The following is a 72089-nucleotide window of genomic DNA, read 5'->3' on the forward strand; positions in this document are numbered from 1 at the left end:
TGAATGGGAGTATTGATATACAAAAACTTTGTGCACAATATGGAGAAATTGTTTTATCGCAGCGTGTCAGTGTTGAAAGAGGATGCAGACACCTGTCCATGACTGACTGAGCATGCGTGTGTGATTCTGTTAGATAGAGGAGTGACCGTGGATTATGTGGCAGGGCATGAAATTTCCCATAGGAAAGGTAGGTGGTCAGTGATCGGAAAGTGAGGTCAGTGGTGCATTTGTGACCCACAGCTGAAAGCTTCTTTACAGATGGAAAAAGTGTATTGAAAAGCAGGGAGGTTATGTAAAAAACAAAACAAAGCAGCAATGTTTTTTCAGACTTTCCATTGTAATAGAAACAGAATTTCACAGCAAGTACCAAATTGTATCACATATTGCCCATGCACAACAACCCCCTTCAAACTGCTGATCAATGGGGGTGCTGGGATTCGGACTGCCACCGATCCGATAAGCTTTCCTTAGAATAGGCTGCCAATATGGAGAGCCACTGAAGTAAATACAGAAGCAATGGCACCAAAATAAGCTGGAGAAAGCAGACAATTCAGAAGTTCTTACACTTTTTAATTTCCATATATAGAAGAAATCTATATACAATCAGTGTGCATTTAAACAGTATATAAAGTCAATCAATTTACCGGAAATGATACTGGCTGCATAGCACATTTGATATTATTGCCCATTTCTTAAAAAAAGGGAAAACAAATGGATTAACAATAAAATTTTGGCTGGTTTGGACAACGGAGTTGCTTGTCTGACACATTGCCTGGTTTAAAAACAATACGTTCGACTATTTCAGGCTGCATAAAATTTTTTTTTTTAAAGAATTTATTCTCTCCATAGACTTCATCACAACACTGACAACTGCTTAAAATCAAAAACATAATCCTAATAAAGTGTACTATAAACTGGAACGCTACATGACATACAAATGGAATCGGTGTTCCCTTTCCCCCTTTATTTTGTACATTCTGAACACTATTCCATCAGATCTACAAAAAAAAAAAAAAAATGTAATGAATATACATTTATCCATACTTTATGAGAAGGCCTGAGTTGGTGGGGAAAGGAACAGTCAAAGAAAGCCTGAGGAAGGAAGAAATGTCCATTTAATTAATTTACAATAATTTACAGCAGTTTCTGTATAAAAAAAATATTACAATTGATCACGGGAAAAAAAAAAAAAAAAAAAAAACTGGCTATTTTACACTTTTAGGTACAGATTTTAAATATTCAAGCATATGATGAGAAGCGGCAAGGTGGTTGCAGTGTACAATGTAAACAAATAGCTTTGGAAAGTGAACAAAGTCCTTGAGAGCGTTTCCCAGACAATAAAAAAAGCCTCTCCAATTACTTGTCATTAAGATCATAGGTCAACAAGGTGGTAAAATTCAGTTCTAAGATGTTTTTTTGTTTTTTTTATATATTTTTCTATAATAAAATTCAGTCAAAATGGGCAGTGCTGAGGTCTCCGAAATAGTAAACATCTTTAAGTTCATTTAAAAAAAAAAAAAAGAAAAAAAATGCCACGTTTGCAGCACAGTGCAGCATATACCTTAAATACAAAAATATTCTCTGATCTGGTGTGATACTAGGACCTTGCATTCAGGAAAGTAGCAATGTCTGCACTTGGCAGATCCAGTCCATTTCTTTCAAGTCATGTAAGGCAATCACTGTGATAATTTTACGGAATATGGCTAGTGTCCAGGACTCAGGTGTCCTTGTGTTATGTTTTGCGGCCGCTCCATAAATGTTCAGGAGTACTTTTATGATCCGAAGAACATTCAAAAGGTGACCTACGACCTAAAGGTGATCTAGAATCATAAGGAGACCTCTGGTCCAATGGAGATCTTGGCCCGCTACTAGAAGCTCTATGGTCCATCTGCCAATCCGAGTGGTACCGGTAATCCCTGGAAGATTTGTGATGGCTGTAGTCAGAACTGGATCGATGATCTGAATGTAAACGGTGATCAGAATGGGATCTGTGATCGGAAAGGGATCTGTCCTTTAAATTTCCTTCTATGTTTGACCTATGATCTCTGCTTCTGTGGTCGTCTAATTTTCTGTGTTTGCTTTCGCTGTGGTACCTTCAAAAATGAAACAAAATAAACCCCCATTAAACATACATTAATCTTATCATACTACAATTTACAATCATAATCTGGCATTTAAAATGAATGTAGTATGTCATACGAGAAATATACAGATAATCAATAAAGGGGCTGTGACGGCGACCTCTCATCCCTTGGTCACATGGCCATGCTGCAGCTCACTCACATTCATTTTAATAGGACTGAGCTTTACAATAACCATGTGACCAACAGACATGATGTCACTGCCAGAGACAAAGAAAGTCATGCTTTACCTACCCTTTAAAAGGGAATCTGTCAGGGCGAATTGGGACACTAAACCACTCATGGGCCCTTATGCACCCAGCGGGTTAGCCTTTCAAACACCCTGTAGTAACGCCATCCGTGCACGCAATAAAAAAAAAAAAAAAAAAAAACACATACACACACACACACAAAAAAAAAAACCTTTATGCTTACCCTGCCGCTGTACTCCCTGTGCAGGCGCAATCCTTTACCTACACCTCGGCTTCAATGTACATGCCTCATACCTGTGGCACTTGCACAGTAAAGCCGGGGTGTGTGTCCTCAGCTTTACTGAAGAACATCTATTGTGCTCCTAGCACCTGCATAGAGTCCTATGAAACTCCATGGCCTCATCTCTACAGAAGTATAAAGGTCTATTATTTGTAATTGGGTGCATGGATGGTTTTATAACAGGTCAATTGGGGACACTAAACCCACTATAAGGACCTGTGAGTGGTTTAGTGTCCCAAATCGACCTGACAGGTTCTGTTCAAAGGAACCTGTCACAACGTTTCATATATTTGTTTTGGTATATTTTTTTTCCTCATGACATAATATGGGATTGCTTAGAAAGCTGAATGGTGCTCCTCTGTTATTCCTCCTGAATATAAATGAATAAATTGGCACCATGGGGTTATCTTGGCGAGTGACATTGCCCTGCAAAGTCAGCCACTGCAAGTTATGACTAGATAGGGCCAAACCTGGTTACGCTGGGTTCACACCTGCGTCTGGGGTCTCCGTACTATGGTTTCCGTCTTCTGCATGGCAGAAGACGGAAACCATAGATCGGGTCCGGCCGTGCGCGGCGGTGAGCGTTTTAGGCTCTCCGCCGCGAAACCGGATTTTTTTATCCGGACACAGAGTACTGCATGTCCGACTCTGTGTCCGGATTATAAAACCCGGTTTCGCGGCGGAGAGCGCAAAACGCTCACTGCCGCGCACGGCCGGACAGCTTTCTCACCCATTCAAATGAATGGGTGAGAAAGTCTCCTGCAGGCTTCCGTCTCCTGCATCTGTTTTATGCAGGAAACGGAAACCTGCAATAAGGACCGACGACGCAGATGTGAACGAGCCCTTACACAGTTGTCAATGTGTTCATGCATTGCTAGGAGGAATAACAAGACAATGAAAGAAGAGATTTGTTATTTCGTGGGGATTCCAAGTATTTGCAAAACAAACATGCCAGAAGTGTTGACAATTCTGCATAAAGGGATTGTCCAACATTAGAGAACAGGCTTTCTTACAAAACAAACAACACAATCCATACGTTGTGCTGGATATTGCCGTATTCTCTTCATTGGAGCGGAGCTGCAATATCAGGCAGTGTGACAGGTGTAAAGGAGTTTATTAAAGAAAGCAGTAATTTCTAATTCTAATGCTGCACCTTTAATCATTTTACGTGGATTTATTTTCATTTTGTATATATCAAGTTCTATAGCTCTTGAGAGATTGTGATCACTTGTATCAGCCACTGTTCACAGTACAGATCAAAGTCAGATTCTACCTAGACACATACCAATTTCATTGACTGCCAGTTATCCCATCAGTATATTATGGTGTGTGGGACGGAAGTTGGATTACCCAAAAGAAACCAAGGAAAATGCAAGGAGAACATACAAACTCCATGGAGATGTTGTCCTTGGTCAGATTACAATCCAAGGTCCCAGTACTAACCACAGAGCGATGTATATGCAGAAAACCTAGAGAGCACTCTATAGACCTAGCACCACTGACCTGTCCTGCTTGTAATGATGATCCCAGTCTCTGTGGTCTTTACCATTGCTGAAGTTAGAGTACGGTCTTTTTCTGGAGTCGCTCTTCTTGAAAGCATCACTGTGATGTCTGTCCTTGTGATGGTGATCATGATACTGTGATAGATGTCTGTCAGAGGAATAACTATCTCGGCTGCTATCATCATGGTTTGTGTTTTCTTTTAACCTTTCAACATCTAAAAGTAAAATGTAATGTGGTGACTGTATATAAAACAAGGAAAGATAGTAGGACTAGGAGTTGCTCCAATAAAGAAAATCTGTAAGAGCTTTATAGCCGTGTCACTTACCTGGGTGTCGAGCGATGGCGTTCATGCTGCTGCTGACATTCTGGTCATTGTGCTGTTGGGATGGAAAATAATCTGTTAACCAACACAAATCAGCAGCCAATAGATTATTTACCTGACAAGAAATAGGATTGTGATTGGAGCTGGACTGGACTTGTGAATATTTACCTGAGATTCCTGACGTTTCTTGATGGCATGTTTGTACAGTTTGTGCAGTTTACGGGCATCAAATTCGGTAAATTTAGATACAAAGATCCATAAATTTCTAAAAAGAAGAAAAACAAGATCGCAGTCAAAACTACAGAAATAAGGAATGAACTAAAAGTGTTTTATGTAGCGACCATATAGTGGCATACGTCAGGAAGTACTTCCAACACTATACCTGAACCACTGTGCCCCATTTTTGGGTTTGCAAAACAAACAAGCTCATTATATGATGTTCCAGAGAGATACAGAGATGCAGGAACAATCCCAGGCACAGTGCAAGAAACAAGTTCAGCGGCAGGGCAGCTTGAGAGCTGCCGAAATGCCGGAGCTTGCGGATCATCAACACCGAGAACACGCTCATTAATATGTTGTCCTAGCGAGCTGCTGAGATGCTGGAACAATCACAGGCATGGTGTGAGGAACAAGTTCAGCGGCAGGCCAGCTTGAGAGCTGCCGAAACGCCGGAGCTTGCGGATCATCAACGCCAAGAACACGCTGATTAATATGTTGTCCCAGCGAGCTGCTGAGATGCTGGAACAATCACAGGCATGGTGTGAGGAACAAGTTCAGCAGCAGAACAGCTTAACAGCTGCCGAAACGCCGGAGCAGGCAAACCATCGGAGGCAGCATTTTGCTAAATATCAGTGGATCATCGACAACAACCCGCAGACGAAGTCGCGGGCAGAGATTATCCTAGGGTTATCCAGTGAAACTTTATTTCCCCACAAAAGAAACCTAACTGGCAAACCTCAGCAACCTTTATAACTTTTAAGGTCCTGTTATGTACCATTGGTGGCTTCTAACTTCTCCAAGTCTTTGCTCACATCAGACTTCAGGGTTAATGTTGGATGTTTCACACATAGACTGACTCACACCACCCAAACGCTAAACAAAGTGAAGTAGGTGCCTATAGTTACAATTGGTTGAATCGCTAAGAATACTAAATTTTACCTGTTGCTATATTTGCTATTTTAGCAAAAAGGACCAAGAAATACCGCCATTCTGAAAGTCACTATGAAAGCAGATGCAAAATGGCCCCACACAGTGGAAACGCAGCGTTTCTGGTTGCAAATTTTTTTTTTTTTTTAGTCAAAGTCAGGAGTGAATTTAGCAGAAGGGAAACATCTAAAAGCTTGCTTTATATTTTCAATTCCTCTTCAAGCTTTTCCTGACATTGGCTCAAAAAACTTCCGCAAAATCTGCATGAAAAAAATGCAGTGTTTCCACAACGTGGGTCCAAGCCCTAAAGTTGATTTCCAGTTCCAAATTGAAATTTTATATTTAGGTCATCAATATGTGATCTGTCAGGGTCCAACACCCTGCACAGATCTGCTCCTAGCAGGCTACGGGTGCCGGACACTGTTAGTGGCCAGTTGGTGTGTACAACTGGAATATGAGCAGCACTGCATGTGACTCCTGTCCAATAGCAGGATGATCTGTGCAGGATCTGGATGGGAAATGCACCCCAAAGAATCACGTATCGATTAACCTATCCTGTGGATAGTTCAAGGGTATTAAAAGACAATTTGGGGCCAGAAAACGCCTTAAGGCCTTGGCCCCATGTTACGGAAAAGCTGCTTTTTTGGTTGCAGATTTTGCTGCGTTTTTTTGAGCCAAAGTCAATAGTAGCTTGTTAAGGAATGAGAAATATAAAAGGAAACACTTAGAAATTTCTCTTCTGTTAAAACCACTCGTGAATATGGCTCAAAATACCGCAATACAACGTGGGGCCTCAGCCGTACTCTGGTCATTACTAGAAACATCAGGCAAGCCATAGATTATTCAGTAACAAGCATGACATTTCCATGGTGAGAGCAGGTGAAGCTTTAGGACTGGAAAGCTGTCCATCCCATGATAACTTTCACTGTAACCCAATAAATTAGGGCAATACTTTAGGTATAAGGCACAAGAAGAAATTATATAAAAATACATGTACACATGTAACAAACATGATAGTAGGATTCTGAGGGAAGACAATCTACTTACTTCCTCCACTGTTTAATTTGTTCTGGGTTTGCATATTCTTTTAAGCATTCTGTTATGTGATCCCCAATTTTGATCAGGCACTGCCGGGTGTGCTCCAGCTGTTCTCGCTCAGAGAGCCCTTTTTCTGGTCGATCCAGCTGTTTTAATGCAGCCTTCACGGGTCGCATTCGCTCTTTACACTGCAAAACAGCATTTTGGGATACAATTGTAAACTCTGTTGTGAAAACTAAAGAACAATTCAGCAAAAAGATGAACTAGCACTTGAGAAAGTGGATTAGGTCTCCGCTACAGAACGGTAGAACAGAATTTCTACAAAGACATTGCTTTTATTTGCGTTCTTTTGGTTAGTATACTGAGACTTGCAGGCAATACGCTCTGGGGAAAAAAAAACTATGCAAATCAGCTCTTCGTCAGAAAATAAAATGGTGAGAAATAAGTGAGGGAAATTTTATAGGTAAACAGGAACCAAACTTACAACACTGAACGTCTTCTGATCAAGCTCCTCTGCCTCCTCAGAAATTGGAACCGGATCACTACTTGCAGTTATGTGAACAGGAGTTTCAGCGGAAATATTTTTCTTTGCTTTTTCCTTTTCAGGTTTCACATCATTTACCTATGCGACAGGAAGAAGTCACAGAGTCAGAAAGTTCATGGGTAGCGTCAGACTCTAACCTAACACCAAGTGCGCAGAATGGGATTTACCTTTTCTTCTTTGATTTCTTTTACAGGCTCTTTAGTTTTTGCTTCCTTCTTGTCCTTTTCTTCTTTCTTTTCATCACGATCTTTCCTTTCTTTCTTTACCTCTTTCTTGTTCTCCTTTACTTCTTTTTTGTCTTCAGGTTCCTTTTTCAAAGGGGCTTCTGGCTCGGCTCGCTCCTCATTCTCTTTCTCCGCTTTGACTTTTTTACTGTTTGTCTTCACAGAAGCATCTTCCTCCTGCAGCAAAACTATACTGTCACTTTCAAGGACATGGCATAATAAATGACATAGCGAAGCACCTATCAGTACAGTTTCTTGTCAGTACAGAGCAGGTTAGTTGGATGGCTAAGTACTTAGATGAAAGTCTCAAGGCTACTGTTACACCAGCTATGACTGTCTTTGCAAGGAGTAAGGGAGTCGTATAGGTCAGCTAATGCTCCTGGGAAAAGAAATATAAAAGGATGCGAAAGGGAAGGAAAGCTATGCCGCCTGTGCTGGTAGCAGGGCGGGTTCACATCTGTGCTCCGGCCTCCGTTATGCAGGTTTCCATTTCCTGCCCGAAAAAGGGCAGGATATGGAAACCTGCAGGCATTTTTCAAACCCATTCAAATGAATGGGTTTGGAAAGAGTCCGGCTGTGAGCGCCGGTGAGTGTTTTGTGCTCTCCGCGGCAAAACCATTTTTTTTTTTAACCGCACACAGAGTCGGACATGCAGGACTTTGTGCCCAGTTAAAAAGAAACGGTTTTGCCGCGGAGAGCACAATAGGCAGTCACGGCCGGACACGGTTTGCCAGGTTTCCGTCTTCTGTCTACAGCAGACGGAAACCTGTGAACGGAGATCGGGCGCTGGTGTGAACTCACCCGTAATGATTGACTCTTTAACGGCATCAAATTCATGTTTCTTTCTACAGACCAATAATAAAATGTGTTCATCTAAACTTTTCAGGTTTACCATTTTGTATTACTTTCAGACCATCCATATAATAAATACGCCACACGTTCAGTGCAAGGAAGTACTAGAAGAGAAGGGTTAGATAGGATTTTTTTTTTTTTTTTTACTGTCCCTGCCTTACTAATTGCTGTTTATACAGTGCTTAGTCAATACAGTATATAACAACTCGAGAAGCCACCCAGTTGCTTCCTGCCCTGGTCATGTGATTGCTGCAGGAAAAGCTGCAGAAGCTCTTTGCTAGCAGACCAGAGATCAATTCTACAGGGTATGTTAGGAGGCTACATTCCACCTGTAACTGGGGCCAGTATCTCAAACCTAGTTATGGGGGAATTTAGAAATAAGAAATTATTGTTGAAACAGTTAAGACAAAAAAAAAAAAAATTGTAAAAAGCCAAAAATAAAGAGAAAAAAGAATGCCACTACCCGTCCACATCAATAGCCCTGTTCTCAAAATACCATAAGGCCAGTATGAGAGGGAAACAATTAACAACTTGGCTCACATTTTCCCACGTCTTTAAAACACTTAAAAAACTACATCACAGAAAAAAGATGCAAACATTTCTTTAAAAAACAAAAACAAAAAAAAAAACCTGCACGCAAAGTGTTACAACTTTCAAAAATGTGTGCGCAAAAAAAAAAAAAAAAAAAAAAAAAAAAAAAAAAAATTATATATATATATATATATATATATATATATATATATATATATATATATATATATATATATATAATTTATCTGTTCATGAACTGGGGAAAATACCCTAGTCATCAAGTGGTTAAAGTTCTTCATACTTATTGCAGTAATGTCTAATAGCCGAAGGATCATATAACACAACATTAGTCTCATTTGTTAGACTCGCCTTGTCTTCATCATCCTCATCTTCCTCTTCCTCCTCCTCTTCCTCTGACTTTTCTGAAGTAGGCGGTGAGGATTCACTTTTGACTTCTTCAATTTTTACAGCTTTTACGGCTTTACTTTTCTTTGCTCTGGCTTTCCTCCGTTTGGAATTTCCCTAAGAAAGAAGAAACATGTTATATGAAAAGTCACCTAAAGCAATGAACTCAGACTTTTCTAAACCGATTTTCCTAAAATACATTTTAAGGCAATTCACTAAGTTCCCATTCATACGGGCACAGAGGGGGTGGATTATGGCTCGTAATCCACGTCATAGTCCGACCCCTCACAATGGTGGTCTATGTAGACCACCAGGCTGCCTTTTCTTCAGGCAGATTCCACGCCTGGTGGCAGAAACCTCCGGGGTCTGCCCATTCATTTGAGCAGACTCCGGGGAAGGGGGTGGGGGGAGCCGCGACCGTCGTGGCAGGCGGGTTTTGACCTGAGAGTGAAGTGGTTCCCCGCGTCACTCTCGGTGCCAAAATCCGACCCCACCGCCCCCTGTGTGAACTTAGCCAAACTGCTTACCAGTCACCAAAAGACTGTAGACATTGGAGCAAGAACTAGAAAAGGCTGCAATTTTCTGGAGCAAAATTTGTGTGCCAAAAATTATGTCTTTTTTGTTTCATCAATTTTGTTATGAACATGCTGTAAAATGTAAACAATCTCAGAAGTTTAGACAACTTACTTGTGCTTCTTTTTTAGCAAGGTCCTTGCTCAGCAGTTTTATGAGGTAGTCTGCTCTGGTCTGTAATTGCTTAGCCTGGGGCTTCTTATCTGGATCATCAGGCAAAATCTGAAAAAGAAGAAAATCAGAACTGAAAGCAACTGGGTAAAATCGGTTTTCTAAGATCACCCTGGACTCTGACCTATTCTTCAAATCGCACATAAAACCCTCAACACTTCCTGCCGGATATGGGAAACATTGGAACAAGAATGAAGGGATTGGTAAGTTGAATATCATGTTTGTGGTTTTTTTGCCCCCAACCGAATCTTAGGGAACTAGTGAGAAAATCTTTCCATTTGGTATCTATCCACCACCAATGTATGCTATAAAGAACAGTCAAATTTACCTTTTGTGTTAAGTTGAGGTCGGGATCCATTTTTATCATTTCCCAGCTGCCATAGCCATATTCATAGATACCAATTAACAGATTAGAGTCATCTTCTTTGCTCCAGTCAATATCAAAGTGTGCTGCTTTTGTGTGGCAAGGAATAACATATCTAAAGATGTGGAAAAAAAAAAAAATTAAATAAAAAAGATACCCATTAAATAAAAAAAACAAAAAAAAAACAAAACACTAGTTAAAAAAACAAACAAAAGAAAACAAATAATGTACACCGATTGCAAAACAGGCATCAATTCATGAAAGAGATGTAGTTACGCAAATGTTAACTTTCAGGAGTCATAGTAAAGGGAATATGAGGCCCAGAAATCTGCTCTATAATGGATCAGATATTCTGCTTTACCTTTGGCTAAACGCCAAGGCCAGAAGTTGTTCATTTCAGCATCCACAAGTGTATTTGAGAATCAAACCCTCCAGAAACAGTATAAGCCATAAACCTGCAGTCTACAACATGTCACACACCTTTTTCTATCCTCAGCATCTGAAGGAATAGATCGATGCAATGGAAGTAGCTCTTCTTCATGAGAACTGACCAGCTTTGCATTAACTTGTACTCCTGAGATACGGAACGTTGGCCCTTTCATTTTTCCTCTCCTTCCACCTAGGATGAAAGAGAATTTAATAAAACATACTTCTAATTTTAGTACATCCATGACCATAACATAAAACATGCAGGAGGCCTGGAGCTGCAGGGCCCTAAAGGACCAAGGTAAGTTCTGCATTGTATACTAGGAGACTGCATTACTCTGGAAACTGGGAATAAAACAAGAAACACCACTTCAACCATGATAGATAGATAGATATTTTATTTTTTACAGTAGACTGGCTTTTCACATACCTGCTCTTTCGCTGCCAGAAGAACTATCTTTCAGAGCTTTGATACAGCCATTGTGCACTAGTTCTCCGAGTCTACGCAGGTCAGTCTCTGACTTGTCCACCAACTCTGCATCACGAGCTATAGCATCTAACCTAGAATAAACAGAATTTTATACAGTTAGTGAGGTGAGAGCCTGGACAAAAATGACATTTCTCAATGTAAAATAAGAAAGGACACATGAGAAATTGTCCATTTGTACAAATATTCTGCTGTGAATCCATAGGAACACATGCAAATATTTCTGACTTGAAACTCAGATAGAAAATTAACAGCTATCTGCGACATGTGATTATAACCTTGCAAAGCCATACGATGCATCTTAAAGGGGGTTTCCAGTATTATCAATTGATGACAAATCTTTAGGATAGGTTAATTTTAAGACCAGCGGTCTGACAGCCTGGATTTCTGCCTGAAGGGACAATAGGTGAGTGCTGCACAGCGTCATACATGGCTTTGCATGTGTGCTCGGGATCGCAGCTCAACCCATTCACATGAATAAGTCTGAGCCATTTGACTGATGAACGTGAAGTCAAGAGTGCTGCTGATCTTCAACTGAATCTATATTAGGAACCAATCTGTACCATTTAATGAAGACTATAAACCCTTTAACAAAGATGGGATCTTGGCACTGTAGCTCAGCCTTATTCTATGGCCAGCTTTGGCATAACATAAGAGTCAAGCTTGTGTCACTGTCCAGTATCCAGCCTCAGTCAAGTAAAGAAGTATGAGCAAGCCATTACCTTTCCAGAGGTCCACCAAATTTTTTGTAACTTTTGATAAACCTATAGAGTAAGAAATAAGTAGAGATTAGAAAACACTTTATATCTAACATATCTTTTTATACAATATGCTGCTTCGATAACACGTTACATCTAAGGCTTCGTTCACATCAGTGTCAGATTTTCCGTAAGAGACCCCATTGCAGATTCTGCTGAAAACCAGTGGATAGAAAAGTTCTGCATGTTATAGCCTATGGGGTCCGTGTGTAACCGCTGTTTTAGAGGGCAGGTTCTCAGTCGTTTGGGTCCCATGGCAGATGCCAATGACAGAGAGCACGGCACAAGTGCGGACCTAAAGTAAGAGCTGAAATGTTGGAATACTTTTGATATATTTTTTACCTTTAGTTTTGGATATTGACAGAAAAGGAAATGAATTTGTATGATACCAGCAACTATTATTGCTTTTATTTTTACATGAAAAACATTTTTATTTTTCTCTATCTGCAGTGCAAATTGTATTTTTGGATGACAATATACATTTCATAATACCGTGTTTCCCCGTCTTATATTAAATTCTCTTCCGAAATATATGACCTGTCTTATTTTCGGGGGATGTCTTATACAGCGGCTGGAGCGGGGGACAATAGACAGTCATGCCGGCGCTTCCTTAGCGGAGCGCCGGCATGAATGCAGGTTGTAGGTGGTCCAGAATGTGAAGGGGAGAGGTGTGCTACTTACCTTCCCCATCTTCGTAGCAGCACTGGTGCTGCTGTTGGTCGCATCAGAAGTGGTGGGCGGGGCTTAGCGGAGATTAGTGAGGCTTCCGGTGGTTGCGCTGGAGAGCCTCACTTAGTGGGCATTGCAGCCGGCTGAACACTGTGCTCCGTGTGCACAGGAAAGCCGTCTGCTGCCTCTGCTGTGATACCACTGTTCTGGCTGCTGTGGGATGAGCTGCCACAGCAGTAGGATACAGCAGCAGATACTACTGTTGCTACAGCAGCAGGTACAGTGGTATCACAGAAGAGGCTGCAGTGTTTTTTGGGGGATGTCTTATTTTCAGGGAAGGTGGTGGTGGTGGTGGTGGTGGGGTTGCCTTACATTAGGCAATTTAACAAAACCTCCCCCATGCCTTACTTTCGGCGGATGTCTTATTTTCGGGGAAACAAGGTATATGTGACGATAAACTGTAAAATAAGAATTACTTGTGGTATGAAATTAAAAGAAAAAGTAAATAAAACAAGTAAAATAAAAATTATGAACTTAAAGTGTTTTTTTTCTCTTTTTTCCCAAACAACGGTCAATGCATAGAATTAATACATAATCTTTTATATGTCCGGCATCTTTGAATACTGCGATATCAATTAGATTTATTGTTTAACTAGTTTGACCAGTAAAATGGAAAAAAGGATGATTTAGGCCAGGGCCCCACGGGCCAGAAACGCAGCGGGAAAAATCGCGGCGTTTTACAGTATTTGAAAAGTGGATGAGATTCATGCGAATCCCATACCCACTTTGCAGGGGAAAAAAAATCACAGCGTGGATTTGAAAATCGCAGCATGTCAATTATATCTACGGAAACGCCGCCGGCTTTCCTGTAGATATAATGGTAAGAGAAAGTCCGCGGAGGAAAACTCTGACCTTTCTCTTCAAAGCGCTGCGGAAAGAGCCGCAATGTGTTCATGCGGCTCTTTCATAGAGGCGGTTATAGACCGAAGCATTTGAGGGGTTAAACGTCAAGGGTCGGAACAATTTCCAATGCCAGCGGGATATATAGCACAGCCAGTACCCACCATCTACAGAGCAAACTCCGCTCCTGAGCCAACTCAATACTCCCAACCAGAAAGTAAGACATACAGATACATCAAATTTCAGGAAAGGATTCATACCATCAGTCAACAATCATAAGTGTATGTACAACTTTAAGACGGCTAACATTTACACACATGCTGTGCATAAAGAAGAATCATACCTCCGTATCTCAGCATCACTAAAACCTTTAATGTTTTCCCTTGGTATAGTCCTTGGTCGACCTCGTTTCTTGGGTCTTTTTCTATCAGAGCCTGAATCACTGTCATCAGAACCAGAATATCTTCTATTCCTGCTTCGTCTACCTTCGCTTCCATTAAAGCTTGCCTGAAATTCAGAAATATTTCGTAAAAAACATAACCTGGCAGACAAAAACAAGTAGGCCAGCTACAGTAATACACAAACTACACAGCCTCTCACCTGCTTTGCACAGTTCCGCATCCTGGGAAGCAGATAGATTTCTTGAAGCTCTTTTTGTCTTTCCTCTTCCTCCATTCTTCTTCTCTGGTCTGAAGGAATAATGTCTTCCCAGGATTTAGAATTTCGATCGGGCTCCACAATATCATCTTCTTCCATTGTTGAAAAGTTAGCAACCTTTTGGACAAATAATAGGAAAATCTTTACCAGTAATTTGGTTTCCACGAGTCCATCATAACAGCATTTATTTCAGGTTTAGCCGTCAAGGGAATTGAAATGGAATTAAGTTTATTACGTAGAAAAACTGCTGAGTAAGGAAGAAATACCCAAACTAGAATTAGATTGAGATAAAGTGTCCTTAGGGTCAGCTAGCCCTTATTAGAGTATATGACTGTAATAGTATAAAATACCTTAAACTGTGAAAGCAGTTCATCGCCAACTGTCAAGGGCCCGCCTTCATTTTCACGGGTCTCCGCTCTCTTCAAAATTTCATCAATGTCCATTTCCTTCATTTTAAAGTGAGAAAGTGGTTTAATATGCAACACTGAATACCATCTACAACATGGAGAAATATTTGTGTATAATTCGACACTTACCTGAGGCTCTTCCTCTTCTCCTTCTGGTTCCTTGAAAAGTTCTTCAGCACCAAACTTTAAAATAGCAGCAAGCTCTTCTTTGTTAAATGGTGTAGAGCTTAAATGGTACAAGAGACATGTTTGTTTGATTTAACCATTGCGAAAGAAAAAAAATAAATCTTATGGAGGACCTGTCTGCTCCCCTGACAGGTCTATTTTAGTAACTATGTATTCTCCATATGTCACTCCTCTGACAATAGCTCTTGTTACCAGTTGGGGGTCTGTTCTACAAGGTGACATTCTCCAGTCAGTACTGCCAGTCTCAGACTGTGTACGCACCCTCTGCTCTCATGGGGAATGTTAACGTAGACTTTTCAAGGAGGAATAACAGAAAACAGAATTTTAAGATGCTTCAGTCATTTTATAGTGGGGGGCGCGGAGAACATTTACTAAAACAGACATGTCAGGAGTGTTTTGGGGTCACCTTTTAGATGATTAAGGCTTTACTACGTATTGTCATACCTAGATGGTGTTGATCCAGTGTGTAAAACAGTCTTGCCAGTGGTGTCCATTCTTTGAATTACAAGGTGATCCAGCACCATCTTCTTCTTTGCTCTCTCGATAATATCTTCCTCTACAGAGCTTTTGGTAACAAGTCGATATATATTCACCTAAACACAACAGATTTGCTAAGTTTTATTTGTACGCAAACGAAAAAGGAAGGAGACACCAAAAACAGCCTATTTTTTAAATTAGGTTTTTTTTATGAAAAACACGACATTTGACAAGAATTTGATTTTATTTTTACTTTTCTATGTCTATCTATCTATCTATCTATCTATCTATCTATTGAAGGAAATATTTATTTGATCCATTATTGATTTTGTAAATTTGCAACTGACAAAGACATGAACGAACAGTCTTAAAATTTTAAGGGTAGGTTAATTTAAAATCCAGAAAAGCACATTGTATAAATTGTATACATTTGCACAGAGAAATAAGTACTTGATCCCCTGCCAACCATTAAAAGTTCTGGCTCCTACAGACCAGTTAGATGTTCAACTCAATGCCTACATTAAAGAGCTGTCTTATATTGTCACCTGTATAAAAGACCCCTGTACACAGACTTAATTCATCAGACTCTAACCTCTATAACATAGTTACATAGTAGATGAGGTTGGATGGAGACATCAGTCCATCAAGTTCAACCTATAACCCTACAATCCCCTACAGTGTTGATCCAGGGGAAGGCAAAAAACCCCATGAGGCTCGTGCCAATTGCCCTATTTCAGAGAAAAAAATTATTTCCCGACTCCAATCTTGCAGTCAGTATAAAACCCTCCATCAATGTGTCCTTAAAATCTAGAGTCCATAACCTGTTATATTGTTCTCTTCAAGAAAGGCATCCAGGCCCTCTTTGAACTTGTTTAATAAATGAGCAAGACCAAAGAGCTTTCTAAAGATGTCAGAGACAAGATCATAGACATGAACAAGGCTGGAATGGGCTACAAAACTATAAGTAAGATGCTGGGTAAGGAGACAACTGTTGGTGCAATAATAAGAAAATGGAAGAAATACAAAGTGAATGTCAATCGACATTGATCTGAGGCTCCATGCAAAATCTCAACTTGCGAGCTATCCTTGATCATGAGGAAGGTGAGAGATCAGCCTAAAACTACACAGGGGGAACTTGTTAATGATCTCAAGGCATCTAGGACCACAGTCACCAAGAAAACCATTGGTAACACATTATACCGTAATAGATTAAAATGCTGCAGTGCCCGCAAGGTCCCCCTGCTCAGGAAGACACATGTGAAGACGTGTCTGAAGTTTGCTGGATGATTCTTAGAGTGATTGGGAGAAGGTACTGTGATCAGATAAAACAAAAATTGAGCTCTTTGGCATTAACTCAACTCGCCATGTTTGGAGGAAGAGAAATGTTGTCTATGACCCAAAGAACACAGTCAAGCATGGAGATGGAAACATGTTTTGGGGTTGTTTCTCTGCTAAGGGCACAGGACTTCACCGTATAAGTGGGAGAATGGATGGGGCCATGTACCGTAAAATCCTGACCCAAAATATACAGCCAAGGCCACAAAAGAGTGGCATAAAAAGAAGCACAATAAGGTCATGGAGTGGCCTAGCCAGTCTCCAGACCTTAATCCCATAGAAAACTTATGGAGGGAGCTGAAGTTCTGAGTTACCATGAGACAGCCTCAAAATCTTAATGATTTAGAGATCATCTGCAAAAAGGAGTGGAGCAAAATTTCTCCTGACGTGCGCAAACCTCAACATCAACTACAAAAAAAAAAACAAAAGTCTGACAGTGCACGCCAACAAGGGTTTTACCACCAAGTATTAAGTCTTGTTTGCCAGAGGGATCAAATACTTATTTCTCTATGCAAAATGCAAATAAATTTATAAAAATGTATACAATGTAATTTTCTGGATTTTATTTTTGATGTTCTATCTCTCACTGTTAAAATTAACCCACCCTTAAAGTTACAAACTGTTCATGTCTTTATCAGTGGGCAAACGTACAAAATCAGTAAAGGATCAAATAATTATTTCCTTCACTGTATATTATACATTTTGACAAGATCCTGCAATTTTCAGGCTTTTCACTCTTTCCACTAAAAGTCTAATAGCATAATAGTAGCCTTACACTTGCTAATTCTGTAGGGCCTTTCATTTCAGCAGGGACATCATTTACATCACAAACCTGGCAGACAGGATTACAATAGAAGTTCACACCTCTACACCACTGACCCATCATTACATGCACTATGACAATATAAGTCACGGCTTATCTACTCCCCTCCACAGACGTCAATGACTCGGCTCAGAGTATTGGTGCCTATGGCTAAGACTAAGTTGTAATGCATATAACTAAATGTTGTTAACACATAAGAGGAGATGCTCAGACAAGACGGCAGCCCTCATACCCAAATAGTAAGGAGCTGTGTTTGGGGTTATGTTTAGGTAAAGCTAATGCAAGCATGATATTTTTAAAAATCTGTAGAAAGAGCTTTGTATATTAAAAAAAACAACAACCCACAAACAAAAAAACAAAAACCCATAGAACAAAAAGACTTACTTGTTTCTTTTGTCCTATTCGATGTGCTCTTGCTTGGGCCTGAAGGTCATTTTGTGGATTCCAGTCCGAATCAAAAATGACTACAGTATCCGCTGAAGCAAGGTTGATCCCAAGACCACCAGCACGGGTTGAAAGCAGAAAGCAAAAGTCCTGTCAGAGAACAAAACAAAAACATTTGGTCAAATGCAGTAACAAAGTGAAACAAGGCTATATTACAAAGAAAAAGGAAAAAAGTTCTCAAAGATGCAAATGATATTTCAATGCTGCAGATTGTCATGAAAATCATTTTTTGTAAAATCTGATGATAAATCCTCACCTCTGATCCTTCCGCATTAAAATGGTCCAGCGCCTGTTTTCTTATCTCTCCTTTGATGGAGCCATCTAATCTCTATAAAAGTATATACCACAAGTATAAGCAATCTCAAAATATATGTACATAGAACAGCTTTATATAAACCGTGAGAAACAGAGCTCCAAAACGTACCTGAAACGGAAACTGCCGTGCCTTTAAATAATCTGCAAGGATGTCCAGCATCCGAACCATTTGAGAAAATATCAAGACTCTGTTGCCACGTTCTCTCAGACGTACTAGCAACTTGTCCAGAAGAATTAGCTTCCCACTACTTCGAATTAAGTGCTGAAAAGTTACACAAAAGAAAATGTATACCATCACTTTAACATACATGGCTTCCAAAGAGTGTTTAGATACAAGTGCACATCAGAGTGCTCCTCCATTATATACGTCAGCAGAATCTAATTTACAGAATTCAGCATGTCAAAGCTGTCACTGTATGGCCGATTGCCTGGGGTTTCAGGGAAGAGGCTGCAGTGCTCATCCAAACTCTGTACTGAGGGTGTACTGGGCCTCAGACCCACCAGGATCTTTTATTGATCACCTATCCAAGGGACAAGTGACAAATAGTATAAGCTGGAGAAACCCTTTAGGGTCCATTCACACTAAGGAAAATGGTGAGGAATTTAGTGTGGAATTTCAGCGCTGAAAAAAAAAGCCTCCCATTGACTTCAATGGGTTCCTTTTTCAGCCAGCAGAAAAATTTCAGCGCTGAAAATCCACACCACATTCCTCACCATTTTCCTCTGTGTGAATCGACTCTTAAGGTGGCAGCTCTATGAACTGACCTCTGTAAAGAGTGTACTTTTAAAACTAGGTGAACTTTTTTTTTTTTTTTTTTTAGCCAGCAACAAACACATCTAAACTTGTCGAAATGTAAGACTTGTGAGAAGTTCTGAAAGATGGGACATCAGCACAAATTGCTTAAAAAGGACCCGTCACACGAAAAATGCTCTCCAATTTGAAGACGCTGAACAGACTGATGTATAGGTTTGAGGGGTAAAAAGAATTCAGATTGATTTGTCATGTATCCATTGACATGTCTGCTCTATAGTGAAAAATAAAGGAGGCGGTACTATCAGTGATTGACAGCGACACCTGTGACTGTGCATACAGTGCGGCGCTATTACTGAGAGCAGAGATTTCACTGGATAAAATTATATAAATTATACAGAATGTTTTCCCCCCAAATTATACATACCTATGCTCAGCTGCACCTGCTCTATAAAGAAGCTGCCAGCAGATTTAACAAAAAAGGTTTCCTTTAAATGAAGGGGTTTAGATCGGTGCCCATACTGAGACATTCTACTCAGTGAATCCCCTTCTATTCTTGCAGGCATGCAGGGTTCTTCTGTCCGCGTGAGAAGTCGGACATCTTCACTTGCGGACAGGGAAGGACGGGCACGTAGTGCAAAACAACGCACTCGATGCCCAATGAAATGAATGACAGGTGTCACGGACACAGCTAGTGTCCGCTCCTAATGTCAGTGACAGATTTTGAGCGGACACCGACGGTAGTGTGAACGCTCCCTAACTGATGTTAAAGTGTCCGTTTTTTTAACTGATCCATTTAATGGATCAGTTAAAAAAACGGACACATTAACATCAGTTAGCATCAGTTAGTGTCCGTTCTTATACTGTCCGTTTTTTTTTTTTGCTGTTTATGCTTTCTGAGCATGTTCAGAAAATAAACGGACAGAAAATAACGGACTGTAACTGACGCTAGGTTCACACCTGTGTTCTACTCTCCGTTCTGTGCTTTCCGTCCTCTGCATGCCAGAAAGACGGAAAGCGCAGACTGGGTCCGGCCATGAGCTGCGGTGAGCATTTTATGCTCTCCGCCGCGAAACTGGATTTTTTAATCCGGACACAGAGTACTGCATGTCCGACTCTGTGTCCGGATTAAAAAACCCGATTTTGCGGCGGAGAGCATAAAGCGCTCACCGCCGCTCACGGCCGGACAGCTTTCTCATCCATTCAAATGCAGGTTTCCGTCTCCTGCTCTGTTTTATGCAGGAAACGTAAACCTGCAGTACGGAGAGCACAACGCAGATGTGAACGAGCCCTGATGGCCATCAGTTACTGTCCGTTATATGTCCATTGCCAATAGACCTCAATGTTAAAAAAAACGGACACTTTCTGTCAAACAGACAAAAAAAAATCCTGCATGTGTGATTTCTCTGTCCGCTTGAAAAAACGGACATGGTTGTTAACGGACCCTTAAGGACACAAACGGACAAAAGATGAAATCCCATTGACATGAATGGAAATTGTAACGGACACAGCTAGTCTCTGTTGCTAAAATCTTGAACGGACAATAGCAACGGACACTGCAGTTGGACACCAACGGTAGTGTAAAAGCCCCATAACCAGTTTCTGGAGTTACACAGTTTACCTGTAAAGCTTCTTGTCTGTTATAGAATTCATTATCTTCGGGTGGTTTGATGAGGTAGCAATGGTTACAACACTTTTTAAGTTCCATCATGATGTTTAAAAATCCTGAGGTACTTCCTTTTGAGCCTTTACTCAAGGCCTTATAATTCCGTGTTAAGATCCACCTAAGGAAAGGACAACAATGAATATACGTTAGGGCTCTTGTATAACACCATATTCACTATCAGTATTACACACACCCTCAATACAGTGTTAATCCAGTTGAATGCGTGCTTACATATATTTTCCCATGATGGTGTACACAAGGCCGCAGAAGGCTGTATGCACCAGATGCCAAATCACTCTACTGCCTTCCCACCACCCATGCTATTCGTGCATCTATGAGTTAATATAATCTGAGACTTATGAAATTATTTTTCTGGGAGTAAATAATATGCACATTTATTATGGGTCATAGTTCTTGTTACATTATTTATAAGATCATCTTTCACAGCCTTTTAGAGTTGCTTAAATAATCTATTGACATATACTTACTTATAGTACTGTTTCTGCAGAGCGCTCATCTCAACCCTTAAAATCTGTTCTACTTTAGCTGGTAAAGATTTTTCAACATCTTTCTTTACTCTTCTTAGAAGGAATGGCTCAAGTTCTTTGTGAAGACTGGCATAGCCATATTCTCTGCCTTTGCCATGTTCCTCTTCAAAGTCTTCCCAAGAGGAGAACCTAAAAATATACAAAAAGACATACTTCAAGTTCTGCTTGCTTTATGGCAACTGAGGTGTGACATGCAGAAACTTCATTACATAAAGGGCCTTTCAGTTCTGCACGTCAACCAATTACATAAAAATATTTATATAGATATGAGAGAGGGAGATTGATTCATTAACAGCTTTACATTTTCCTGTAAAAAGTTATTCTTACAGTGGATAAAAAAACTAAAGCATAATTTCTAAGGCCTGGTTCACATCTGCATACGGGACGCCCCGAACAAAACTGTAATCCACATAAAAAAACGGTTTCCTTAGGAAACCTGCAAACCCCATAGACTATAATGGGGTCTGTGTGGTTTTTGCCTGAAAAGGGTGAAGATGGATAGGGAACCCCGAACAAGTGCTGGTGTGAACCCAGTGTGAGCCTTCTATTGTAAGCTTTTGTACTATTTAAAATTCTTACTTTTCTGGCATAATGAAGTGAAGCAACGACCATAATTCTTTCAGGGAATTCTGTAAAGGCGTTCCAGTGATGAGAAGCCGGTGATTGGACTTGAAGTCTATCAAGGTCTTGTACAATAGAGAATCATCATTTTTCAGCCGATGAGCTTCATCAACTCCTATGAAGGCCCAGTTAACACCACCAAGGAAAGACTGAAGGAAGAAAACATCAACGTTTACTGGTGATTATGAGAAATTCAGTGGAGAGACGCATATAGAACAATTTGCTGCAAGCACAGTTTGTTAGTTTTTTTTTTTTTTCTAGGAAAGTAAAATTTTTCTCTCTTTGGCTTTGCTTTTGTGGAATGTGTGCTTAATGTGCCAACTAAATATTGTGTATGTTTAACAGTAAGGCTTAGCTCACACATGAATAGGGGGTTGGTCCGGAAAAAAACTGCTTCAGGAATTAGGAAGCGGTTTTTAGACACAGATGTTTTTTGGTAAAAACCACCTCAAAAAACGCCAGTGAATGGACCTTAAAATACTGTGTAACTTCCTGGGGCGGAATCCGCCTCAAAAAAGCTTATATTGCTTCTTTTTCCGCTAGCGGCAAAAAACCACTAGCGGAAAAGCGAATGCTAGCCGTCTACATAGACCACTGTATGGAGGCGGATTCCACGTCCAAATTCTGCCGCATTGGCCCCGTGTAGTGGGATGCAGCAAAAAAGCACTGTGGGAAAATAACCACTGTGGCAATGCATTGCAATTTTCCTCACAGTGCTTTTCACAGAAACACCGCAAATTTTCCTCTGCAAACTTTCTGCTTCCATTATTCGCTAGAATCCCATCCATTTTGCAGAGACTGTAAAACAATGCATTTTAAAACAGCCCTGGCATAAAAGGCTTTTTGGAACTTTAAACCTGAAGGCCTACCCGCACCACGACATCAATACTAAGCTCCATTCAGATCAGTTCTATTTACATAGAGATCAATGTTACAACAAAACAAAAAATAAAAACAAAACACAAATCTATTTCTGTCCGTTTGTATGGACAGACAAAAACGTAGTATACCATACTTGTGTCAGTCAAAAAAAAAAAAAAGACAAACGGATCCATATTTTATACACTGATCTCCATGTAAACACACGGTATCTATTTGCTTCTTTGTCAGTTGGCATCCATTAAACAAATCTGCTGAACAGATGTAAAAACCCATGATCTGATTCCCAATAGCGCTTCAGATTGGTACGAGTCCCAGTCGGCAGATTAAAGGGCCCATGCTGCTCAGAAAAGAACTGAAGTTTTCATTCTAATTGTTTACCAGGCACAGCACGGCTTACTTAGTAGTAGTTCTACCTGATACTTCAGTTACCAGCAGCACAGGGAAGCTACAAGCAACAGAAACAGCCACTACTATGACTAAATAATGTACAAGGAGACGTGAAGGGTAAACGGATAGCAATGAACTGTTCAGAGTGGGGTGCTGGGTGTCAGACCACTTCTAATCTGATACTGATGGCCTACACTAAGGACAGGCCATCAAACGTAAAGTACCAGAAAAAACCCTTTAACAGTGGCAAAGGGGAAAGAATTGCATATTAATCAATGTGATCTTTGGGTGATCACATATATTTGGCCATGCAGTACTGACAACCAGCAGATGGGGAGATGACAAAGGTCAAACATCTGTTATGGAGATATAAGCTTGGCCAGATGGCAACAATATGCAAACTCAATGCCCTAATAGAAAATTCCCTTTCAAACTATCCTAAGGTCCTATCAAAGTCAAAGTGTCCGACTTGGGTACACTCCAATAATGTCATAATTATACTTTTAAGCTGCCATTTCTCTCACTAATGATTACAAGGTTCTGACTAAACAGCACTACGATCTAAGCAATACTCTGAGAACATTGAGAACAAGCACAACACGACAAGTTTTTGGGATGTTTTGATGCAAGAACAAATACACTATTTACCGCTATTTAAAAACACTTGCCAATTCAGATTTTGAAAAAAAAAAAGAAAAAAACTTTTTGCTAAAAGTTAAAACATACCTTATCCTTAAGTAAGATTTCATATGTTGTTAATAGAACATTGAACTTTAACCGCTTTGTTTGTAGGTGCATCCACTCATGGGTCCTGATCTGAAAGAGAAATCTGGTTAAAACAACATGCAGCGTGACTTATGGGTTAACAGCACAACAGTGTAAATAATGGACAATTATAGAAGGGAATTAATGGAGAGAGTGAGCCAAGTACAGACAATACACTGACAGTCTAATATCAGGTTCAACAGGTAAGTTGAAGGAGTTGTCCAGGAACAGAATCCAGGAAGAGTTACCAGTTTCTGCTATTACTGACTTGAAGCACTGGGTTTGGAATTAGAGCTTCAACAAAATTGGCCTTATTTCTTTAGAGTAAACACAAAAGCAAACTTTCTAATAAAAAAACACTTTTAGGCTAAGGCCCCACGGATCGGAACCGCTGTGCTAATGCGCTGCGGGAACAACCGCAGTGTGAACGCATTGTAGTTCTTCCCGCAGCACTTTGAACAGAAAGTTCACAGAGTTTTCCTCCGTGGACTTTCTATTACAATTATATCTAAGGGGAAAACCGCCGGCATTTCCGTAGATATAATTGACATGCTGTGATTTTCAAATCTGCAACAGTTTTGGAAATCACAGCTTGCCCGCACTGCAATTTTTTCCGCGAAGTGGGCATGGGATCCACAAGAATCCCATCCACTTTGCAAGTACTGTACAACGCCGCGATTTTTCCCGCAGTGTTTCCGCCGCGGCCAAATTGCAGCATTTCCAGCCTGTGGGGCCGCGGTCTTAAGGTGTTATCTAGCAAGAAAAAATAAGACAGAGTAGCTTATCTTAAAAATTTTAAGAAACTATATTTACCTCTCACTGATCTCGCTGCTCAGATGCTTAACAGGTCCTCAATGGTCTTTAATTCTTAGCCCCATATTGACAAAGGAAATACCACTTAGCTAATCACAGCGGCCAGTGATTGATTGAGTGGACACTAAGGGCTAGTTCACACACAATTACGCGTGTGCATATTCCGGATGCCGGTGCAGTGTACGGCATCCCGTCGCGGCTTTTCCCTCCGGATTAGGCCCAAATGAATGGGACTAGGCCGGAGGGTGCTGTTGTGAGACGGACACTGCGGCTGAATCCGCCTGAAGAAAGGGCAGCTTGTTTTCTTTTTCTGGTAGCGGTAACATGCCACTAGCGGAAAAAAGAACGCTAGTGGTCTACATAGACCACCATTGTGAGGGGGCGGATTATGACGTGGATTCCGCGCCAAAATCCGCCCCCTCTTGCCCCGTGTGAACGGGGCCTAACTGTGTATCAAAACGAAGTAGAGACCAGCAGGGACCTGGTAGGTATAGGAGCAGATAGAGACCAAACAAGAGAGTATAGCTTCTCTGTGTGTGTGTTTACAAATATATATATATGTATATTTTTTTTTAACTCTGCTCTAAGTGACATCCTGTCTACAAACGAGAGCAAAGTCTGGACTGGTAATCAAACAGGTGACCGGGCTGCCATAATAAAAGGGTTCAAAATGTACAGATGTAACCGATCTGGGATGAAACTGCCGGTGAGTTACCATTATAATGTTCAAAATAACCTTTCATTTTTAAGCAAAAACTGGGTATGAAAACCCAATTCACGCTAAAAGTACAGTTATTTCCCATTGTGAGAAACATCAGCATTAAAAACAATCCCCAACATAAAGATCATGGACAACTTACCACATTTCTACTACTAATGTCTCCCAGGTACACCACAGCATTCATTAATGGAGCCCATATCTGAATTTCTCTTTGCCAGGAGGTTAAAGTAGATAGGGGAACCACAATCAGAAAGGGCCCGTACAGTTGATGTTCATGGAACAAATAATTTAAGAAAGAAATGGTCTGAATTGTTTTTCCCAATCCCATTTCATCGGCCAGAATACAACTGTTTCCTCTAGAAAAAAAAAAAATATACACAATTTCAATCATTTGGTGCATACAAAGGTCAGGAAAGGTTTTGGATTCGCCAAAAATTTCCACAAGTACTAAAGGTTTAGCCAAAAGCAGAATGGCATCTGATGAAAAAATTAAGCCAGCCATACAAATTACGTTTTCATTGGCTGACATGGATGATTCGTCCATTCTGTCCAATACATAACTGGCTATCTGACATGTGGATTAGAGATGAGCGAACACTGTTCGGATCAGCCGTTCCGAACAGCACGCTCCCATAGAAATGAATGGAAGCACCTGGCACGGCGACCGGCCGCCGGCAAAGTGTATGTGCCAGGTGCTTCCATTCATTTCTATGGGAGCGTGCTGTTCGGAACGGCTGATCCGAACAGTGTTCGCTCATCTCTAATGTGGATCCTGTGACTGGTTATTTGAGACTGGCAGAGTTTAGTTACTTGAAATCAGAGCGACCTGTTGTCAGACGAAAATACCGGCATTTGTCACAATCAACTGCTTTTCGACAATCATTAGCCAACTTCCGCAAACTCTCTACAGAACTTGCAAACTTTTTTTTTTTTTTTTTTTTTTTTAAAACAACTAAACTGCCCCCTCATCCATTGTTGTTAATGTAGGGATGATGCATATGAACAATCCCATCATCTGATGGCCATCTGAAATCTAATGTGCATTGACAGCCTAAAGCAGCTAGCACCAAAACTGTACTCCTAGTGTGGGCCTGGCCATAATGTAATTGACATCCAAAATAGTCATTTAAACCCTTGGCAGATTATGAAGAAAATGCCCACGTATGTCATAAGGCTCATATGTGCTGGGATGACTAAATGGGTACAAGAGCTGTATCTGTGTGTTCAAAGCAGGAGCTAAGAAATGGCTGACAACTAGACTCCTGAGATAATGGTCAGGTTCACGAGAAAGTCTGATCCTGGCCATGTACCCCATAAATAACCATAGCATCTAAGGAACTAAAGCCTCCCTCTGTCAGCCCATCAGTGCCATGCGACCCAATCAATGTGGATCTACAAAGCCAAAAGTGATAGCTGACTGAATGTCAGTGCCATATTATTGAGAGGGAGGGGATGACCCTGAAGGCCCACCATAAGCCAGACCATAAGGGGCTAATAAAATAAGATTCCCTACAGTTATAAGGGACTGATAAAATAAAGCAGCAGCTCTTACTTGCACCACGAGTGTGCCAGCCAGTTCAATCCATTTAACTGATAGTCTCTCAGCTCCAGCGAATCGCTCCCTCCAATGTAGGACGGCTGCTTCTTCAGAGCTACGAACCTTGGCCTCAGTTTTAAGACCTGTGACAAATATTGCAACAGTTATTATAACACAACATGTAGCTAACATTGTAGAACATAGGAACACCAATTTAACTTTGCACATCTGCACTATACCATGTACTATAAGATGTAAAACTACCGCTCTCTAAAGTGGGACTGCTACTACCAAAATCTCTTCTAAGCTGTTGTAGTTACTGTTAGGGATATGGTACTTCTGTACTTTTTTTTTTTTCTTTTTTGAGCCAAAGTGTAATCTTGCTGTTGAGAAAATCTCCCATTTCATAACACAAAAAACCCAAAACTTTTTCACTATTGTGTTGGTGATTGAACACTTTGGTAATCTACTTCATTAACCTGTCAAACTTCTGTTTAATAGTTCCTATTAGCAAGGCTCTAACTAAACATTGCCAGGATACTGTCCGTACACATGTACACAATGCAATACACAGAGCTGAAGCATTTACCACAGGGAGGGGAATGGTCACTAAGTGATTGTGTTTTTAGTGATTTCTCAGATTCTGTTAGGCTAAGTTCACACGGGAATTACGTGTGGCATAATTTGGTCCGGAAAAAAAAAAAAAGCTTCCTAATTAGGAAGCGGTTTTTTGACCTTGAGATGTTTTTTGGAACGTTTTTTTGTTAAAAACCGCTTCAGAAAACGCCAGGCAGTTTTTCCCTCCCGGAAAGTGAATGGACCGTAAAAAAACGCGATGCGGTTTCCGCCTCCCATTGACTTCTATTGCCTTCCTGAGGCAGAATCCACCTCAAGAAAGATGATGTCACTACTTTTTTTTTTTTTATTTATTTTTTTTTAATGGCTTATCCTTAGGAGGAGCTGCAATACAACAACTAACTTGTTGACAGATGCGGTGCTGTTTTTGGAAGAAAGCATGCTTTCTAATACTGGACAACTTCAAGACTGAACCCCTTCACTACCAAATGCAGACTAGGCTGTTTGTTCCTGTGATTCTCCATCTAATAAAATACCACGTTACACTCACCTTACATTCCTTAAAGGGAATGGTTTTGGACTGATTCCGACTGAAGTATTCATCGATGTGTGCTTGAAATTTTTTAGCAATAAGTGCACCATCTTCCCAACTGCACTCCGAATACGGAAGCCCCTGCCACTTGCAAAAATAATCTGGGTATCCTGCTGCAGATTTCTGATTGGAATGAGCTGAAGGGGGAAAGTAATATATAATTAATGCTTAAGTGTTGGGTCAAAAGTGTCAGAAAAGCCATATAAATAATATCATGAAGCTCATAAAGGAAACAATGCGATCAATAAAGCACATGTGATAGTCACTCCATTCATTTCTAGGAGGCTGATGGAGATAACAGACCTCAATCCCATTAAAGTGAATGGTTTAGTGGTTAAGTATCTCTCCATTTTAACAGGAAGCTGGGAGACCTTGTACTTGTGACTGGTGGGGAAGCTTGTGGGACAATCACTTATCCCCATGCCTGATTTATTCATTAAAATAAGTAGATGAGGCTATGCATTTCAGAAAAGAATACTCGTGTAAAGGCAGAGAGACATTTACGAGAATGCACAACACTAGTTTTACATCACATTAAGTGACTGAATTCACTGGGACGACTTGTGCCAAAAAGGTATACAAGGTTTCATGCAAACATATTGAAAAGTAGCAAAGACTTTGCTTTATAACAGGGATGAGCCAAACATACAGGCATGTAAACCAATAAAAAGTATGACAAATGCACGCGTTTTAGGTATACACATGCAGGACTGAAGACTGACCGATGATTCTTTCCACAATCTGATACTGTTTATGGAGGTCGTCAGTAAGTTCTTGCTGACAGTTGTAATACTCTATATCTTCTGGAGAAGCGGCTTTCAACCTGTAAAATGTAAAGGGCAATTTCAGTGTCAGTGACGAGCTCTAAACTATGTGTATTTAGTGATATTATATGTATATATAGATCTAAAGATTACTCAGCGTCACGTAATACATAAGAGCTGAACTCTGTCATTACCATCTTTTTTTTTCCTGCTCCTTCTTCTTGTAATTGTCCAGTTTCTTCATTCCTTTCACATTTTGTTGCTTCAGGGTTTCTTCGGTTTCCCAAGTATTATGGATGTGGGACCAACCTTTCCATTTAATTAAATACTGTGTCTCTCCGGTCTCCCTTGTCTTGTCGAAGTTGGCATTGGGATCACCATCGGCCTCAACGGCATAAATAGTTGTGGTGCCACCAGTCACTGTCAATGGATACATACTCGGTTATATGCTGCTAACTAAAGCCAGACGTTCACACTTTGCATAAAGACAACTTATTTGCAATGAAAAAAAAAAGTTATACTCAGACATACCGCACTGATAATATATTGTCAGCACCAGTATACCAGTAGCCAGAATGTGCATATGATGCTATTACACGTCCATATCACAAGACGATAATATAGATGGCTACATCAATGCTGCCTCTTCTCTCATAATACAGGCCCAGTGATGCAGCACATTGCTGCAATGTGTAAACTAGGCCACATCTTACAGGTAATGCTGGAAGGGCTGTATGTCATGGAGTGGAAGGACTCATGCTCAGCCCCATGATAAACTATCTGACAATCAGGTAAAGAATTTAAGGAAAACGGATATACACGACCTATAAATCTTATACTGTAACTCTACTAACAGGCTCACACTGAACTCCACATTAACTATTTCAAGACAATTTAAAACCTAAAACAAACTCCTTAGTAAAGATGCTAAATCATGACTATGCAAATTTTAGATGAAAGCAGACAGGTTTACTAGTGCTCACACTTTATCTCAATGCACATTAGAACATGATACATTAGGTTATAAGGTTGCATAGTGATATAATATCATGTTGGGCACTTACAGTGGTTAAGCAGCAAAAAAAATTAAGGCCTACTGATGCATTCTCTGCACTAGATAGAATTACTAATATACATAATCCAGTCTCATTAATGTGACCACCGCCTACTTTTGATGGCAATGTTAAATAACCAATCGCAGAAGGCACGTGTCATCAGCCATCTGGGTGCACTCATTATTGTGGAAGGCATGATGGATCAACACTAGTATGCATCTATCCTTCCGGACCATGTTCACCCCTACGAATTGTTTTTCCTTAGGATGATGGCATCTACCAGCAGGACAATGCGACGTGTCATAAAGCTCACAGTGTACGTGCGTGGTTCGAGGAGCACCAGGATGAGTTTACCGTATTCCCTTGGCCAGCAAATTTCCCGGACTTGAACCCGATCGAGAATCTGTGGGACCACCTCAATCGGGTTGTTCGTGCCATGGATGTTCAACTGCGTAACCTAGCGCTGCTGGCCAAGGCACTGGAGTCGGCATGGCTCAACATCCCAGTGATCATCACCACAACAACATCCCCTTTCTTCCTGCTCGTCTCGGAGCGGTCCGCTCTGCCAAAGATGGTTAATCTGAATTTTGAAAGGTGGTCACATTAATGTGACTGGTCTGTGTATATTTTGCTGGTCCACCGGAGCCTCAATGATTACTTCGCAGAGCACAATGGGGTGCAAGAAGTCTCAGTACGCTGCCTCTCCAGGTGTTTGTCAATCAACAACTCTACTATATGGACCTGCAGTAAGATTATGGGACACAGAGCGAGTAGCAGAAGTAAAAGTAGAGGAAGGAGACTTCTGGCGTCCCCAGCTGTGCTCTGCAAAGGTAGTCGAGGCATGCTGTGCCACATCCATCCAGAGATGGCTAAAAGCTGCAATGTAACTACAGTAAAAAACTCAGAGGGAAAAAATGCACATGGTATGTAAAGATCAAGCAAGCCTGAAATAATTCTTAAACTTCACAGAGGCAACATAGTGCATTTAAGAGTGCCTGCTGGTATGTAATATTCACCCATAACAGCTGTGCATGACATTGCTGACTAACACACACAGGTCACAAACACTTTTTCTAAGACTGCGCCGACAAATGACTACAGGAGTCAAGAACCAGATAGCCAGAAGCTTGTTTCAGTTGTAATTGGAGCATACTGAATACTTCAAATAAATGTTACCTCCTTTTCGACCGAATCTTGAATCCATCACTCTTTCAATAGTTTCAAATTCGTCTTCTTCTGGTTGTGGGACGTCTTCCCCGCATACTTCCAACAAGTCATCAGAGTCCGTTTTCATTTCTTCATCTTCTTTGTAGCTTACATTGACTGTGGCCTGCCGCCTAGATCCTCTCTTATCAAAGTCCTCATCAGAGGAATCAGCCCCCATTTTTTGTGGACCGGTGATTTTTTTCCCATTTTTAGCTTTGGACCTGGAATGAAAATAAATTTAGAAAACAAATAAAAATATAAACAAGCAGTTACCTGACATATAAAGCACACTGCTGTAACCATTACCTTGACTGGAACAAAACGTCTGGTCATAAAAAGAAACTGAAATACCTTTGCTCTTTTAGATCGACCATGTTCATTTGGTTATTTTATGTGGTTATCCCCTTTGATTTTACCAAAAAGGATTGAGGGCACTATATGATCCTATGGTGATGTAATTTCAGTTTACATAACTGTGGAAACATAGTCACTACATATGTAATATAGACACTAGCATTGGCTTTGGTACAATATCTGCAGAGTCTTTATGTTTTCCCCGTGTTTGCATGGGATTCCTCCCACACTTCAAAGACATACTGATAGTGAATGCAGATTGTGAGCCCTATATGGGACAGTAACTGTCAATGTCTGTATAGCACTATGATGGCGATATACAAGTATGCATAATAAATAAATTAATAATGTGCTAGTCAAACAAAAAAAAAAAGTGCAACTTATTCTCAGCATGTTGTTGGTAGAGATGTGCTTTTGGTTTCTATCAACATCATTAGATGCAATGTAACCTTGCAATCTTCAGGTCATGCTGCCACAGTTCCTGTGTAGCCCTAGCCTCAAAAGGATGACAATTGATAGCCAATTTTATTTATTAATGCTTAGGGTGGGCTCACACCTGCACCCTGTCTCCGCTTTGTGGGTTTCGGTCTTATGCCGACAAGAGACGGAAACCCGGCAGTCAACGTCTGCCCGTGAGCTTTTTGTGGTCTCCGCGGCAAAACTGTTTTTTTTTTAACCAGACACAAAGTCCTCCATGTCCAACTTTGTGTCCAGTTAAAAAAAACTGGTTTCGCCGCGGAGACCAGAAGACACTCACAGGCAGACACTTTGCAAACCCATTCAATTGAACTGGTTTGAAAAGTGACTGCGGTTTTCCATCTCCTGTCCAGTTTCTTGGGCAGAAGATGGAAACCTGAGCGCGGAGATTGGGGTGCAGATGTAATATAGGATGTACATAGCCCCATCATATTCCGCAGCACTTTACAGACATTGACAGTCACTGTCCCATATATGGATCACAATCTACATTCCCTATCAGTATGTCTTTGGAGTGTGGGAAGAAACCAGAGTCCCCGGAGGAAACCCACGCAAACACGGGGAGAACATACAAACTCCTTGCAGATGTAGTCCTTGGCAGGATTCGAACTCAGGACTCCAGTGCTGCAAGGTTAACTACTAAGCCACTGTACTGCCAATAGCAGAAGCTGGTATTTCATGATTATAAGCTGGCATCACACTGCAAGCATTCAGTTGCAAGCTTTTATAAAAGGACTGCATATTCCTCAAATACAAAAAAAACAACAAAAAAAAAAACCAACAACACAGTATAAAAAAATTGTCAGAAACCCAGTGGACAGGGTTTCCGTCAGACCCGCACGCTAGTGAAAACCTAGCATAAACCTATAACTGGCTGCAGTGGTCAACTCACACAAATATGATGTCACTGCTGAGGTCAGCTAGGAGACCTGTATATAGCCTCCTCTACCAGAAACAGAGGACTAGGAAGATGTGAGTAATTTTTTCCCCACAAATGTCTCAAGACAGCCCCTTTAAAAGGATGGTCTGATGAACAAGACTTATCCACATGCACAAATTAGTAAACGTACGTCCGGTTGCCAGACTGATACAAGACAGTATAGACACTACCTTTCCATTAAACTCCACTTGCCATGTTTGCGATCCCCGTAGAACAGTAACTGGACTATGGACCCCCAACCGGCTCAAAACACATAAATAATATCCATAGAATAGAGGATAAGCTTAGTTCATAGGGCAACCACTCCTTGGTGCACAGTTTAGCCAGAAAAAGGTCAGCAAGTGATTCAGATTACAATACAATCGGTAATTTCTACTTGTGAAATTCCCTAATAAGCAAAGATTCCCCCAAAGTCTAAGGGTGCATGCACACTACGTAACGCCGGGCGTGTATGAGAGCCGTACACGCCGGCGTTACAGCAGGGCTGCCGAACACTTCCCATTCACTTCAATGGGAGCGCTCGTAAACGCCGCTGTTACGAGCGCTCCCATTGAAGTGAATGGGAAGTGTTCGGCAGTCTGCTGTAATGCCGGCGTGTACGGCTCTCATACACGCCCGGCGTTACGTAGTGTGCATGCACCCTAAGACAATTGCACAGAAGCTGATCTATATATACTGGGAGAAACTCAATAACTTTCTGCTTCTAAACATCAAATATAAAGCTCACAAAAAATAATGGCAACCCATAAAGTTTGATTGTGAAATGTCAAAAAGGATTTGCCAAAATATACAGAAGATGTAAAATTGTACAAGACTCATCAAAATCCAAAGCATTCAAATAATGGATATAATAAAAACTAGGACATATACATCTATCCAAAAAAAAGAAGGTGGAAATGTCTGCTCCATCCGTGTGCTGATGTATTTTCATTAGGAGGAAAGTGAATTATGCAATAGAAGACTGTTCACATTTCTTAATTCCAGATGTATCTAATAATCTGCACAGCAGCCATAAAGAGGACTACTTGTGCGGAAATGACGTAAGGTTAAAAGAAGACCAACATTAGAGTCTAGCCCTTACCTGTTTTGAGATTTCTTGTTTTTTACTTTATGGCTCGGTTCATAATCAGATTCGCTGTCCCTACTGCTGCTTTTCTGTCTATCCCCCCCTGTGTCGGAATCTGAACTGGAACTGGCCGACGAAGAGTCACTATCAGAACCTGAGCTGGACATCTGCCAATCTTCACTGGATATATTGAAAGGGTGGAAATGATGAAAAGTTACAACATGCATGTTTGCCTCACAAACAAACTTCTAAAAATCGGACCAGCACCCCCAAGATAAGCCCCCACCCTTTAAATACCTTCATCTGACATCAAAACGCCCATATAGCTATTTAGTTTTGAAAACGTCCAAACAAGATCATTTGACTTTTCTATCACAAAGAATAGCACATTACGGGGGTCACATACTATATACCAGAAAGCAGAACAAGACATACACTGCAAGAAGCTGCTACAAAATTCCCCATAGTAATGCAAGCACAACTGCTGGTTAGGACTAGCAGAACAAAGACTGGGACAGAAAAGCTGCAATACCAGAGAAATACATCAGCCAGAAACTTTAGACTAGCACCAGAATAAAAAAAAATAAATAAAAATAAAAAACCCGTAAGACATCCAATATACCAGCCACCCTCTGATTAATCCCACAACAGGGGAAGAGATTATTCCATTAACACACACTACTTCAGCATTTAGCCACCCTGGAAGGTTTGTACACACTTTAGAGGGATTACTGGACAGGATAAACAAGTACTGAATTTGGAAGTGGACAAACAATTTGGAAAGAGCAATGAAAATAACACCAGCACCAAGAAGCATTGAAACGACAGACAAGGCATCGGCACACGAACTACAGAGGCAACAGCTCATCGCGTCTCAGAAAACTTACTCTTTGGCTTTTTTCTTTTTGTTATCACTTGAGGAATCCTCGTCCGAGTCATCGTCACTGCTGGATGAATCCTGGAAAACAAAAAATGTGGCGTTTATTTAGGGTAAATGCATTAAAGGGGTTTGCCAGGAATACTGATGAGCTGTCCCATTTTCTGGTGATATGAAGATGCAAAACCATTAAAAAAATAAATTAAAAAAATAAATAAATTCATAACTACTAGAATGGTTGTCTGTGACACTATTCTGCATCCGATTTTTTTAATGCCATTAGCTTAAAGAGGAACTTTCATGTCCGCGGGCACATGCGGCTCTATATACCACTAGGCCCGTTCTTCACAGCTTAGTGCCATCACTGAGTGGTAAAGAATGTCCCTTCTGACAGTGGTCAGTGATCAATAATGGCACTGATATCTCTAGCCCCAGGGCACATAATGGGAAAGTCGACAGTGCGCTGAATTCAGGACACTGCCTGTTTTCTAGCGGTATATAAAACTGCATGTACTCGAGGACATAAAAGGTCTTCTTTAACAGAAACCACAAGAGCTACAGTCTCCAATCAGTTTTTCTGTGTGCAGGATACAATGCAGAATCATCAGGAAATCCCATATAAATTCAACAGGAAAAATACTACTGCCATGTTCATGGTCTCCAAGATACTTTGCTTCCAGGTAGAAACATCTCTGACACACAGCACGGTATAGTGGCATACACTCTGTGCACTTTTCTAACGCCTCCAGTGCATGCAACTACCATATGCATGAGATATGGCAATACACATAATACAGGAATGCTCTGGTTAGGGGCGTCTTCTGAAATAGCTGGGTATAGTTACAAATAAATACTCTTTACGCTGGGTTCACACCTGCGTTTGGGGTCTCCGTTCTATGGTTTCCGTCTTCTGCATGCCAGAAGACGGAAACCATAGACCGGGTCCGGCCGTGCGCGGCGGTGAGCATTTTAGGCTCTCCGCCGCGAAACCGGATTTTTTTTTATCCGGACACAGAGTACTGCATGTCCGACTCTGTGTCCGGATTATAAAACCCGGTTTCGCGGCGGAGAGCGCAAAACGCTCACTGCCGCGCACGGCCGGACATCTCTCTTACCCATTCAAATGAATGGGTGAGAGAGACTCCTGCAGGTTTCCGTCTCCTGCCTGTGTTTTAGGCAGGAAACGGAAACCTAAGTACGGAGACCGGGCCGCAGATGTGAACGAGCCCTTAGTAACATTATTAACAATAGACATGCCTCATCTGAGCCGCTGTTTGAAGACGCTGGTGGCCTTTGCTGCAATTGTTGCTGTTGTTGTTGCTGCTGCTGCAGTTGCTGTTTCCTCAACATAGCAGATCTCTGTACAGCTAAAATACTGGGATTAGACTTCCAAAACTGCAGAACAAAGATGGAAGAGATGTCAGAGAGATACAGGTTAGACTGCATGCTAAAAAAGAAACGATTTCTATTTATTAAAAAAGAGAAGTGTGACAGTAACATGCACGTCATGTAGGAGATAAATACATTGCAATGCACTATCCTACTACTCCATATTGCCGTTACCTCTGCTCCATCCATCCTTGGTGGCTTTGCCTGCACAGCTTTCTTCTCTTTCGAGGTGTCAGACTCAGATTCTGATTGGCTCCCCGATTCTGAGCCACTATCAGAGTCACTGCTTCCAGACTGACTACTGCTTCCATCACTGCTGCTCCCTGAACTGGAACCGGATCCCGAACCAGATTCATCATCTGATCGACTAATGATTAAACAAAAAAAATAAATATAATATCCAGCATAATCCGAGTTTTGTGCTCACTAAGACAAGCTTTGTTACCCATAAAAACATTATACTGGGTTTAACCATTGAGAGAGGATCGGTTGCCTCAATGACTACTGGGTTTTAGTAAATAGTTGTATTTTTCATTACATTTCGGAGCATCTCTTATTATAACCCAGTGTTGTGCTGATCCGAAGTATGGATAAATTGACAACTGTGTGTATCATCAAAGGCCTGTAGCCCTACACAGTCTGGTACTGCTGGCACTGCCAGGGCAATATCAGGAGGGTGCATGGACACGGTGCCAACTAGTACCAGCCAATTGCTTATTACATTCATACATTTCTTGGAGCAGCACAGCACGGTTCTAAGAAAAGATGCTGCAGAACTCTTACTTTATCCTACTAATATTAGAAATGTGAAAGTTTGTGTGTTTGGATGTTTGTTCCGCAATCACACCGCACTGGGAGAACGGATTTCCCTCAAATTTTGCACATACCTAGAACGGCACCAGGAATAGTATATGGCCTCTCACCATCCATGTTTATTGTCCGATTGGCCGACTGTGAGCACCGAATTCACGGTCGGTGTAGGCCTGCGAAGGCTCAAAGACCTGCGATGACGTCACGATGTCAGGTGCGGCGCTCTCATTGGACCAGGCAGCAGCGGGGGCGGAGCTATGCAGCCACATGCTACAGCAAAAAAATGGATTCATGCAAGCCGGCAGCCGCACACGCCGCCATCGCTGGAGCCCGATACGCAGCGTGGAATGGTGAGTCCTTCGGGGCCCCTGGGGGGTGGAAGGAGGTAGAGGGCACTGTGCCGGACTCCCACAGACTGCTGTATACCTGTGCCGCGCGCCGTGTATGGCTGCGGCGCTGCACAGTCTGCCGACCATAGCCACCCCTGTAACCTCGGTGCACGGGGAGCCCGGGGTGGGGTGAGGCCGGGGTGGGTAAGGGGACACACGGTCGGAACGATGGCCCGCTGCGGACACAAGGTAAAGGGAGGAGCCTGCGCTGCACTCCAGGAGGGTCGCACAGGGGGTCAGGATTCCGCGGACGAAGTCGCGGGTATTGCTAGTATTAGAAATGTGAAAGTTTGGATGTTTGTGTGTTTGGATGTTTGTTCCTCAATCGCGCAAAAATGGCTGAACGGATTTGAATGAAATTTGGCACATAGATTGTAGCCTGGATTAACACATTTGCTCCTTTTTATCCCAGTAAATGACATGGCTTCTCTACTGTTAAGTAGTACTGCCAACAACACACTCATTATATGGCGTTGCAGCGAGCTACTGAGATGCCGGAACAATCACAGGCACGGCGTGAGGAACAAGTTCAGCCACAGGACAGCTTCAGAATCAGACGGCAGCATTTTACTGAATATAGGCGGCACAAGTCTATATGCCATTTTTGTGACATATACTACTAATGAAATTATTTCAAGACTATTTATATATTATAGTTGTTTTTAGTTTACAGAGGACTAAAATCATTTAAAAAAATCCTAAAATAAATGCCTGAAAATATTTACATTACAAATTCTTTTGTGCTTCCCCACCGACAGCCTCCTCTGTTGCTCTCACTGTTTTATTTGGAAGGCCACTGCGAGAAGTGACGAAACATCACAGTGGATTGTAGAGCTTTCTAAAAAGGGCGGTAGGAGACTAAGGAGACTGATGGTGGGGGACATGGTATTTTTGTAATCTGGGAGGCAGAATTCAGGAGTTTTTCCACATTGGAATGACTGAAAAAATATCATGTGAGGTAATCTTTGGCTCTCCAGCTATTGCAAAACTACAACTCCCAGCATGCATACTTGCTCTGCTGTTTTTGGAACTCCCATGGAAGTGAATGGAGCATGTTGGGAGTTGTAGTTTCACAGCAGCATGAGAGCCGGAGGTTCCCTACCCCTGCTGTCGTGTGAGACTAAAGCAGACGAGTCCCATTGTTTCTAAGGCAAATCAGCAAGAAAACCTAAAGGTGGAAAACTGAAGCTCTGGGTTACACTGGGCTGAAATTTGGAGAGGAATAGGAGGCAGAAGACTGCTTCAAATTTTTCTCCAAAAAGTGCAACAAGCCCCTCGTTGGTATGACGACAGAGCGTGCTTTCGATGTGGGGCCTAGATTGCAGTGGGATGCACTCAGATGACACACGAGTATTGTGCCCTCATGTCTATGGGGGCATCCGATCCATTCTGGTCTGATGAGATGGAGCAGGATAGAATCAGCTTTATAATCATCCATTGATGGATTGGAAGCCCATACAGACATGAATGCATCACAGAATGCACTCAGATAAAATTTGACTGCCACTCCGAATGCATTTCGCTGCAAACCTGTCCCCACATCGGACGCACACGATCATGTGCATGAGCCCTCATACTTCAGAACTCACAACATTGCCGCTAAGTCTCAAAATATCAATTCTGTATCTGCAAATAACTCTTGTGTAACAACCTAAAGCTCACCTTGAATTTCCACTGCTATTGCTTTCCTCATCGCTCTGCCCGTTCATTGTCAAATGTTCACAGATTAAAAACAAGTATGTACAAACTGAAGAAGCTGTGTCTTAATACGTCAACATTAAGATCCTGATCCTTTAAAAACACTGAGAAAACGGATCCTGAAACAAGAGGAAAGAGAAACATTAACAGATCATGGTAAAGAACTTTTGGACACATAGATCACACTGCTTTTGTCAAGCTGAAAAAACTGCCCCCAAATCAGCTCTGTTTATAGCCCAGGTAATTAAAGATTTTATTTTTTATTTAAAGGCTTTTTGGAGCCTCTTTTGCCACATAAGTGCTGATTTTTAGCCTTCAAATGACTTCAATGGGATTTTCAGGGCTATTTCTGTCAAGGCCAACACACATTAAAACCAATGGGTGAAGATATTGGTTGTTTTTGGACAGACAAGCCTCAAACTTAGCACCAAAACACAGTGGGGACATAAAGAGTCTAGTATACTAAGGAGCTGTAGAAACCCGGTGTGGCACAGTATGGCATCCTAAAGGACACAGCACTCCACGACTGCAAATTTTACCTGCCATAGCAGAAACACAGCAAACATGGCATGGAATAATATATTACTTTTATCCTGAAATAAATATATAGTATGGCCACATATAAGTCTATAGATGTCATATTACAGCTCATGCAGGAATACATTCTCATCCATATCATATTAGTGCACCAGCATGGTTAGTTTCGGAGGGCAGAGTACACCGGGCACAAGCAGGGGGGCCCTGTATCCACCACTTATGGCTCCACATTCTCCTGATCGATGGGATTAACTCCTAGTAAGACAACCTTCTAAACCTTGATCAAGAAGACAGAATCCCCCTTAAACTCTGCAGATAGAATAGATTCTGATGATAAAGGCAGTAAAACCAATGGGAACCATTTATGGGTTCTTATACGACATGTGATCAACGTACTCAGTATGGGCTAATGTGCATTTGGAGAAGACATGTTCTTCTATTCTCATATACATATCCTGCAGACTGTCATGTATATCAGGCACTGTACTAGATCCTGAGAGCATTACTAGAGCTACCAGCATGACAGACCGTGCATGACATGCAAATACACACGCTCTATTTCCTGATACAAGAGACAGCAAGAACTCAGGTTAGAGTGAAGACAGATTTCTCAGGGTTTCACAGCCTAAATATAATCCTCTCCTGTTCTCTGAAGTAACCGAATGAATAACCAGCAGTGTAACAAACTGATATCAGCAGTCGCGGGAAACTCAGGCTTAAAACAACATAAAGGGGCGCTCGGCATTAGAGGTCACCTAGAACTTTAACATGCATCTGACAAGCCGCAGGCCATGAGGAATCTGTCAGGGCACCCCACTGACCCGTGCTATGGTGAAGTGTGACATTGGGGAAATAGACTAGACAGGTTCAAGTTCACCATCAAGGACTAGTCACACTCAGATAGCAGCGCACAGTGTGACAGCCGCATTTCCCAGACTGACCATGCCTTGAGGGAAGTGAATAGTCCTGTATGCTGAGAGTTCCCAAACTACGGCAGGATCACTGCCCCATACTAAAGTCAGCATGTAAGTACAGGACAATAGTAGTTCATTGCTGTCTGAATGGACCCTTAAAATGTCCCATCTGTCAGGATCCTTAGGTAGGCAGCGTACATCAAGGGGTTAACAGATCTCTCAGACATTACCAGACCATTACACAGTCACGTTGGCCAGTAGTCTACAGTATATATATATACTCCATCATATATTACCGTATGACTGTGCCCAAACACACTACAAACACCACTGCCATATTAGACGTGCCACTGACAATTTTTCAGATTTCATATGATCAGCACTTGGGTAACTTTCTATGAATTTATGTCACTGTCCACACTGACGTCATGGCTTCTGTGAGCGCTGATCACTGATACAGCCAGTCACCCGACACCCGTGACGCGCCATTCTTTACACTGTATAATACAGTCACCGGTGCCCATACAGTTGGCAGCACCGCCGTGTTTACAGTAGATGTGCTGCCAACATACAGACAATTTTATGGCTTGGAAAGGATGAGATGAGCTGACGAAGGAACCTTCACTTGTGTGTCAGCCGATCACTGGTCAGATGGACACCGGGCCATGGTTGGGAAGAAACATTCCTTATAACGGATCTCTTGTGTTTCAAAAATTACTTAAAAGCACACTAAGCAAAACTGAAGAGACTGCAAGTGTGCACACTGTCCTATGAGAGGTAACTGAGATCTGAGGCTGCCAGGGTTACTGGGATGTCAGTGCGGCACATCATTTGGGCAGACTGGCCCCATCAGCTATACAGTAGCCAATACATCAGGAAGCCTATGAGGCTACCAGGGTTACTGGGATGTCAGTGCGGCACATCATTTAGGCAGACTGGCCCCATTCCACTATACAGTAGCCAATAGATCAGGAAGCCTATGAGGCTACCAGGGTTACTGGGATGTCAGTGCGGCACATCATTTGGGCAGACTGGCCCCACTCCACTATAAAGTAGCCAATAGATCAGGAAGCCTATGAGGGTTACTGGGATGTCAGTGCAGGCACATCATTTAGGCAGACTGGCCCCACTCCGCTATACATTAGCCAATATATCAGGAAGCCTATGAGGGTTACTGGGATGTCAGTGTGGCACATCATTTGGGCAGACTGGCCCCACTCCGCTATACATTAGCCAATATATCAGGAAGCCTATGAGGGTTACTGGGATGTCAGTGCAGGCACATCATTTGGGCAGACTGGCCCCATTCCACTATACAGTAGCCAATACATCAGGAAGCCTATGAGGGTTACTGGGATGTCAGTGTGGCACATCATTTGGGCAGACTGGCCCCATCAGCTATACAGTAGCCAATATATCAGGAAGCCTATGAGGGTTATTGGGATGTCAGTGCAGGCACATCATTTGGGCAGACTGGCCCCATCAGCTATACAGTAGCCAATATATCAGGAAGCCTATGAGGGTTACTGGGATGTCAGTGCAGGCACATCATTTGGGCAGACTGGCCCCATCCCGCTATACAGTAGCCAATATATCAGGAAGCCTATGAGGGTTATTGGGATGTCAGTGCAGGCACATCATTTAGGCAGACTGGCCCCATTCCACTATACAGTAGCCAATACATCAGGAAGCCTATGAGGGTTACTGGGATGTCACTGGGGCACATCATTTGGGCAGACTGGCCCCATCCCGCTATACAGTAACCAATATATCAGGAAGCCTCCGATCTATCGCACAGGACTATCAGAAGGTTATTACAGCCTAGTGTGAACATGGGACAGGCGATGTCCCGTCCTGATAGTAATGGAGGAGGACACGTTTGCCAGTGTTCACACATAGCACGCTCTCGGGGTATTGCTCAACCATGAGGCGGGCAGCTCCGCACCGCCAGGCCTGGCCCCTCCGCCCGCATTCCAAGCCCTATCCCCGCGGCCTAGTCCCCGCAGCCTCCAACCATCCCGCTCTTACCTGGCTGCGGCCCTGTGGAGCGGCGCTGTGCTCAGAAGCCTCCAGTCAGTGACCGCCCCGGCTGGACATAGGCCGCTACGTGCGCGCTGCCCCGCGGCCTGGGCCTCCTTCCGGCTCCGGATCTCCCTCCAATCCCCGCTCAAGGAGAGTTATCGTGTCTTTGTTTACAGGACGCCGGAGCGGGCCGGCCTGCACCGCTGCCAGCAGCACTCGGCGGATTACTCCCGGGCAGAGTAGTGTGCGAAGGGCAGAGAATAGCGCAGGTAACAGCCGCTTCTCTCCCACCTTTTCCTTATCTCCTGGCAGCCGCCATGACGCCGCCGAGCTCCTCCGAAACTCACGATGGATGGAAACCCCAGGCGTGACGTCACGGGAGCGCTGCAGGGCGCGTAGCTCAGGCCGTAGAATCACACGAAATCCGCTGACTCCGCCCTTCACTCGACAACAGCATGTTGGCTGTCATAGGGGGCGTGGTCAGTCCGCGATACTACGTGAGCGGCAAGCAGAAGCTGGGCGGGGTTTAGGTTGGGGGCGTGTATTCTCAGGTCGAATCCTAGATAGTGGCGGCTTGGCGTGACGTCACTGCCTACTTCCGCTGGCTGCGCTCTAGTGTGTGAGGAAGTTCTGCCTGGATAGTTAGTGCTCAGCCGCTGAGACTCCGGCAGGAAGTGCTTTACTGCTGCTGCAACTGCCACAAGGCATTCAGCCGGCGAGAAATGTTTATTTCAGTCTTGTCACTGCCTGTTCGAAGTGTGCGCCATCAGACCGTGACCGTAATCTAAGGTGGTGATGCCGAGCTCAGCCTGTGGTCTACAGGGAGGCAGTGCTGTACAAGAAGGCTATAATACTAATAGAGCAGGGAGAGTGTTGTAAGACTCATCTAGGGATCACAATTTTACTTTTTTCCCCTATCAGTATGTCTTTGTAGAATGGGAGGAAATCCACGCAAACACGGGGAGAACATACAAACTCCATGCAGATGCTGTTCCTGCCGGGATTGGAACCCAGAGCTCCAGCGCTGCCAGACTACAGTGCTAACCACTGAGCCACCATGCTGCCCCTTCACACATGCACTTTTTTTTGTGTGGAAAAGACTGGTAAATTTAAAGGGGTTGTCCAGGGAATGTTTATTTACATACCTGGACTAGCAGAATGGTTCTGATGGACCTGGGGGTTCCAGTAATTTCACAACCCCGGAGTCATGTGATCGGAGGCAGTGTGCAGCTCCCTGGGTCACTCTGCCCCCCCTCCAATATTTACAGATAATTCTCTTTGCTATTGGGGCTGGCTATAGCAAAGTCCTTTCTACGATTAGCACGCTGACCCATAATTTTCTATGGCCTGTGTGTGCTTTATCATTGGCCTTATCCTTAGGACCCCCACAGATCAGCGCTGCTTCCCAGGCCAGTGACATCACATTCATTCATCATGTTGCTTGTTTGCTGGTCCTTCCCATTTAAGTGAATAGTGTTGGGCTAAGATATCAGGCACAGCCCCTACTCTGTGTACAGCACTGTGTTGGTATTTGGTAAAGAGGCCGCAGTCTCTTCAAACAGCCGATCTGGGGGGTCTTGGGTATTAGACTGCCATCAATCTGGTATTGATGACCTATCTATAAAATATGTAATCTATGTCCTTGAAAACCCCCTTTAGGCTGGGGCCCCGCGGGACAGGAAAGCCACTATTTGCCTGCGGGAAAACTTGCAGAGTTTTACAGTAAGGACAAAGTGGATGGGATTCTAGCGAATCCCATGCCCTCTTTGTAGTAAAAACGGGTGTGGACACTCCGCAAATTCCAAAACCGGCACGGTTTTGGAAATCGCAGCATGTCAATTATACCTACAAAAATGCCGACGGTTTCCCCATAGGTATAATTGTAACAGAAAGTCTGAAGAGGAAACCTCAGCAAACTTTCTGTCTAAAGTGCTGTGGGAAGAACCGCGCTGCATTGCCGCCGTGTCTTTTCCCGCAGCACTGTTTAGGCCTTATCTTTAGCCTGAGGCCCCACGCTGCAGCAAAGCTGCTTTTTTTTTTTCTTTTCTTTTTTGGTTGCAGATTTTGCAGCAGTTTTTTGAGCCAAGGCCAGGAGTGGATTGAGCAGAAGGTAGAAGTATAAGAGCTTTCTGTATATTTCCCATTCCTTTGGTAGCCACTTTTAACTTTGAAAAAAGCCACAAAATCTGCAACAAAAAAAAAAGAGGCTTTTCTGCAATGTGGAGCCTTAACCTTAAAAAGACTGGAAAATACAAAGGGAAGGTTTCCACATCTCCATTTGTGTCGGATTTACAAGAAAATATACTTTTGTTCCCGGTCCTAAAGGGGTTAGCCCGCTTTTGTACGGCCATCAACTTTAGGTCAGCAGGAGTCTGTCAGGGCCTCTCAGATTGGCTGTTTTCTGCAGCTTCTGGCACTGTTTACATGCTGAGTGCTGGCTGCTCACTCTTCATACTCTCTATAGGCTGCGTTCACACAGATTTTTTTGGTCAGGAAATACAGTCCTATGGTGAGGCGTTTTTAGGAGGAGGAATTTGTTAGTTTACTGATCAAATTCCTGACCAAAAAACTCAGGGCTAGTTCACACGGGGGCAATGAGGTAGATTTTGACAGCAGATTTCACCTCAAAATCTGCCTCCATACAATGGTGGTCTATGGAGACTGCTAGTTTTTTTTTTTTCTGCTAGCAGAAAAAAGAAGCGACATGACCTTTCTTCATGCGGATTCCACCTGAGGAAAGCAATAGAAGTGAATGATGCCTAGCGTTATTTTGCAAAAAAAAAAAAGCCTAGCGAGTTTTTTTGCAAAAAAAGCGACTGAAAATGCCTAGCTTTTTTTTTTTTTTTTTTACAGTCCATTCACTCTAGGGGAGGGGAAAATTGCCTGGCGTTTTTTGAAGCAGTTTTTACCAAAAACTGCTCCAGAGAACACTCCAAAAAGTGCCTCAAGATCAAAAAAACCTAATTAGGAAGCGGTTTTCTTCAGGACCAAAATAAGCCAGGAGGTTTTTACATGTGAACTAGCCCTCAGTGTGAACGCAGCCTTAGTATGATTTCCCGAAGTCTTTACTAGAACACTGATTCAGTACCGATCACTGCTCTAAGTGTGGCGTGTGAACAGCGTTCAGCATGTAAACAGTGTCTGGAAACTTATCTGTGCAGGGATCTTTGAGGGGTTGTCCAGGGAGTTTTACTTCACTTCATTCTACCAGGCTGGTTCTAACCCCTGGCTGTTGTGTCTCTTCCCCTCCACCCCAGCCCTGTGAATACGCCTGTTGCTCATCCTTTTATAGTTACAGCATGGTGAATGGGTTTTAACCAAATCCCATTCACGTACTGCATAAGATAAACCCAAAAAACTGCAGCACAAAGGAACTGCCAAATGAACCTCAAGTAAGCAGATTTTGCGTGTTGTTGGCTATGACTGTTTTTCAGAGGAAAAGGCTGCTAATTGTCTCCACAGACATTCATTAAAGGAATCCTATCATTCAGACGACATTTTTTCTAAGTACCACGTCGGAATAGCCTTAAGAAAGGCTATTCTTCTCCTACCTTTCGTTGTCTTCTCCGCGCCGCCGTTCGCCTACAATCCCAGTTTCAGTATGCAAATTAGCTCTCTCACAGCACTGGGGGCATCCCCAATGCTGCGAGAGAACTCTCTCCAGTGCCGCCTCCATCTTCGTCAGGAACGGCCTCTTCATTCTCTTTTTCCAGCGGTGTCTTCTTACTTCTAGGCCTCGGGCAGAGCAGACTGCGCATGTCTACAGGCCGAGAAAATGGCCGCTTACAATACTATGCAAGCGGCCATTTTCTCGTGGCCTATGGGCATGAGCAGCCTGCTCTGCCGGAGGCCTTAGAAGTTACAAGCCACCGCCGGGAGAAGAGGATGAAGAAGAGGAGGCGGCACTGGAGAGAGTTCTCTCGCAGCATTGGGGACGCCCCCAGTGCTGTGAGAGAGCTAATTTACATACCGACAAGAACCGGGATTGTAGGCGAACGGCAGCACGGAGAAGACAACGAAAGGTAGAAGAATAACCTTTCTTAAGGCTATTCCGAAGTGGTACTTAGAAAAAATGTCGTCTGAATGATAGGATCCCTTTAATGTTTGGCCTATGGCTAAAGCCTCACATTGCAAAAACACTGCAGCAAAGAAATACACTGCGTTTTACAGTACCTGCAAACTGAATGAGATTCTGGCTAATCCCATCCACACATTGCTGAAAAAAAATCTGTTGTGGATGGGATTAGCCATTTAAAAAAAAAAAAATGCTTGTGTTTTTGAAAATCGCAGCGTATCCGTTATACTTGCGGAAACACTAGCGTTTTACCTATGGGTTTACTAATGGAAGACAATCCGCAATGAACAACGCTGGGGAAATGTGTTTCTCCTGCATTTTTTCCACTGTGCCTGGTGTAAGTTTAGGAACATGGGAAGAATATGCAAATCTGACTTCCATGATGTAATTAGGAAGCCAGTGCCTCAGGCATGCACAACAATAGAGGGCGCTCGCTGAAGATGTGTAAGTCTATCTTTCATGATGTAATTAGGAAGACAGAGCCTCAGTCATGCAACCCAATAGAGGGCGCTCCCTTTAACATCACGCCGACCTTCTCAGAGGCCTTTGTTTGCAATGATGTTGGGATTATACCAGGTAGTCCCTCAGCCAAGGACAGCTGTTTCGATATGTTGCATCTCATCAGCTTGGCACAGAGAGGACTGATCTGGCAGAGGTGAGAGGCTTAGACAGGGTTGAGGGGATATTCTCAAGATATCGTGGTGTAAGCTTAGAAATACTAATGCCAAATATCTACTGCGAAAGTGGCCTTACGCTGGGTTCACACCTGCGTTTGGGGCCTCCGTTCTATGGTTTCCGTCTTCTGCATGCCAGAAGACGGAAACCATAGACCAGGTCCGGCCGTGCGCGGCGGTGAGCGTTTTAGGCTCTCCGCCGCGAAACCGGATTTTTTATCCGGACACAGAGTACTGCATGTCCGACTCTGTGTCCGGATTATAAAACCCGGTTTCGCGGCGGAGAGCCTAAAACGCTCACCGCCGCGCACGGCCGGACATCTCTCTCACCCATTCAAATGAATGGGTGAGAGAGACTCCTGCAGGTTTCCGTATCCTGCCTGTGTTTTAGGTAGGAAACGGAAACCTAAGGGCTAGTTCACACGTGGGCAAAGGGGAGGTTTTTGACAGCGGAATTCGCTTCAAAAACCTCTCCTTTAACATGGTGGTCTATGTAGACCACTAGCTTTTTTTTTCCTCCTAGCGTTTTCCGCCTGAAGAAGCGACATGACTTTTCTTCAGGCGGAAAACGCCTGAAGAATTGCATAGAAGTGAATGGGAGGCGAAAACCGCGCGGTAAAAAACCGCGCGGTTTTTTGCACACAAAACCGCGCGTTTTTTTGCAAAAAACCGCGCGGTTTTCGCCTGCAGTTTCTATAGCACATATAGGAAAAAAAAACCCTAGCGAAAACCGCGTCAAAAACCTCGTCAAAAACCGCGTGGAATGCAAAAAACAGCGTCAAAAAAACTCCTCGAGGTTTTTTACCTCGCACAAATAAGCTAGGCGGTTTTCACGTGTGAACTGACCCTAAGTACGGAGACCGGGCCGCAGATGTGAACGAGCCCTTAGGCGTTTTTTGGGGGGTTTTTTTCAACCAAAATCACAAGTCAATTAAACAAACAAACAAAAATACTTGACTTTGGCATGAAAAGACCTAAATGCTGAAACTCACCCTTTTTCACAGGGCATTTTAAGCTTTTCTTTTGTATAAACACAGTTGAAAAACGGATCAGAGAAGACCCATGAATGAACAAAGCAGCAGCCGCACACAGGGGAAAACAAATGCTAATGTTGTCATTGTATGCAGATGCTCCTCTGTTTATGCACTTTTTTTGTGAAAAAACCATGCATTTTCCTAAAACCACTTTTGCTTTTTCAGATGCATTTTTCAGCTGTGTTTACACAATGTCGGAAAATGTAAACAAAGAAACAAAAACATCCTCTGAGAACCCAGTTTTAGGCTGAAACCCTGCGTTGCGAAAATACTACGTTGTACAGTACCTGCAAAATGGATGGGAATCTGGCTAATCCCATCCACACATTGCAGAAAAAGATCCGCAGCGCCAAAGCTGCTTTTTTAAAAACACCCGATTTTTTAAAATCGCAGCATGTCAATTATACCTGTGGGAACACTGGCATTTTCTGCATATGTATTATAGGAGCAGAAGGTCCACAGAGGTAAACTCTGTAAAAATGCAATGAAAACGCTGCAGAAAAAAGTGTTTTTTTTATTTATTTTGCTGCATTTTGCTATATGGGGCCTTAGCTCCCATTTCCTTAAAGGGGACCTTTCATTTTCTTGGAGATGGGCAGTATTGCACACCGCTAGAAAGCTGACACTCTATCAGCTTTGCCGGTATGTGCCTGGGTGCCAGAGATTGGTGCCGTTAGTTTTCGTTTCTCACAGCCCAGGGACAATTCTAGGTTGTGAGACCCCACCCTTTTGACAGTGCAGGGATATCGGTGCCAAATATCTCCTGAACCCAAGAGCGTATGGTACTGCCCATTTCAAAGTACATGAAAGGTCCCCAGAGGCGCATTGGACGGAGCCGTCTGCTTCTGGTTCCATTCATTGAGTTGTTTGGGGGTCTGTTGATACCTGATCATGTGGGTGCTGTAAATTGAACCCCCATGCATCAATGGCGGGGCTCCAAGGCGAACGTTTGACTTGGGTAATAATATAGTATAATGATAGTGGTGTCTGTGGGGTTCACAGGCCCGCGGCCTGACTTACTGATCCTGGCTTCTGCTCATATAGAAGAAAAGGACCAGCCTTCAGGGGGACAGGCAAAGACCAGCGCTCACCCAATCCACAATGAAAACGACTTTATTTAGCACGACACCTTCCAGGCCATATAGCCCTTTCTCAAGTGCAAACCAATCTAGCCACAACGCTGCACCTCCCATGAGGCGACCTGAAGCGATCGCTTCAGGCGGCGCTATGCCAGGGCCCCAGGGAGGGCAGCATTTTTGCTGACCTAAGCCAGTCCAGGACAAGCTGTCCTGGACTGGCTTAGCGTCACCATGTCTGCAGCCCGACACGGGAAGCGAGCGGTGTATTGGGGCGACCCTGCTGGATGCAGCGCTGCTCCACCGGCCTCCCCTCACGCTCAGGCAGAGAGCAGGTCCTCTCTCTGCCTGCGAACGCCGCTTGCTCCGCTCGGCCACGCCCTGTTTCCAGTCGACCCTGCCCCCTTCCGCTCTGCCCGCCCCTTTCTTGTGACCCCGCCCCTCCTCTGGGGGGGGGGGGCAGCTTTCTGACGCTGCTTCAGGCGGCAGAAAGCCCAGGATCACCCCTGTCTAGCCATGGTGGGCCAAAGACGTGTTCCACACAACCAAATCAGGTGAGCAATCACCTGTTATTTTCATTATTCTTTCATCATCAAAGGTAACACACTGGGATTGGCTCAGTGCCTTGTCCTTTCTTGTCATTATAGGCTTCTGCTCATAATCACCTCTGCAGAAGGGGAAGCACCAGCGGTCGTGAGCAGGAGAGAGGAGGATCGGTAAGTAAATAGGGCCCGTTACCTGCTGGAATTACTCTAGCAGGCAATGGCCTATTAAAAAATAAATATAATCTGGGAGAATCACATAAGGTCCTAGAACTCCCATTACCTTCAATGAGAGTTGTGGAGACAGTGTGACTCAGAGTGCTATGTTGTTTCTGTAAAACCCAACCATCCCTGACAATCAGGATTCCACTGTCCGCAGTGACTAGGTAAGGGAGAGCTGTGCAACTGAGCCTAAAGCCGAGGCCCCACATTGCAGAAACACAGCTTTTTTTGTTGCAGATATTGCTGCGGTTTTTTGAGCCAACGCCAAGAATGGCTACAAATGGAATTGGAAATATATAGGAAGTCTTTATACTTCTAACTTCTGCTCAATCCACTCCTGCTTTTGGCTCAAAAAAATGCAACAAAATCTGCACCAAAAAAAGCTGCGTTTCCGCAAGGTGGGGCCCTGGTCTAAAGCGGTCCAGAGGTGGAACCTGCATCTATCAGACATTTATGACATATGCTGTGGACACAGCTTTAACCTATTCCTGGTTTTGATACAAAAAACTGCTGCAGACTCTGCCAAAAGAAGCAATAACAATTGTGGGTGTTAAACTTTAATAAACTGATTTTAGAAAAATAAACCTTTTAATAAAATAAAAAAAAAAATTGTTATTGAATAGAATTAAATGAAAACTAAATACCATACATATTTATTATCTGCTTAAAACTATTGGTAACAGAATACAGTGAAAGCATCATTGATGCTGCCCAGTAAACAATGGTAAGATTAAAACAAAAAAAGTGGAATTGGTTCAACAAAAAACTCCAAAATTGAAATGCTAATATACAATATTTTTAATAAAATATTACAATTACATAATAAATTCCATCTTGCAAAAACAAGCTATTGGGATGTCTCTCTCTGTGTCTATATATTTATGGCTGGAAAATTTTAAAAAATTGTGACAAAAAATTTTTTTATTTTATTTTTACAGGAGTGCTTATATACCTTGTATCCGCTAGCTTGTAAATAACTGAATACTATAACTACTAACTACAAGTTATGAAGTAGAAGAATATGGTATCATCCTGGACTATTGTGTTAGTAAAGGGGTGCAACTATTTGCATGCTACCACCAGAGTCACAAAAGACACAGTTTAAGCACAGTTCTTGTGCTGAAAAAGCCCCCCTCGACTTATACTCGAGTCAAGCTAAAAGAAAAAAAAAATTTTTTTTTTTTGGGGAGGTCTATGACCAGCCGCAATAGTAATGTATACAATCTCCCATAAAATAGTGGAAAAAAAAAGAAGCTTTAATAAAATATCATAAAAAATAAAATAAATAAAAGTTCTAAATCCCTCCTTTCCCTAGAATACATATAAAATTAGAAAATGTGTTCTGAAAGTGCCCAGTCTACTGAATATAGGGTATCTATATAGGGTATCTAGGGCTCCTGTTCCGTTGCGAAGGGGTTAATAGGAGCACTGCAGATACCCTATATTCAGCTAGGCTGAATTACACGTGGGGGAAAAAAAAAAAAACAGTCCTCAAGCTCAGGGAAGGGGCAGACAGACAGCCCAAACACCCCCTCCCCTTTCCCAGCACCCAGCAACTTCTGCACCCAAAAACCATTTTAATTTTTGAAATTTTCCACTAGCTACTACATTTCCCCCCTAAGCTTATACTCGAGTCAATACGTTTTCCCAGTTTTTTGTGGTAAAATTAGGGGGGTCGGCTTATACTCGGGTATATACGGTATGTTCTAGCCACAGCACATTCTTGACCATAGCTGACAGTTTTACCCGTGACCTCATAGTGAAGTAATAGGGCACAGAGGTGGGGGTAGTGTATTTAGAGCTGGATATGGATCCCACCTTTGGGGCCAGCACCTATCCAGACCCTTATGGCAAATGTGGATATGTATGTTTTTGTGGACAGTGACTGGTTGTACCCTATTGCAGTATCACATTTTTTGCCACAACTTTTCAGTGTGGTTATTTTACGACATACAACATTATACAATTGTGACATTTTTGCATAACCAAATTCCCTATGTAGTTCTAGCATAAAATGGTAAAACCTAGTGGTGATATCCCTTCACTTCTATGCGGATTGCACATGTGAAGTGTGAACAGAGCTTTACACAGACTTCTTTGTGTAATACATTTACAGCCCGTGCTAGCAACTGGAAATATTCACGTAAGCTGAAAATGCTGCAATTTTGTACTTGGCTATTTTTTAATATCTTAAAAGATTATGGTTAGGAGAAAAAAAAATAATGGACACAGACTATTTCTTTTTTAGGTTGCAAGTTGTGAAAACATTGTGCTGACAACTTCGAAAATGATCCTTTATGTTTCCTTATTTTCTCCACTCAAAGGATAAGCTGCCCTCCCATGGTGATGCATTTTACATAAGCATCTTTACCATACAACAGCAATTTCCCCACCTGCCAGCAGATCATTGTAGACTGGTAGTTTGCATTAGATAGGACTACAATATGGTGTGGAGATAATTGGGGCCTGCTTTACCCAGTGCAGCATTATAAGACTATAAGAACATAACAGTCAATTGTCACTCAGTAGCTACGCCGGCTGGGCTGCTGTTAACCCCTTGAGCAAGTTCTGCAAGGCTTAATATTTTAATCATAACAATTGCTGTTTTTATATTGCGGTATCTACATGTGGACGTAGCCCTGCCCAGATGTGGTACCCAAGGATCCCATGTTTTGAGGGTAATGGTCCTAAATAGAGATGAGCGAACACTGTTTGGATCAGCCGATCCGAACAGCACGCTCCCATAGAAATGAATGGAAGCACCTGTGACGCCGGCCGCCGGCAAAGTCAGCGTCAAAGGAGCTTCCATTCATTTCTATGGGAGTGTGCTGTTCGGATCGGCTGATCCGAACAGCGTACGCTCATCTCTACTCTTAAACCTAATACACAGCTACCAGTTATTTGCTATTTATTTAAAAAGGTTTTTTGGGGAGTTCCAAGTTCTTCAAAACACTTTCTATCAATGCCTGAAGTAAACAAATGACTACCATAATCATGTGTACTGCAAGTTTCTGGGAGTGTCTGCCATCGAAAACTCTTCCATTTACAATTCCAAGAATACAAGATGAATGGCAGTTCACCGATTCTTCAGGACGTTCTCTTGAGGTGTAGGCTTCAACAATGACTCAATAGAGAGAGTAGGGTGGCTCTACTAAATGCATGCGGGCAATATAGTGAAGGATAATAGGATAAGCTTCATGTAACTTTCTGGTGGTACTCACAGTATGTAAAGATCCAAACAAGTCCAGTGAGAAAAAAATAGAAAAATTGGGCACTCACCACATGAAGCGTATGATAAAAATCCAGTCTTTATTTCATAAATCCATATAAACTCACACATGTGAGCTCACTCCTCTCAGGCGTGCCTCCTCCTGTGTGTGTTTTTATATGGATTTATGAAATAAAAACTGGATTTTTATCATACGCTTCATGTGGTGAGTGCCCAGTTTTTCTGTTTTTTCTCACTGGACTTCAACAATGTCTCCTTGTTCCCACAGGCATCAACTGGCACGAATCGTCTTCCCGGCTCTCTCTTTCAGGACAGGGACTCTACTCCTTGTCTACTTTTGGGTGCTGGTCTTGACACAACCACCCAACATAGTGAAGTAATTAACTGGAACTTCCTCGTCTTTCCCATGCCCCTTCTTATATCTTTAAGAAGGGTGAAAAGTCCCACCGTTTACAGTCTCCCCCCGACCAGAGGAGAATCTTAGTCCTGCCAGGAGCCTCTCCAGCTCATTGAGAGTCAGTGATGGCGGTGGATAGCTTTGATGGAGCGCTTCAGATGATTGATAAAGACATGTAGATTATTATTCCTGTTGTTTCTTTTCTATACAAGTCAGGGTTCATTCACATCTGCGTTTGGATTCCGTCCAAAGGAGTCCGCATGGGGACCCCCCGAACGGAATACCAAACGCAAGTGCAAGCGCTGTGCAGTAAAAGCACATGGATCCCATAGACTATAATGGGGTCCGTGTGCTTACTACCAGATTTCCGCAGACATCGTGTGGAGAGGAAAGGAGTTCACCATCTACTTTCCTCTCTGGAAGATTTGTGCGGTCATTGCGCAGCAGGTACCCGGACCCCATTATAGTTTATGGGGTCCGTGTGCTTTTACTGCACAGCGCTTGCAATTGTGTTTGGTATTCCGGTTGGGGGTCCCAATGTGGACTCTCCCCGGACGGAATACAAAAGCAGATGTGAACGAGGGGTCAGTAGTTACCTTCCTGGAGACTGGATCTCTTTAGGGTGATGCCCAGGGAGACAATTGTAAAAGTCAAATTTAAGTTGTTGAAGTATTGTACGAAAACTGGCACAGATGCCACATTACCTCACCAGACAACCAAAATGTCATTGATATGGCACTTGTTCCAGCATACATTGTTGACAAACAGGTTATTGGAGGAATGAATAAACTCCTCCTCTCACTACAACATGTACATATTTGCTAATGAGGACAAGACACAAGACCCAATTGGTGCTCCTTTGACTTAGAGATAATAAACCTAGTTAAGGAATAAAATTATGTCTATGTGAATAATTAGTGAAATCCAAGATGTGTCCACGTAGGTCTTTCGTGTATTTGGTATATTTATATAACTGAAGGGGAAATACTGTTAGTGCCATATCATGAGGTATACATGAGTACAGTGCATACAGATCACAGGGCAGAGCGGCCACCATAGCTACCATGTCTCCACTGTTTTGTACAGCGGATACCCGGCACTAATGCCCACAAACGGAGCTTGATCTACAAACAAATGAAAATATTTTACCCAAATGAAGAACGCCGTAGAAGGAAACAAAACCAAAAGCACCAAACTGACTCTTTTTTGCTATTCACCCCCCTCCCCAAAAAAAACAAACAAACAAAAAACAACCAAACAATTTAATACATTGCAATCAAAACATCAGAAATTCCATACAATAGTATAAATAAAAAGTACATCTGACCCCGCACCTGTGTGCATCCCCATACATGGAAATATAAATAAGATGCGGGTGTCAGAATATGACAATGCCAACATTTTTATTTTTGCAAAGTTTTGGATTTTTTTAGGGGTTAAAATGTAAAAGAAAACATAGAAATTTGGTATCCCCCGAATTGTGCTGATCCATAGAACAAATTCCGTACGAACACTGCTCGAACGCAGTTTTTCTCCAATTTCACCCCATTCTGAATTTTTTTCCAGCTTACCAGTGTATCGTACGGAATCTTAAAGAGTATAATTACTAAGTAGAATTTGTCTCACAAACATTAAGCCATCATATGTCTCTGTGAATGGAAATATAATAAAGCTTTGGGGTTTGGAAAATAAGAAGTAAAAAATCTAAATTTGTAAAATGCCTGCGGCAAGATAAGAGATAAGATAAGATAATCCTTTAATAGTCCCACAATGGGGAAATTTCAGTGATACAGTTTCATAGATGGTACAGTAGTATATAACAAGAGAGAAAACACATACAAGCTCATGGCAGATAGAGAAATCCTAGGAATCACAGCAACTAAAAAAGAAAGAAACACAGACACACTGCAGGATCATTTAGTTCTCTGTGTGAAGTGATGTTAATAATACAGCCGAATGTGGTTGGAGGACATGAGGAGGGGCGTCACAGCATGTAGATATAACAGGCCAAAAAAACGTTTTTTTTGCAGGGGTGGGGGGACATATGCAGCTATCATGATAACAGTTCCCTTGGTATGTAGTGAGATCTCCTGCTCACAGCTGATAGTTCGGTATCTTGCATCAGCACTATTGTCCATTAACCACAAACCCAAATGTCCTTCATCACAGCCCTCCTCCTCCTTTCTTCTTACCACTGTGTTCTACTGCCCAGAGAGGTCTGAAGCCATCCAGGTAGACAGGGTGCTGCTCTCTTGCCAAGCTTCCATAACTCCTGGGGTAGGTGGGTGATAGTAGGTTCCCAGGTTGTAACAGAGTCCCATGTGTCCACAGTAAAAGAAAGAAATACCAGTCAGCTGTAGGCATCTTCACCCATCAGCAATAGACTCCAAAAATCAAATCCTTGAAAGAAGAAGTCCACACTTCCATGTAGGTCTCTCCTCCAGCTTTCTTTGCCTCATGGTGTCCATGTGGTTCTTAGCTCGTGGGGGGATGGTAACAGGCAAATGTGCACACAGGAAAACTCCAGGTCTTGAGTCATTGTCCATGCTTTAACAATATAAACTCCACAGGGTCTTCCATTCGATTTATAGTTGCTAATTCATAGTGCTAGTTTGCTTAGTTAGATGATTCTTGAAAATACAGACTAAGAGAGTGAAAAGGAAAGATAAAGGTTGCTCCCAGCTTGGAGCTCTGTATCGCGGCAGCCACTCAGTGCGACGCCAGGAAGTAAGTGAGTCAAGAAGGAGTTCATAAAAGTGGGAATTTATATCACCAATAGTTGTAAAAGCTAATCTAACCATCCACATAGTTGTTCATTCATGGAACCAATTCCTGATATAATCGGGCGGAGGGAATATTTTTTGTGTAATTTGGTTGACCATATAAAATGATAGTCAGCCATCATCAGGTGTTTTTAGACTATTAAAGGCTAAGACTCCAGGTTGTGGGCGGCAGTGAAAAAGCGATGCAGGAAAAACCGCAGCGCTTTTCACAGAAAGTATGCAGGGTTTTCTGCTTCAATTATACCCAGGAATACCTAATTGAATTACACCCATAAGTATAGCTGACATGCTGCGATTTACAAAAATGCAACAGTTTTGGAATTTGCAGTATTTCCATTATGTGCATTTTTCAGCAATGTGTGGATGAGATTCGCTGGGTAGGAAAAAAGTTTAACTCTCTGGCCAAAACTAGTACTTGTATATGTGCCATCATTTTTCCATAACTGTTTCCCGCTATTTGACGTCTGTTGGGCAGGAAGCAATGTTCTGTATGTATCAGCAGCCTAACTCAAGAGATGAGAAAAAAAAAGTTTCAGACTTGCTTTTGGAAACCACTAGATTTAGGAGAATGGGCACTACATCAGGGTAACAATGTAACGTGAGCTCACAGCCAAGCCATCATTATAGACAGTATCGTTTAGAAAGAGAAGGTGCACGAACTGGTCCCCCGGACAGGGACAACGCAAACAAGGTAAAAAAAATAGTCCAGGACCTTTCAATTTAGTTTTGCTAAAACATAGCTTTTAATTTAAGAAAAGTTTTTAAAAACATTCGTCAGGACACACAGTACAAAAATGTATTGATCATGAAAAATAAATGCACATACCGAACATAAACATGGAAAAACGAAAAAAAGACAAACCGACCCACGTTACATGACAGAAAACGGCTGATGCGTTTCGAGACTCCTGTCTCTTAGTCGTAGCGACAGGAGACAGAAACCAGCAGTCAGTTTTGCAAAGTGAGTGCCCGTGAGCATCTTCTGCCTGTCCGTGGCGAAACCATTTTTTTAACCGGACTCAAAGTCGTACATGCAGAACTTTGTGTCTGGTTAAGAAAAAATGGTTTCGCCGCAGAGGCCAGACGATCACTGGTGGACACTGACTGCCGATTTCCGTCTCCTGTCCAGTTTCTCGGGCAGAAGACGGAAACCCACAAAGCAGAGACCGGGCGCAGGTGTGAACCTGCCCTGACACAGTTTTCATCCGGACAGTTTGAAATCAGTTTTTGAACATGTTAAATACTGATTTCAAACAGATTTGCCAAACGCAGATGTGAACCAGCCATTAGGCTAAGGCCCCATGTTGTGGAAAAGCAGCTTTTTTCTGTTGTAGATTTCGTTTTTTCAGCCAAAGCCAGGAGTGGATTGAGCAGAATGAAGAAGTATAAGAACTTCCAATATATTTCCCATTACTATCGTAGCCAGAATTTGAGACAGATTCTAACTCACATTCATTTCAATGGAATGCAAATGTTGATTTTTTCAGATAGGAGAATAATTATATGTGTCATATTTGATCTTCTGGCGGATACTGCCTGAAAAGCTAAATTAGCTTTTTTTTTTTTACACCAAATGGGTGGGAAACTTTTGTTTTTGATGAATAACAGCTAATTTACATCTAATATTCCAGGGGCCATGTCTTTTGAATGGGTGGATAGATTTTAAAAATCAAAATGGGAATCAAACTATGTTTGTAACTATGTCTATAATAATAATGTTTGTAACTATGTCTACTGTATAGTAATCTGCAACTATGTCTGTAATAATGTCTAACTATGTCTGTAATCCTATTAATATTATAAATGTGAAATGGATGTTCAGATGTTTGGCGGTCAATCACGCAAAACCCGCTCCACCGATTTGGCTGAAATTTTCCACAAACATAGTTAATGCACACGATTGCGCAATAGGCTACTTTTGAACACAATAACCCACATACGTTTTCCACACGAACCCCACAAAAAACAACCTCACATCACCATCTCTGCAATCTCACACACTTTGGACCATAGCAAGCCCCTAAACTTCACATTACCCCCTACAGCCTAGCCCCTAACCCCACACACTCACTTTCACATATACTTTCCCACTTTCACCCTCACCTTCACCATCCTGCAGGAGGCTACATCTGTCACTCTCCGGACCAGCCATCTTTGCCGACCCCCACCGCTGGGAGGATCCGCGCCACCGCCCACCACACTACTCCACTAGCTTCACAGGAGCATGCACACTTTACACACATAAACAACGTGTTACTAGCATGCCACCATTTTGCGCCTCCACCTTAGGCCGCAGTACATGAAATCCTGCCTCCAGCCCACAACAGTACCTGACGCCGCTATCACCTCCCTGCTGTTTCCTCTGCACGATCCATCCACCAGCCCGACACTGGTAAGTTCACGTACCACTGTAACACTGCCAGGACCTCTGCCCTCTCTACTCCGCTGTGCCAACACCTTACGCTCCATAATAACCTTCCCCCTCTCCCTCAGTGCCCTATCTTTCCACTTCTCCTCCGCAAACATACCTCAGTCACTTGCACCTCACTTCACCCCCCTTGCTACGGCCCATGCCACTGATGTTCCTATGGCAACCGGCCGCCATAGCCGACGCTTCCTTGCACACCACCGCTCACACTGCCTCTGCTCTTGGCCGCCATACCCCTTGTACTACGGCTCATGCTGGCACTTTCCGTCTGCCAGGTGGCCGGTAGCCGTACGCCCGCCATAGCCCTTCCCTTACACAATCGCGCGTACACTGTGCTACCCCTGTCATGTCTCCGGTTCCTGCCAACTTTGCGTCCTCTGCCGCTTTCTCTTACCTGTCCCGCGGCTCCCATCTGTCCCTCGCTGCGCGGAGGCATCCTCCTGCTCATCTCCGCCGCCTACACTGGGCTAGGCTGCCGCAGCGAAGGTTCCTACAGCAGCTGCTAGCTCTCCCACACAGCTCAGTGTGTCCAGGCTGCTGCAGGCTATGCTACGTAGCCTGCAATAGCACTGGCACGATTATGCAATACATTACGATTGCAATGCATTGCATTGTTCAGGACACCCCCTGCTGGTGTACAATGGTATTGTTTTGCAAGCTGCTGGATGCAGCCTGCAAACCTCATTAGCATTAAAATAAAAAAAAAAAAAAAAAAAAATACTGTGAAACACACACATTACCTATCACCGCCTCTGAAATCTCCCACTCTACTAACTGAACTAAACATTACGCCTGCATACACTCACACTATTAGGCAATGCATTGCAATACATTAGTATTGCAGTGCATTGCATTATTCAGCACACCCCCTGCTCTCCTTCACACCCACTAAACGCCCATGTATTTGCTGAAAATACAGGTCTACAAATACACGTGTAAGGGTCAATTCACACGGCGTAACGCGGCGCTCATTTGGTGCTTATTTTTACGCCGAGTGCCGCGTTACGGGAGCGTTTGCGCCGCGCTATTTACGGTCGTGTGTTCGCGGCGTTAACCCGATTGTAAAATTTCACCCGTGACTCGATTTACACACTTCTACAATCACCGCAGACGAAGTCGCAGGTAGCAGCTAGTAATGTCTATAATTATGTCTGTAACTATGTCTGTAATTTAGTTTTTTGAACTTAGTGAAAGATCCATTTTAATTGTGGTTCTGGAGAATTTGTCTAAAATCCATTTGAATCTATAAAAGATTTGAGTTTCAAACTTCTCTTTCAAAATCACTTTCCCCATCACAGTAACCATAGCTAGATGCCTAAGGAAGATCCAGGCATTATCCGTAAAAGAACTTTATTTTAAAATTTTGGAATTTCTATTTCATCTTCCTACATAAAGTATTTACTGATTTTCATACAACTAAGGGCTAGTTCACACGGTGGGGCGGTATGACGTATTTTGGTCCTGATTGTGATGCGGGAAGCCACGTCACAATAGGGCCAAAATGCGCATGCCACGACTGTCGCAGCTTCCGACAGTCGCGGTTTTCCACTCCGGAGTAAGCCCAAATGATGGGCCTAGCCCGGAGGGTGCTGCCGCAAGTCAGACGCCGGGGCTGAATCAGCCGCGGAATCCGCCTGAAGAAAGGGTAGCTCGCTTCTTTTTTCCTCGAGCGACCACATGCCACTCATGGAAAAAAGTAAGCTAGCGGTCTACATAGACCTCCATTGTGAGGGGGCGGATTCTGACATGAATTCAGCGCCAAAATCCACCCCCTCTTGCCCTGTGTGAACGAGCCCTAAGGAGACGATGTTAGTACCCAACCCCCTTTTCATGCCAAAGATGCAGTCACAGGTAACACAGGAGAAGTCCAAACCTATTATTCCCAGTGACTCAGAGATGATGTTTCCTACCATAGCACACATTCTTTTTCCTCATCATCTCCATTCGATGTTGGAATTCCTTAAGTGCTTGGTCGAGCCTCAAGTTGTTTCTGAAGAATTTTCCACCATCTTGGTGCCCCAACAGCATCATCCTGCAGCTTTCCTTAGTCCTGTGCCTTCTGAAGACTGGAATATTGCAATACAGATATCTCCTAATAAATAAATAAGCCATACAGATAGTATAAAGTAATTTGTGTCTAAAGTGCAGTCTGAAAATAACTGTGCCAAGCAAATAGTGTACCCCATAGCAATTATGCCCCCCTAGTGTCACCATACCTCCCAATTTTTTTGAAGACAAGTTAAACTATGCTTCTATCCCATTCAGTTACATCTTGTCCCTTTGTGCCCCCATATAGTAAGGGAGCATGCACTCGGAGTAACACTCCGCTCATTCAGACACGTAAACACGTGTCAGAGTGACCGCTGTAAAACACAATCCCATTGACTTTCAATGGGTGCTGGTCTTATGCGCGCTATGCATTGAAATCAATGAGAGGCTTTTAAACCCATTGATTTCAATGTGTAGCACGCGTAAGACCGGCACCCATTTAAATCAATGGGATTCTGTTTTACAGCGGTCACTCTGACACGTGTTTAGGTGTCTGAATGAGTGGAGCGTTACTCCGTGTGCATGCACCCTAACAGTGCCTTCCTTGGAGTAACACACAGTATAATGACCCCTAAGTGTCCTCCACACAGTATAATACCTTTTAGTGGCCTTCTACACAGTATTATAGCCCGTATGCCAGTAAAATGACAAAAGTAGTACATTACAATAAAACAATACCTTGCTTGGTGTAGCACACTATACAATGCCCTACTGCTCATTGTGCTCCAACACAGTATATTGCTCTAAGTGGCCACACAAAGTATAATGACCCCTTAGTGGTTCCCACATTGTATAATGACCCTAATACCGATAGAATTAAAAAAAGTAATACATACTGATGAGGGGCACAACCTCACTTCATCACTGATTTACTCCCACACAGGCTATGGCTATATGGTGGTGCTATAGAAGAGAAATAATTATTACTATACTAATATAACTTGTATAGTGCCAAAATATTCTGCAGCACTTTTGTAGACATCGTCATTCACTGTGTCATATAGGGCTCACAATCTAGGTTCTTTATCAGTATATCTTTGGAGCATGGGGGGGAAATGGAGTACCCAGAAAAAACCCACACAAACATGGGGCGACAATACAAACTCATTTCAGATGTTCTAGGTTTGTGTTATTAATTTGTGAGCTGTGATTATATATATCTCTATTCTATTGGTCACTGACTATACTGCGTTATTAGTTGTTCAATGGCATTAAGCTGCACACTGTTATATCTGACAATGGAACTTTTCATGTTAATTTGATTATAGATAAAAAATAAGTTATAAAGTGTTTGCAGTTATCATGTTAGCCACTAGATGTCAGTACAGGGAGCCAAACTCCAGATCTGCAGAAGTAACAATTCACTATTAAAGCTCCCTGAGCAATGTTCGTTATAGATAGAGATGAGCGAACAGTGAAATATTCGAGATTTGCTTCGAGTAGAGCCTCAATATTCAATTACTCGATTGAATATCGAATCCCATTATAGTCTATGGGAAAAAATGCTTGTTTCAGGGGAAACCACTATTTGACTAAAGGAGAGTCACCAAGTCTACGAGTAGCAGGAGAAGAGTCTTTAGGAGGAGCGCTGTGCAGTTAAAGCACACGGACCCCATTATAGTCTATGGGGTCCATGCGCTTTAACCGCACAGCTCTTGCAGTTGCACTGATAAAAAGTAAGCTCCTCGTAGCCGCAAACTGCCAGTTCTTCCGATTAGCAAAGATGAGCCTGCGGCAAATCAACACTGGTTCTGCAGTGGGCTCGTCCTTGTTAGTCAGGAGAGCTGGCAGCTTGCTGTTATGAGAGAGCTGACTTTTTTGTCATAGGAATGCATTGACCAGCGTTGATTGGCCAGTGTACAGCATTCGGCCAATCAACCCTGGTTCTGCCGGAGGCTCATCTGTGAGGAGGCGGAGTCTAATATCGGACCACAATGGAGACTGCTGTGGTCCGATCTTAGACTCCGCCTCCTCACAGACGAGCCTCCGGCAGAACCAGCGTTGATTGGCCGAATGCTGTACACTGGCCAATCAATGCTGGTTCTGAATCGAATATTTACTGTGAATAGCTAGTAGTATTCGATCAAGTATGAATATTTCGAATACCGTAGTATTCGATCGAATACCTATTCACTCATCTCTATTTATACACAGATGGAGGTACAAGCCTGCCGTTCTGCACATTCCTAGTGGAAGCTCTGACAGGTACAATATAATACCGGGAAAAAGAGAACACATAAAGTTGTCTACTCATGATAAGTGTGCATTGTACCAAAACTAGCAGTATCAAGTGTATTTAGCAAACGTGCTTTGAAATGTTTCTCATTTGATAACTAAACATAATCTTATCTACCGTACCTAATTAGGCATTAAAGAAAGGTGGTAACTGCTGGGAAATACTCTAAATTTGATCCTGTCAAAGAGGTGGCACAGTAATCAGTAGGGGGCATCAGAGGTGGGAAGCTAAGTGATTTTGAAGGCCGGCGCCCCAAGTGGTGTAAATGGCGCAGTTTGGACCCAACAGAAACACTGAGTCAAAATCCGCAGCGTTTTACAGTCCCTGCATAGTGGCGGATTCTAGCAAATCCCATCCACACATAGCGCAAAAATACAAGCAATGGACACCCTTGTGAGTCTCAAAAGCATTGTGGTTTTTGAAATCGCAACATGTCAATTATACTTACAGAAACACTGGCAGTTTCCCTATAAGTCTAATGGAAGCAGAAAGTCTGCACAGGAATCTTGAAAAAGCTGTTATATTGCGAAAATCCTCTTAAGGGTAAGTTCCCACGTAGCAGGCCGCAGCAAAAATGCGCTGCAGGAAAAACCATGGCAGCAAAGTCCACATGAGGCCCCAACCTGAGGGGATTATTCCATAGTCACAAATTATCACCTATCTAAAGATTGGTTAAAAGTATCTCTGTAATGGGGTTCTTCTGCTGGGACCCCCAACAATCATAAAATCGGGGTACAGTTGAATTGTACTGTTTGAATGGAGTAAAGTTCGCACATGTTCACTGCCATTTACTTACTACTTAAAGAGAACCTTTCATGTCCTCGGGCACGTGTGGTTTTTTACACCGCTAGAAAGCCGACAGGCGCTTTCCTGTTATTTGCACCGAGCAGGGGCGTAACTACCATAGAGGCAGCGGAGGCGGCTGACACAGGGCCCGGGCCATTAGGGGGCCTGGTGACAGCTGCTACCGCTGCAGGGTTTTTTTTGTAATAGGCTGTTACAGCCCCTATTTACTTGCCGATCCTGGCTGGGCCGGGATCGGCAAGTGACACTGCAGGCCCCACAAATACTATCATTATAATGATCGGCGGACCGGAAGAGGTAAGGGAATGTAAAAAATACTGTTACTTACCTCTCCACGATCCTGCCAGGCCTCCTTCATACTTGTCTGACGTCTCTGACGTCACATGAACCCGGCCTGCTTCCCGGGTCATGTGACGTTCGACGTCTTTAAAGAAGGACGAGAACGGCAGCCGAACCGCAAAGGAGCCGGGGGACAGGTAAGCAACTGGTTTTTTTTAATGTTTTTATTCCCCCTGGTTTCCGATTATTATACTCTGGGGTCTGAAAAGACCCCAGAGTATAATAATTGTTTATGGGTGTCCACAGTGGGACATAATAGTGTGTGCAGGGGCCACTATGGGGGGATAATACTGTGTGCAGGGGTCACTATGGGGGATAATACTGTGTGCAGGGGCCACTATTGGGGATAATGCTGTGTGCAGGGGCCACTAAGGGACATAATACTGTGTGCAGGGGCCACTAATGGACATAATACTGTGTGCAGGGCTTACTAAGGGACATAGTAGAGTGCGGAGGAGGGGGTTGGTCGAGGTCGTCGGTGTCGGTTGAGGGGGGCATGTCAAAAGTTCACCACGGGGCCCCACCATTCTTAGTTACGCCACTGGCCCCGAGGAAGAGATATTGGTGCTGTTATCGATAGCTCTTCAGTGTCAGAAGGGCATTCCTGACAGTCTAGCTGGGCTGCAAGGAACGCCCCTCCAGACAGTATTCGTCCATAGACTAGTACTGGGGGCATTCTTCACAGCTTAGCGTCATGGCTGGGCAGCAAGTCATGCCCCCTCTGACAGTACAGGGCGGCTACAGATGGCTACTGTCAGGAGGGGCGTTCCTCACAGGCCAGCTAGACTGACAGTGAAGATATATCGGTAATGGCAATGGTAGGTCTTGCCCTGAGGCACATAACAGGAAAGCTGACAGTGCGCTGAATTCAGTGCACTGTCGACTTTCTAGTGGTGTATAAAACTGCATGTGTCCAAGGACATGAAAGGTCTTCTTTAACATCTACAGTACTATCATTATTATTATTTTTTTTTTAATGTATATTGTGATCCCTATATTGGGCTCACAATGTCCTTTTATTATCTTCTATCAGTATGTCTTTATAGAATGGGAGGAAATCCACGCAAACACGGGGTGAACATACAAACTCCTTGCAGATGCTGTTCCTGGCAGGATTCGAATCCAGGATAGGACTATTAGATAAAACCAAGTACAGCTTTTTACTATCTTTGCTATTCCAATAGAGTTTGAATAGACAGGCAGTGTGTATGTGCGACCATTGTTCCATTTAAATGGGGGGACACAGGAACATTTTGGCACCAGAGGTGGGACCCCTGGCAATCACTGAATACCTGATCTTGTATCACTACCTGTCCTACGTGTATTTTGTGGTTGTTGAACTTCACAGCAATTTTTTACACTAGATCCAACGCATCTGAAAGGAAAGGTCCAACAACAGCAACTAAAAACTGCACATTGCCTTTAATACACTTTGATTTTAAAATGCTAAATAATACTGAATCTGCACTCTCTCAGAACTGGTGATATGTGGGGACCTGGGTGCAGATATCCCTTCACTGTCAGAAGGGTGGGCCCACTGCTGGGATGTGAGGAATGCCCTACTGACAGTACAAGGCTAGGGTAGAGTATTATATGGGGAGGGGGGACATTCTTCACAATCCTGCAATGATGCTTAGCTGTAAAGCCCGCCCTTCTGACAGTGGGCAGTTATCAGTACCAAACCTAACAGCACCAATATCTCCAGCACCTGGACACCTCCTGGTAAAGCTGAATTCCTTGCACTGTCAGCTTTCTAGCAGTATATAATAATGCCGATCTGTGAGGACATGAAAAATGCTCTTTAAGCCATTTCTGTCTCACAGCTGTTAAGTTTTCCGTTCTTTATTTGGAAGTGCATTTAAGAGGAGTATCAGTGTCAGCGCTCGCTGTATATCATTATAGATGTGAACAAATTTAGTTTCTTCTACTTCAAAGTCCCAATTGAACCAAAAGCATAATGTATATAATATATTGCACATAATAGTCTAGGGTTGTTAGAAATATATACACTTTCATTATTATCCCCATATGCAAATCATGCTCAGAGCTCCTAATGCTATCAACTATTGCCAGTTTTGACTTCCTTTAAACATATTCTTTATCCATTACATTGTGTTTATCCTTTAAAGCACAAAAAACTTAAAAAGCATGCTTTTAGAGTATAATGGTAATTTGAGGAACACATCTCTCTTCCCCACTAGATGGCAGTATAATGTCTTCTGTCATTACAAAAAGTGATAATAAAGTAAGTGATTATAATAAGACAGTATTATGCAAAATCTAAAAATTTTCAAGACCCAAACACGGATCATAGATCAAGCAAGACACACTATGGTGTGGTCTCAGTGGCGTAACTAGGAATGGCGGGGCCCCGTGGCGAACTTTTGACATGGGGCCCCCTGACACCGAAGATCTCGACTGAGTCCCTCCTACGCATTCCTGCGCGCTCTATTATGTCCCATAGTGGCCCCCTGCACACAGTATTATGTCCCTTAGTGGCCCCTACAGGACTAAATACTGTCACCGCTGACCGCTATACCAGGACAAATTGTGGATAAAAAAAAATCTGGTCCTGTGCATTACAATTTAGTAACTCCATGTGCCTCATATTAATAGCAGTTAACCCCATCATCTCCCTCACATTAACCCCTGTCTGCCTCACCATAAGAGTTACTGATATGTGAGAGACATGGAGGTAATAATAAAGTATCTTCATTACTATTACCCCCAAATGTCTCACATATCAGTAACTCTTATGGTGAGACAAAGAGGGGTTAATGTGAGGGAGATGATGGGGTTAACTGCTATTACTATGAGGCACATGGAGTTACTAAAACACAAGTAATCCCCCCAAATGCCTGATAGTAATAAGTAACCCCAGTACGTACCTGTGTAGCTTCAGTTTCATTTTCCTAGAGCAGCTTCTTCCTCTTCTCTTCTGTGCTGGACGGCAGGGATAAGCCCCGCCTCCTCCTCTCATTGGTGGGCAGAGGACAGCAGAGAAAGGGAGGGGGGAGAGAGGGGGAACGTCCTGCAGCGCTGACAGGAGCCAGAGCTGCAGCTCCTGTGTCTCAGCCGTTGCTGCAGCTTCGGGGCCCCCTGTTGGTGGAAAGTATTCCACCAACAGGGGGCCCCGATCATTATACTCGGGGGTCCGGAAAGACCTCCGAGCATAATGATAGCAGCGGTAGCAGCTGTCACCGGGCCCCTAATGTCCCGGGCCCTGTGGCAGCTGCTACCGCTGCTATGGTGGTAGTTACGCCACTGTGTGGTCTCATAATAAATACACTTCATCTAATATCCATATCAACAGAGTTGCATCGATCTGCATAAACCTGTAGACCTATATATATTTCCCATAATTTATATAGGCCGGTGATATTAGTTGAGGGCTGCTAGGTTTAGCCTTGGAGAAGTAGCAGCTAAGCATGGCTACTCCTTGTGCCATCCAAGAATCCCCCTGATGGTGCCATCAATCTGCAAAGTACAAAGAAATTTGCCTTCATTTTAGACTCAGTGTAGTTCTTAAAATGTTTTTCTGGCCTAAAAATACTGATGAACTATCCTAAGGATTGATCATCGCTTTCAAATTAGTAGGGACCCTACACCCAAACCTGCCATGATCAGCTGTTCTCAGCAACTAATACACAAAGAATGGTGCGGACAACTCTGTTCTCTGTGTAGAGGCCAGATAAAGATCCTCCAGATCAGCTCCCATTCAAGTTGCAGTAACTCAATTTAGCCACTACACAGAGAATGGCGCTATCTACATCTTACTTCCTTCTCTGTATATCAACTGCTGATTTATGAGACTGATGGGTGTCAGACCCCCACCCATCTGATATTGTTCACCTATCCTTAAGAAAGGATTTATCAAGACTGACATATTCCATGCTCATATTGATATTCCCTGTGCTGGTGAAGGATACACTTATTATATAATGTATTCACCAAGTGTCTGTGCACTTAGTCTGAAATCTACTTCTGCTTTTTGCTGTTGTAAATTATCATAAATTTTGTGTGACCTGCCCCGCCACGGCCTTTTTTCAGAAAGTAGTTTAATAATGTCAGTTGTGACTTTTTTCTCAATAAAACTGATGTAGAGAGATAATAACCCTCTTCCTAAGTCTTCAGAAAGCCTGCAAGTGCCTTCCTAATATAACTATACTAGCAATACCCGCGACTTCGTCCGCGGCCCCCTTCACCCCTAGGCAAGACACCTGCTGTGCGGGCTGGCCCCCCCCCCCTCCTGCCCTGTGGCAGCCGATTGTCCCCCCATTTTGCCCCACGGGCGACCTGGAACCCGCTTCTCCCTGCGGCCCGCCCCCACACACCGGCGTGCACCAATAGGAGGCCTGCCGGCTTGCTGCGCTGACGTCATATTAGGTCCTGCAGCGGAGCCGGACACAACTTTAGCTGGTTGCGGTGGTGAGTTTGGGGGACTATGCAAGATGGCAAGTAGCCTATGTCTCCTTCCTGCACAATCTGTAGGCATGTGTGAAATTTCAGACCAATCCATTCAGCCGTTTGGCTGTGATTGAGGAACAAACATCCAAACTCACAAAACTTTCACTCCAAACTCACAAAACTTTCATTTATAATATTAGTAAGGATTAAAGGGGTCGTTCAGGAATTACAGTACTTAAGAAGGAGGCCAGGGAAGGTGAAACATTAAAAAAAAAAGTCACATACCTGTCCCCAGTGCTCCGGCATCCCCTGCCACAGTCCAGTGCAGCGCACATCGGGGCTTGTGCCACCCGAAGTCCTTGCTGTAGGTGACAACTGAGGCCAATAAGTGGCTGCATCAGTCAAAGGAAAGGAACCTATGACGCCACTCACGTGTCACCAATTCCTTTCCTTAGGCCGCTAAGGTCACTCATTGGCCTCAGTGGTCATATGTGGAGACTTCTGCCAACACAAGTCCCAATGCATGCTGGACTGGACTGAAGCAAGAGACAGCAGATAAGCAAGTATGGATTTTTCTGGACTGGTTCACCTTCCCTGGGCTTCAGCAATTTCTGGATAACCCCTTTAAGGTATGTCTACATGAGGTGCAAATTGCAATGCAGTACATTTTTTTCAGATTCACAGTGGAAATTGCAGCAAACCCTGTATGTTTTACATATGGACTTTGTGGCAGACCTTGTTGTCACAAATTTTAGCCATGCATTGAAGAAGTGAAATATACAGTTAAAAGCTGTACTTTGGTATGTTGTGGGCTAAATTCACTGCAGGTCAGTTCCTTGCATCCACACAAATGTTTTTCTGCAGTATGTGGATGATATTTGTTAAAGTGCACCATGACTATATACTGTACCTTACATACACAGTTTATGCCGCCACAAGCTCTGCCTGAAAGACTTGCGTACCTTGCTATGCAAATCAGTGCAAGTTAAAACATATATAGCAAAGCAAGTAGTCTGCCACATGATGGCGCTCCATACATTGCTTAAAGAAAATATACGGTTAAAGAAAAATGTATATATTATTTTGTGAACTGAAACAAGGGAAGACATTGCTTCACATTGGTGACTTGTAAGGCCTATAATGATGCTCTGGAACAATACACAACCATTGGCTGCTTTATCTCTCTCTAAGTGACTTAGGGCTTCCAGAACCATTCTCAATCTCAGTCATGGTTGTGTCAATGCCCAACAACCGTGGTACTGAATGCTACTTGCACTACTAGGGAAACGGGGTAGGTGAGCTGTCCCTAGCGCTATGACGGCTGACTAGGCCCTGCCTGAGAATGTTGGTCAGCTGTTCTCAAGCTAAGCTTGGCCCTGACAACTACTGGCTGTCTAAACGTGAAGACCTAACAGACAGGTAGGATGAGAGCTGAAAGAGGCTAGGGACTGGGAAACTAAAGGTGGTCACCTCCTAGTGAAAGGATAAGTGCAGCAACAAACAGTACTAACTAGGATGGGACATGCTGGAGAACTAACAGGTACAGCACAACCACAAACACACAACAGGAATTGAGGAGAGGAAGAGTGGAGTAGTGAGGAAAGGATATCACAGTACAGGGGCAAAACAAGCCTGGAACCCAAAACAGAAACTCACCAATACCAAACAGTGACAGGCAGCCAGACATACAGCCAGGGGTGGAGTAGGAATGTAGGAAGGTAAAACAGACTCTCACACAGAACACAACTCACACCACTTCCAATTCAGCTCCTGAAACCGTACAACTACAACTAAACTCTCCTACAAGACCGGGCCAAGAATCCTAGCTGGTACACAAAAAACGGCCGGATCTGCCTCGAAATCCTGACCAAAAAGACGGCTCCCATTTAAATCAATGGGAGCCGCTCAGGTCTGCTCCCGGAAAAAGCGAGATGCTCATTCTTCAAGGCGTTTCGCCTCACGATTTGGCCTGAAGACACACTCTCCTCCGGACTAGGTCCATTCATTGGGCCTAATCCGGAGCTGGGTGCACGGCTGGATGCCGGTGCACTGCACCGGCTTTCAGTCACAGCTACCCATATTTTGGTCTGGAACCTGAGGCGGCCTCCACCTCAGCTTCCAGACCAGAATACTCCGTGTGAACTTACCCTAAGACTGATTGATAGTGTAGTGAAGGATTGCAGGTGTGCTTGCTGACCCTTTAAGTAACAGGAAAAGAGTGCATGCCTGCGTTATGGGCAGATCCATAGAATTCCACCTGCATGTCAGTGTAAGGTGCAAGGATTATACGGTGTGTAGAAAAGGTAACCTGGTGTCTTCATCTGTTGGGAGAGGTAGTTCGCAGATATTACACTTAGACATATGCCCTGCTTTAGAGCAGGTCTCGCTGCCTCTCACACCTTACACACAATAGGCACAACACATGGTTATATGCACAGATGCTAACTAGTGATGGGGACAGCATGTCTCGAAAACTTTTGGACAAAACAAAAGTTTTTCTGGGTCATCTTTTATTAATAAATTTTGTAATATACTTTATTAACACATTTTGGCTCCTTTCTTTCTTTTGAAATCCTGTGTCTCTTTGTTTTTTCCTTGCTTCTCTATTGAAAGCTGTCCTATTCTTCTCAAATACGGGGTCACTTCATGCAGTTCATATATCTTGCACATTATAAAATGTAGAAACAAAGAAAGCAAAACATGGAAAGAAAGGAAGCAAAAAGGGAAAAATAGAAAGTAAAAAAAGACCAAAAAACGAAAACTGAAAATTTTCAACTTGTCAACATACAAAGTTATAGCCTAAGAGAAACAGAAATGTCTGTCCTTTAGCACAACCAATAGACTAGTTCTTGATTTGCAGCAGTGTAAATAGAAATGAACTTTACAAAGACATTTCACCAGGAAAGGAAAAAACAGTAATTTATCCAACCACCTGATCATTAACACAAGACCCACAGGAACCGGGAACCTAGAATTATTTACAGGACGTTGTTAATATATTATCTGACACCAAGTACTGCACACAAATCACCACAAAACCTTTTCCAGAGACCAAGAAATCGCTGTATACAATGTATTTCCATATTACCAAAACGGAAAGGAAGTTCATTACTGTATACAATCCCTCAGTAACCCCCGTGACCACTTACAATACTTTAAAGGAATGTATCAACAATGGTTTAAATGTATTACTACAGGGTTAGGCAGGGAGGTATGGATGATTTGAAATAATAGTCACACATTCATTTTTCAACGAAACTCAAATTTT

At 42.9% G+C, this 72089-nt stretch overlaps 1 protein-coding gene across 2 annotated transcripts; it reads right to left on the minus strand.

Annotated features, from left to right (window-relative positions):
• Positions 1–612: 612 nt before the first annotated feature.
• On the minus strand, positions 613–42966 carry CHD1 (chromodomain helicase DNA binding protein 1). 2 transcript variants are annotated; one of them, XM_075271542.1, is made up of 37 exons: positions 42533–42966; positions 39018–39172; positions 36331–36523; positions 36025–36162; positions 34778–34848; positions 33906–34070; positions 31024–31274; positions 28987–29212; positions 28751–28851; positions 27987–28165; positions 26876–27003; positions 25463–25679; positions 23751–23840; positions 21714–21904; positions 21075–21263; positions 20542–20704; positions 18279–18431; positions 18111–18182; positions 17795–17944; positions 15220–15368; positions 14719–14815; positions 14533–14628; positions 14126–14299; positions 13869–14032; positions 11921–11962; positions 11142–11272; positions 10766–10904; positions 10250–10400; positions 9865–9972; positions 9142–9294; positions 7333–7566; positions 7106–7243; positions 6631–6809; positions 4606–4702; positions 4441–4492; positions 4116–4329; positions 613–2093 (listed from the first exon to the last, which is right to left on the minus strand). In XM_075271542.1, exons 2-37 carry the CDS (start codon positions 39062–39064, stop codon positions 1733–1735), a joined length of 5403 nt encoding a protein of 1800 aa, XP_075127643.1. In that variant the 5' UTR covers positions 39065–39172; positions 42533–42966; the 3' UTR covers positions 613–1732. The 2 variants fall into 2 exon arrangements, with proteins under 2 accessions (XP_075127643.1, XP_075127651.1); XM_075271550.1 differs by lacking the exon at positions 33906–34070.
• Between the last annotated feature and the right edge of the window lie 29123 nt (positions 42967–72089).

Source organism: Leptodactylus fuscus, chromosome 1 (genome assembly GCF_031893055.1).
Source record: "Leptodactylus fuscus isolate aLepFus1 chromosome 1, aLepFus1.hap2, whole genome shotgun sequence".
Taxonomy (NCBI): domain Eukaryota; kingdom Metazoa; phylum Chordata; class Amphibia; order Anura; family Leptodactylidae; genus Leptodactylus; species Leptodactylus fuscus.

Excerpts from the sequence above, each read along its gene's own strand:
- CHD1 (XM_075271542.1), bottom strand. The coding sequence starts at position 39,064 with ATGAACGGGCAGAGCGATGAGGAAAGCAATAGCAGTGGAAATTCAAG. Across the intron at positions 36,163-36,330 it reads CAAGGATGGATGGAGCAGAG|TTTTGGAAGTCTAATCCCAG; the intron begins GTAACGGCAATA and ends TTTGTTCTGCAG. Across the intron at positions 11,273-11,920 it reads TTTGGTGGACCTCTGGAAAG|GTTAGATGCTATAGCTCGTG; the intron begins GTAATGGCTTGC and ends TGTTTATTCTAG.